This window comes from Danaus plexippus, chromosome 2 (genome assembly GCF_018135715.1).
Source record: "Danaus plexippus chromosome 2, MEX_DaPlex, whole genome shotgun sequence".
NCBI lineage: Eukaryota > Metazoa > Arthropoda > Insecta > Lepidoptera > Nymphalidae > Danaus > Danaus plexippus.
Genome location: NC_083537.1, coordinates 5,838,678 through 5,910,766, shown reverse-complemented (window position 1 = coordinate 5,910,766; position 72,089 = coordinate 5,838,678). Strand labels below are relative to the sequence as shown.

Sequence of the window (72,089 nt, the reverse complement as noted above, 5' to 3'; positions counted from 1 at the left end):
ATAAACATCATACAAGTTTATGCACCCACTGCACAATCTACTGTGGAAGAGATAGAAAATTTCTATTATGCACTGACATCTACTATGGAATTGGTATGGTCTATATGGTCTAGAAGTATGGAATTGGTAATCGAAATGAAAAGGGAGAGCGCTTGCTTAAATTTTGTAGTAAACAAAAATTTTAAGGTTACTAATACCTGCTTCAAGCAACATATACGACGCCTTTATATGTGGACCTCACCAGGCGGTAGTTTCAGGAATCAGATAGCCTATGTGCTTGTTCAAAATCGTTGGCGGTCTTCTATCCTAAACACTAAAACATTTTCTGGGGCAGACTGTGGAACTGACCATCAACTATTGGTTGCCACTATTCGACTTCGATTAAAAACAATTCGGAAGTTAACAAATATAACCTTTTTGAAACATGTTGACCTAAAAAGTTTCAAAAATGTCATGGAAGTCAAAATGCCTGAATGTATGCAGTGTGATATCACCGACCCAGAATATGCCTGGAACGATTTGCAAAAATTTATAGTTCAAGCTGCCAAAGATAAAACTCTTCCAAAACCGAAGATGAAGAATTATATCACGTCTGAAACTGAAGCGAGGCATAACTCTAGTACAAGATATAGAAAACTTAGTAGTGAAGTGCAAAGGCTTTGCCGGAAAGCTTACGACCAGTATATCAATAACACACAACTAGAACCAAATATACTACTGTCAGAAGTGCAATATGCTATAAACAACCTTAAATGTGGCAAATCCCCAGGTAAAGACGGAATCCCCGCAGAATTACTAAAGAACTTGGGCATAAAGGGCACTCTTCATATTTGTAATTCTATCTAGAGGACTAGGAAATAGCCTAAGGGGTGGACTGATACAACAATTATATTATTGCATAAAAAAGTGTTTACTTGGGATTGTGGCAATTACCGATCACTCGCACTCATACCCCATATCAGTAAAATACTGTTGCATATAATTAACCGCTGACTAAAGCATATTCTCGACATGCAAATTTCCGAAAAACAAACAGGATTTGTGAAGGGCAAAGGCACACGGGAATAAATTTTGAATGTCCGCCAAGTTATCGAAAAAAACCGAGAGTTCAATAGTCCCGTCATTTTATGCTTTATTGACTAAAGCATTTGATTGTGTGCAATGGGAAAACCTATGGTAGGTCTTTGGTGATATGGGTACCCCGGAACACCTAATAGATCTTATCCGCAACCTCTAGGTCAACAACCAATCTTATGTCAAGCTGGAAACCGACTGTTCAAATGTGTTCCAAACTAAGAAGGACGTAGGGCAGGGCTGTTTTTTATCTCCCCTGCTTTTTAATATATATGGAGAACACCTCATAAGGAAATCCCCTGAGAACTGGAATAAAGGTTTTTCAATTGGTGGAAAACGCCTGTCCAACTTACGCTACGCAATGGACAGTTCTTCTATCTACAAACATTGAAGACATGATCACCATATTAAACTGGTTGGAGGTGGAGAGTGGAAAATTAAGTCTAAGTATAAATCAGAGAGACAGAGAATTTATGCATTTGAGATGTGGTGTTGGAGGCGAATGCTTAAAATACCATGGACCGCAAAACGCACAAATGCCTCTATTTTCTCTCAACTCTCAATCAAAACTCGGCTATCCACTATAAGTTGTAAACACGTATTTACATACTTTGGCTATATTATGCGAAGAGGAGGTGAAAACCTGGAGAAGTTGGTTGTAGTGGGTAACATAGAGGACAAAAGAGCCGGAGGTCGTCCACCTACTACATGGGCTGACCAAGTTAAGGAAGCCACCTCCTCAAAAACTTTTTACCACGCTGTAAGAGCAACAGCGGACCGGAACAAATGGCGTCAGATTGTTCTTGCGGGATGCCACATGACCACGATCCTCAGTAATGAGGGACCGACAAGACAGAGACTCCATCCTTAAAAGGAACAGCAGGTAACTTTTTAAATGTTCTTACCAGGGTAGATAACCAACTGATCACTAACATCAAAAAATCTTGGATCTATGATAATTACCAAACATCACTATTAAATTGTCCATTTCTCGTCTATGATTTAAATAAAACCCTTTTTTATAAGCAAGATACAAGCTTCATAAAAGGTGTTGAGTTTTTGGCTCGGGCTTGTGCTATCAGTTGATTCCTCAGCTTTATTCAGGGATCGCAATAGTTTTGCGACGAATTTAAAAAAGTCATCGGAGCTCTACCAACACCTATGAGTTTCCATGTGACGAATCCTGGGATTTGTCACAACAGAAGATTCGAGTTTCGTAGAGTTTTTTTTTACAAGAGTGCAGAAGAGATACATATCATATATTCTTATTCTGTGTAACAACTTTTTAACTTAAAATAGATTATTATTTTAATACAATAATAAAGTTTTCATTTAAATTAATTAATTCCAGAAATAAGTACATTTATGTTAATAAATATAATTGATTGACTAAACATGGTATTGGTAAATTTACACATGCACTCAAGCGCAAACCCTCCTTGTTAATATCTAAACATTTTGAATCGATCAAATAATTGTACTCTACAGATAAATATTCATACAATAAATTTATTTAAAACATGGTTCACAAATTTACTTTGTTCAACATAAGGCACATGAATATTCATAGAAAAATATCAAATATGTTGTATATTTTTGTAACCCGTTATCTATAGGTTGATTGTCAATATAAATTATGAATTTTTAAGGTGATCTGATCTAAAAGTAAAAATAGAAATTTTAAAATGCGTTGTTGAAATTTTCAACGTCGATTGCAACGTCACGATTATAATGTTCTTGAAATTAAAAAAGTTCGAAAAATCAAGACAGTTTCAGATCAAAAATCCATAAATCAAATACTATAATTTTATTTCAAAATAATTTAAAAGATATTGAATAAAAATTAAATTTTACTGTATCAGTGATCTTTTGTATGTACGTAAACACTATTTATATAGTATAAAACAATGTATGACATTAGTTTGGTACAAAATAATAGTAATATAGCACTTAATTATTTAAATAAATAATTAAAATTTTGAAAACAAATATTTATCCCATAATTTTTTTATTTACTATATAATAATTTCTAAGTTGATTTAATACAAAAGAGTATTTATTATATTAACATAAACCGCAATATTTTACAATTTCTTAATTAAATTTGAACACTTGTGCACCTCGGGATCTAAAATAAATTGATCCTCGTATCTGTACAAAAGCATATCCTGGCATGATGTATCTAAAATTTTTAATTAGATTTACTGCCCGATTTTGATGCATCTTCTGAAAGTGGACCAATAGGAAGCTTACCAAAATGCGTAATGATTTCACCATGAATTTAATTTTTCTGTAATAAGATATTATGCAATATTAATAATTATTGTTTACATAGATTCTGGAACTTTTCATGACATTATTGCAAGTGATTTCAGCAATTACTTATGCATATCAGTGTTACTGTCATTTGTGCTACCTCTTCGTTGACTTGATTTATCAATAATTAATCCCATCCCCTCACAAAAAATGTTTTCTAGAAGAAGAAGAAACTAAACTTCTTTTCTAGCTTTTGTGTTTTCTTTTGTTTGAAAAGTAAATTTGTGTGAAATTTGTCATATAATTTCCATACAACAAATCCAGGCATGCAATGAAGAAAGTCTGAAAGAAAGTATATAAATTGTCATTTTTCATTGTCGCAGAATAGCTTCTTAAATTGTAGATTTTTATCTGGAAGTAGTATTTGTTAATATTTGAGCTATTTGGCCATATGACATTTTCAGAACTACTTTGTGCTGCATATCCAATCCCTTATTGACTGACTGACCACGGTTTAGTATTTTGCCAGACCAATTTGCTCACTGATAAATTTAAAGATGAAGTAAGCAAACTTGCATCTGAAATCAGCATGGACTCCTTTGGAAATCTTTGTTTGCACTCGCTCTGACCTTGTCCATAATAAATACAGCCAAAATCTTAGCCACAGTGAAGTCTAATAAAACTTGAAGATTGCATGCGAGTGTGCAATTCTATTATTACATGAAAAACAAATTCAATCCACCAATTGTACACAATATTGAATTGTTATGGAGCGGTAGGTGTGTGTAATGTATTTTTTTATTAAAGTTTTACTTCATATATATATATATATGTCGGAGCGTCAGAATTAATTATGATTTTACTTCCATTTTATTTTACAAATTATTACGAATTAGCTGGCAACGTGAAGCAGTTAGCTTGAGTGAGGTCACCCCGGTGTCGGTTTTGACGTTGGACAACTGACAGAGAAAAAAGGGAATGTCACCGACATTTTTGGAGTGGATGAACTCGCTGCGTTACCAACTAAATCTTGTTCCATCGTTCACTATGTCTGATAATGAGCTATCTTCTGATCCTCCGTTATCAGAAGTGGGATGTAACCGGAACGCCCCACGTGCTGGAAATACATCCGAAAGCGAAAAGTTATTGTTGTTACTGGAGCAGCAAAATAGAAACTTTCTGGCCATGCTAGAGGCCGTGAAGCATTCGCGATCTCCGAACGAACTTTGTTTTCCTGATTTTGATCCGGACCGACACAATGTGGACGGACGTGCTTAGATTGCAACAGCGGACACGTGCATTACTGACGGATGCCAACATGGCGCCCCGTTAATTATTGCGTTGAGTCGTGCAATGAAAGGAGACGAATCCACATGACTGTCGACTGTATCATTTCCAGGGATGACTGAGAAAATTTCAAGAAGCTTTTCAATGCAAGGTACGCAAGTCCTGAGACTGTGGCATCTAACCTTATTAATATGGCTGGAAGCAAAACAAAGAAAATGAATGTCTTGCTGCATATGGTGCTTCTTTGATGACCTTTATTATATCAAGGTGGAAAAACTTGACGATAGAACAGATCGCGGTAGCCACAGTTCTGGCACATATTTCGCAGTTCGCGCCTCGTATTCAACGATTGTCCTGCAACTGCAAAAATGACTGCAACAAGAGCTTACAACGGAGTCGTTTTAAAGAGAAGAGCTCCACCTAACAGTGACGTGCCAGATTTTAAGAGGATTCGCCCAGCTACAAGCCATGCAAGCATCAAGTGCTTTCACTGTGGGAAACTGGGCCACAAGTCTACTCAGTCCTTCTCGAGGAGGAATTTGAAGCCAAATGGAGACAATAACCAAACTCGCTTCAACAACTATAAGAAGCCTGCTGCAGAATACCTCTCCATCACTTGTTACTCCTGTCAAGGGCAAGGCCACTATTCATTCAGCTGTCCGAAGTGGAGGAGCAAGGGCGGAGGCAACGGTAGCAGCTTAGCTTCAACTATAGAGAAGCGGGTGGACCTGAGCAATATAGATGCGCCTGCTGGATATATGTACCATAATCTCTTTAATTAAAGAATCTGTGTCTAGCAAATTTAGTGGTAGAAGATTGAATAGTATTATTAATATGACAGGCATAGGGCAAACATCTGTTAAATCAATGTTACAGATTTTGACTATTATTAAGATTGACGACATTACTTTCGAAATCCCATTTCATGTTTTACCTGACTATTGCCTTCAATATGACATAATGGTAGGACTTGAAAAATTATCTCAAAGCCTAACTGTCCACATGACTCGTAACTGTTGAGTGTAGAGAAAACTTGTATTATCGAATCGTGTAGTGTTAGCGAGAATGAACAACTTTAATTTAATACTGATGTACCTTTAGAACATAGAGCAGAATTAATTGACATCTTGAAGTCTTTCGAAAAGTCGTTTATTACTGGTGTACCTATGACTCACGCCAACACCGACCCTATGACCATCAGGCTCATTGACCCCCACAAAACAGTAAGTTGTCGCCCTTATCGTTTAAGTCCTCAGGAGCGAAAAATTGTTAGGGAAAACATTAACCAATTAATTTGTTTTAATTAATTAATCGTTAGGGAAAAAGTTAACCAAATATTATTCGTCCTAGTTTTTCACCTTTCACCAGTATCCTTGGTCTCCTATTTTAGGCAGCTAGTTGCGGGATTCTCACAGACAATGGCACCGTTATACGCGTTGACTTCGAGCTCTAATAGTAAACTAGATTGGAAGTCTGAGTGTGAGGTGGTAAGGTAATAAATTATTTCCAAGCTACCACGGGAGCCGGTTTTTATGATCTACGATCCAGATCTACAGATCGAGTTGCATACTGATGCAAGTGCGGTTGGATACGTTTCGGTGCTTATGCAGAAAAAGCAGGTAAGCTGCATGCAGTTGCTTATTTTAGTAAGCGTACTACAGCCGCAGAGTCGAAATAGCATTCATACGAGTTGGAGACTCTACCGGTTGTAAACGCGGTTAAGCATTTGCGCTACTATCTACATGGTCGCAAGTTTATCGTACTAACCGACTGCAACTCCCTTCAGTGAACTTGCAAAAGGCTGGATTTGACGCTTCGAGTTCAGAGATGGTGGACATTTCTCCAGGACTTTGACTTTGATGTAATTCACATTGATGGTAAGCGTATGGCACATGCGGACTTCTTTTCACGAAACCCTCTTCCAGTCAAAGAAGCTCACCATTCACAGGTACAGTCAGAACAAATTACTATTACTGAGTTCACTAGTAATTGGCTGTCAGCAGAACAACAGCGTGGCGAAGAAATTAGTAAGTTGGTGAATGACCTTAAAGCTAAGAAGTTGCCTGACGATATTGCAAAGACTCACGAGTTCAGATCGGGTGTCTTGTATCGCAAAATACAGCGTCGGGGTAAGTCCCGTTTCTTACCTATGAGGTGGTCAGTCATTAATGGTGTGCATGAGGGATTGGTGCATTTGGGATGGGAGAAGACCTTAGAGAAAGTGTACGAACTTTACTGGTTCTATAAGATGACCAAGTACGTGAGAAAGTGCTGTGACAATTGCATCACATACAGAATTTCAAAGTCGCAATCTGGCAAAACACAGGCCAAGCTTCACTCCATCTCAAAGATAGCGATCCCTTGGCATACTTTACACATAGATGCCACTGGGAAGCTTAGCGAAAAAAGTGATAGTAAGGAGTAGGTTTTTGTAGTTATCGATGCTTTCACTAAGTTTGTTTTGCTCCACCATACCTTACACATCGATGCGACTAGTAGTATAAAAGCAGTTAAAGCTAGAATCTCTTTGTTTGGTGCGCCTACACGAATCGTTGCAGACCAGGGCAGATGCTTTGTCAGCAAAGATTTTAAAGAGTACTGCGATTCTGCTAACATTAAACTACACCTTATTGCCGCTGGTAGTTCTCGGGCAAACGGGCAGATCGAACGTACAATGAGCACTCTTAAGAGGATGCTTACTGCCGCCGAGACTGGTAAACGGTCGTGGCAGGAAGCTTTGCCAGATGTACAACTAGCACTAAACTGTTCACAACACAGAGTCACGGGGTTAAGTCCTCTGGAATTGCTTATTGTCAAGGTTGTTAGGCCAGTAGATATTTTGTTAGCTAGTGATGTAGAGCCCGAAGTCGATCTGATTGTTGTACGAGATCAGACAATAGAGAACATAACTAGAAATGCCCAGTATGATAAGATACGGTTTGATGATAGACTCCGTAGGATGCCTGGACCAGACTATGACGACTATGACTCTGACGATGACTTTGCTGTGCTATCTACTAGTTCTTGTTAAAACTGTAAAATTAGCGATATGTTATAATGTCGGATGCCGGGATGGTTGTCCAAGGCATGTTCGGACACCAGCACGGTTATCCATGTGTTGTCGGATGCTAAAAGGAGGTTGTCCATGGCTTGTTCGGACGCCGGCCTGATAATCCTGATGTTGTCGGATGCTGTAAGGTTGTCCATGGCTTGTTCGGACGCCGTTCAGTTATCCTGGTATAATAACTTTATGTAAGGTTGTCCATGGCTTGTTCGGACGCCGACCTGATTATCCTGATGTTGTCGGATGCTGTAAGGATGTCCATGGCTTGTTCGGACTCCGTTCAGTTATCCAGGTATAATAACTTTATGTGAGGTTGTCCATGGCTTGTTCGGACGCCGACCTGATTATCCTGATGTTGTCGGATGCTGTAAGGATGTCCATGGCTTGTTCGGACTCCGTTCAGTTATCCAGGTATAATAACTTTATGTGAGGTTGTCCATGGCTTGTTCGGACGCCGACCTGATTATCCTGATGTTATCGGATGCTGTAAGGATGTCCATGGCTTGTTCGGACTCCGTTCAGTTATCCAGGTATAATAACTTTATATGAGGTTGTCCATGGCTTGTTCGGACGCCGACCTGATTATCCTGATGTTGTCGGATGCTGTAAGGATGTCCATGGCTTGTTCGGACTCCGTTCAGTTATCCAGGTATAATAACTTTATATGAGGTTGTCCATGGCTTGTTCGGACGCCGAATTTAGTACCCGCGTATATTATAATCGAAAATGATGTTCGTTATTTGATTATTAGTATTCTGAATCATAGTTTACTTAAGTTAAATTTGATTGCTAATTTATGGTTGTAATTTGGTTGTTGTAATAATTTTGCTTTATAAAAGAGGATTAGTTGTTTTCTGTTTGCCATAAAATAATTAAGACTATTCCGAGTTCTTTATTTGTGCCAGGTTGGCCGAGTGGAAATTTTTATCTACTGCAGAACCTTTTCTATTTTCACACGAGGACGTGTGAGATGTCACGATGGCCGTGTCGGAGCGTCAGAATTAATTATGATTTTACTTCCATTTTATTTTACAAATTATTACGAATTAGCTGGCAACGTGAAGCAGTTAGCTTGAGTGAGGTCACCCCGGTGTCGGTTTTGACGTTGGACAACTGACAGAGAAAAAAGGGAATGTCACCGACATTTTTGGAGTGGATGAACTCGCTGCGTTACCAACTAAATCTTGTTCCATCGTTCACTATGTCTGATAATGAGCTATCTTCTGATCCTCCGTTATATATATATATATATATATATATATTTCATTTTTATGTTTTCATGCATAAATTACATTTAATTCATTATAAATTTTATGGAGAGTGCTACTTATATACACATATAAAACTTATTTAAAAAGTTAAGCTTCGACGAAAGTGCCTTATTACATAATAACAATTCCCGACCAACCCTCATTCCGAAGGGTTCAATCAATCGCAAAAGAATTTTTCTTACATATAAATATTATTATTATAAATATGATTTAGTTCTTTAATGTAGACGAAAATAAGAGATATATATCTCTGCAAAGAAACAATAATATTGCGTTATTATAAGTCCTTTGAAATTTTGAAGACTGTTGAAGTAAATGTTACTTATTACTAAAACAATGTACATATGCATGTACGTGTCCTGTTGACAATCAGCATACAATCTAGACTTCCTCTTAGTGCCTGTGGAGTCTAAACGGAAAATTATTATTCTCGATCTTTTTCAGCGGAAGGTTCCATGATAGTAGAATTTTGACTCTACTCCTTACCAACAATATTCCTCTTATTAACTTTCTTGGTATTTAAAAATGTGTTTAAGAAATATTAACCATCTTATAATAAAAATGAGCAAAAGTTAAAAAAAAACTTAATAAGATCGTGATCACGGGCAGGCGAGATGAGAGACATCACGAATTCACTTCTCGTTTGCCCGTGATCACTGTTGCTGCAAAGTAACCGATACGTCGGGCATATGTAGTTCTTTAAAATAATAAAATACGCGTAGTATAATCCAAAAAAAATTGTTTTATTTAAAAAACTAAAATTTCACTTTTTTCACTTCATATATTTTTAAACAAAGCAAAATTAGTTAGACAATAAATAAATCAACTGGAATTTTCAATAAGACACGATTGAACAATGTCCAAAATTATATAAAATTAATATGAGTTTCTATTACTAATCTATCTATCTATCTTCTATCTTCTGTATATATAAAAGTCGATTGCTGTTCGTTAGTCTTGCTAAAACTCGACAATGGCTGGACAGTTTTCCCTAATTGTGGTCTTGAAATGATCGGCATTAAATTAAAAAAAAAGTTTTTTTTTTAATGCATCCCCCATCATGTCGTTTCAAAATCAAGTTGAAGGAATAGTTTAAAATGAATAACTAATTAGAATTTTTATATCTTTTTAACTACATATTTATCCTTATTAGGTAAAAATAAACTACATTTTTGCTAGCTACAGATGTTAGAATAACTATATAGTTACTAACTATGTATTAAATATTTTTTATATCGATTGATCTTATTTAAATATCTGGACACAACCATAATATTTGACAATTGATAACTATCTTATATGTCGATCTATCCTCTATGTCGATTGTCGATCGATCCCTGAGACAAATGGTGCATTTTTATATACTTTAAGATTAATTACTGATACGTACGGGAGAACTTTTGGACTTTGGTGATACTTTGAGATAGTGACAATTGAAGTAAAGTACAATTTTTATGATGATCCTTTGTGACAGAGACACTTCACTGCTAAGTGCGCGGGAACTTTTCACACATGGATTAACTATAATTTACGATATTTAGAAGAGGACAACCTGACTTAGATCGTCGTAGTCAATCAAATGTGCGAAGAGATACCTTACGTGCTAATCGCACTGATGATCGGAGAGAGACAGATCAAGAAAAAGGTCGTTTCTGTTAATTTCGATTTGACTGTAGCTGTTAGCCCTAGTAGCTTTAACATAGTCACCGGCAGGGGTGGGTGGCCCTATGGGACTTACCCGTTAAATTTGGACCTGAAAGGCCCGGGGGGGGATAAGGAAATACATAATGGTATTGCTATGTCTGAACTGCGTTCTTTATTGATTGAGAAAAAATTTGATAGGCTTAAAATGCAACGAGTTCGTGCACATTAAAGACAACAATAGCGAGCGCGACATAATGAAATTGAGCGATTCTACAAATGCAGTGCTCCTGTGATTCTAGAACGAGCTGCATTCCACTATTATCTTCCAATAGATTATTGTGCTGACAAATCGGTAACAATTCGACAAATGACAATAATTTGTAAATATTGTAGGATTGGAGGCAAAGTGAAATTGCCACAATTGTACACACCACCACATCGCTTACACTCTTTAATTTCTGGGATTGTTAATGATTCTAAGCATTTATTGGACAACATTCAGAAATATAACAGTTGTTTCCAGGCGACATCACTTGGCACTACACATATTATACAGAACAATTTCATGTCCATTTTCAACATATTATATCCAATTTTTTTTTTTTTTATAATATTTAAGTTGTATTAATATATATATCGGAAATAATTATTAGAAAAATGTTTAAAAATAACAAATACAGGAACAGATTTATCACCTACTGTGGTCGCTGTTACCCCTACCAGTTGCAGATCATACATTTATACAAAGTTATATTAGGGGCAATTTAGATGTGAAAGTTGGTAAGCGTTGTGTTTACAATCCTGCTGCTGTGAAGAGAACCATTGTTAAGAATTACAAATGTTTTTACATCAGAACAACAATTTAGTAAAGATGTTTACAAAAGCTTTCAATGGGATGCCATCTGACATACATAATATTGTCATTCAAGCTGACAAAACATCTGCCAGTGAACACACAAGAAGACTTAATTAACCCACCATTGACCCAACAGTAAAATTTTTGTCTGTCTGTCTGTTCCAAATAGAAACAAAAGTTACTCGACGGATTTTAACGAAACTTGGTACTATTATTTTTCATACTCTTCGTTCACGCTTCATTCATTATTTGGCTGTTGGTGCGTTCAGAGCGTTCGACTTTATTAATAGACAATAATTTATATTATAAACTGTGCTTATCAGCGCGACTCTTAGTCTTTAAATAGTTTATTTTATTATTATTTTTTTTTGTTGGTATTTTATGAAATAGGTATTAGTTGTTTTGAAAGTGTTTAAATATTCGTTGAAATTCCAAATTATTAATAGTTTCCATTTTATTTCTTTTTGGTGAAGTAGTAGTAGTAGTAGTAGTAGTATGCATAGATTTTTAGATACCTATAGGTTAGTTTTGGCTAATCTATATTCAGATTTTTTTTGTAATGAATAGGTAAAAGCGTAGGTACTTTTATTAATTATAGTAGTTATAGGTATTTATTTTTAAATGAAGTAGGTATTGGTAGATAGTATTGCACATGAATTTCAACTTTATTTTCATTTCTTTTTCTGTTGTAAGTTGTACACCGTTCTGGGTAAAATTCTATTAGAATGTTTTAGTTTAAATAGGCGCTTAAATTTTAAGTTTAAGGTAGCTATAGTTAGGACCTAGACCTCTAACGTTATTTTGTTAGGTAACTGACAGCCTTGCAGTTACCGTCGATTAAAAATAAAATACAAAATGCCACCTAAAAAACAATTATCTTTATCTCGAACTTAGATTCAAGCTAAGACAATGAGAATTACGCGTTCTCAAGAATCGGCTGAGGAAAGAGCACATCGGTTAAACTCTATGAGAGCTAGCGCCTCAACATTAGCATTTAGGGATATTGCTTCCTTTTTGTTTTGTTCCTGTGAATTTATGTAGAACGTACTTAATTTTTTTATTATTTTTTGTTTTTTTACGCAGACGAAGTCACGGGTAACAGCTAGTAAGAATTTATAATAAATAATAATAATCTTGAAATCCGTCTTATACATAATTTGTATTGTTATTGAAGTTTCCTTTTGCAATCCTTTTCGAGAACCCTTTCATTTAGTAATTCTTCGCATATACAATTCAATAATGTTAAAAAAAATCCTTTAATATCAATATTATTTACATATCTTAATATTATACATATACCCAATATTTATTATATAATACGAATATTTTAAATAGAAATAAGAAATTATAACTTAATTGTGACATGTTAATTTTCATAAGAATAAACAGACATTTCAAATACACAACCCGTCACATTAAAAATTACTTTTGAATTATATTACTTTCGAATCATGTAGACAACTAATTTTAACTAAAATAGTCCAGCCAAGGCTTTAAGTTTAATTAGTTGAGTCTACCAAAGTTGAAAATAAGCATTTAACTCTAGAAAACGTTCAAGATGTTCTCGTGTTTAGTTCACTAATGAATTTTTAACCATTCAATCAGCGTATTGCTTCGCTGGCTTATACTTCAACTCAAGATTTATTTAACTCACTTATTTTAAACAACTTCTTTACATAATACGTTTATTAGTGTAAATCTTATCTTCTTCTTATTATTAATATTTACATCTCTTTAACATGTTTGACCTCATTTTATTTGTTGTTTAAAAGCTAAACTTCTATTATATAAACTCTGATTTTTGTCGTCCATCTATTGGCATTGTAGCAAGCCGTTGAGTGAAAGATAAACTGAAAGGGGTTGGGCACGGCAGTTAAAGTCAATGTGGCGGTGCCAACAGCTCGCATGAACTGACCGTGTAGAATTTATATTTTCACAAATTTCTGCAAGTACCTACTCCTTATTTATCTGTTTTAATTAGAGTTATAAATAAATATGGTTCCCAAGTTTTGGCAGTCTCATTTATTACGATTTTTATTAATGAGTTATTCCATAGTTTATTATTTAGATTAAAATAAAATTTCTCTACTATTGATTTATCTTTATCATTTTCCTTTTTTCCCATGGTCAATCTCATTCATTTTTTCCCCTTAGCTGAAAGCCGGGATAAAAAGCTACCCCAATTACATCTACTTCACTTCAAGTTTCCAATGAAAAATCTTATAATTCTGCGCATTTAGGTAATTTCATTGTATTGTATGATACCAAAGAGCGTCGTTCTAACTCTAGCTTAGAATCGAACGTATGTGGGGCGATAATTAATTCCCAACACCAAATATGATTGTATTTTTAAAATTAATAAGGTAACGATTTTTTTTCAGCGATTTATTAACATTAATGAACAGTAGGGACTATCATATTGCACAGACTTTAGAGGTTGAAGGCCATAATTCAGACTTGGAACCTGTTCGTGATGCCACTTTACTCAATTGTCTAATGAACAACTCAGCTATTGCGACTTCCCTTACTGTCTTATATAAATTTGGTGAAATTGAGTGCATTTACAGTACTTAGTTGCTGACCGAAGTTTTCAAATCTGGGCACAAAGACGTTAAAAGTTTGTGGTGAGTTGTGATATTTTTAATTATTTTTTTATATTTATACGTCAATAAAGAGGTTTTTGTTTTTTTTAACGGCTTTACGATTTGATAACATCGATATAAGAGAATGATAAAGCTACCCTTGTAACAAAAATGTTTAGAGAGATTATTCAAAATTTTCGAAAACTTTATAGCTGTTCCGATTATTTGATAGTAGATGACATTTTATGTCTATTTTAAGTATATATGAAGTCCAAACTAGCTAGACATGGTCTAAATATATTGTGTTTATGTGACGCTAAAACCCATTATTTGTGTAATGCATTTATTTACACCGAAAAGTCTGGAACAAGCGGGAGAAGCTAACTTTCTGCACCTACGCAAACTTTATTGCAATTAGTTGAACCTCTGATGAGAACTAATTGAGACAAACAAGGTTTTAGTTGTAAAGTTGAAAGAAAATGATTTAACATATGTTGGAATATTGCGCAATACTAAACGAGAGGATCTCTCAGAGTGTGTACAACATAGAACGCGTTCAAAAGAAAGTTATTCGATTTTACTAATAATAAAACACTTGCTTCATAATTCAAATATCAAAGAAAAAAAGGGAAACGTAGTCATGATATCAACCATGCACCATGAAAAATCTAATTAAGGAAGTAGCGGCAAACCAGATATTGTAACGTTTTATAACAGTACTAATGGAGGCACAGATGTTTTAGACCAAATATATGCTGATTATTCGGTAGCTAGAAGAACTCAACGATGGACATACGTTATATATTAGGGTCTGGTGAATAATTCGTGGGTGAACGGCTACATTTTATGGAAAGCTGCAAATTTAATAAAAAAGTGCCTGAAAAGGAATGTTCTTAATAAATGTTCTTAAAAAAAATTGTAATTAAGTTAGTGAAACTGTATAAAAACAGAATTATAGACAGCATACATTTTTCGTTAGATCTGAGAAAGGTAAATCAAGGGAAAAAGCAACAAGAGTTTGCCCTCAATGACACCTAAACTGATAGCCGAAAGCGAGAAAAATATTACTCATGAAATCGTAAAAAGGATGTCAAATATGAAAAAACGTGCAGCAACTGTGTGCACTTCATATATAAGGAATGTTAGCATAGTTATTAGAAAATTTTAAAAGTTTTGATTCTTATTTTTTTTATTATTAGAAGAAGTTTCTATTTCTTGTTATAAAAATCAGAGAAGAAAACGGTGTGATAAAAATGGGCAATTAGTTTTAACATGTTACCGAATAAAAATTCTTAAACTTTGTACTCAAAAAAAAAAACTCAAAAACACTAGTGATCTCACTATTCTGTAAAAAAATTTATTTGTTTTTGTAAAAATTAAGCAAAATTTTAAAACGATTTAGTTAATAAGTTGTTTAATAATAATAAAAAAAATATAAATTGTTTAATTGTTGTAAGTTAAAAACATTTTGGGGTATTTTTTTACCCCCGACTCTAGACGTAAAAGCTAAAATAGCGACTCCAGCTTATGGTTTAATTTACCGACTTCTGCCTTCAATTCGCAGCTCAATTCTTGTAAGTACTTCAAAATTAATTAAGACTGATTTTGAATAAGATAAGACTACCATTATGATAAGAAACGAGGGATTTTAAAATAGCAGCATAAAATGTTAACTACCAACCAATTTACATAGAATATCCTTGGTTTTACAGATAGATATTAATGGAAAAGAGTAAAAAAATTGGATAAGATAGAAGGTCTATAAATTATATTATTTAATCTTATCATAATAATAAATTATGATTAAATGACATGAAATCAAAAATTTTACTTAGGTAGTTTGATCTTTTCTGTAGTCTGTATAATATACGTTAAACATGTAATAATGGAACTACACCTTTCAGAAGAATAAAAAAATAATAGATCTGTGCGGCCATTGCAAAACTATTCTGTTTTATCCCAAGAGAACTAACTAACTAACTGAACCCTAAAAATGTCTTCGTAAATTCATTTAAGCTCCTGTTTACCGTCAGAACCAATTGTGGCTACGGATAAACGTCAAGGACTTGAGGATATTGCCATAAGAAGTTCATGCCAAAGGTTTCAGATTTAAAATGTGATAAAAATGTTTATTGATTTATACTTACAATACAAACCTTGTATTAATTATATTTCTTAAAATTTTTCTTAGTACTAATATCAAGACATCTCATTTCAAACATTGCTTAGCCTTAAAGTTGAGGATTTGGTGATTTAAAATCACAAATTTGGTCCGAGTCACAAATTTTATTTTAAACGAAATTATGAAAGACAATATCCCAAAACTGGCTGTGATTTTTTTCTCCTCATAAGAGTAAGAAGTCCTTTATAATAATAACATTTTTTTATATCAAAGGCGGCAAACGAGCAGAAGAGCAGACGGCCTATCCGATGGGAAGTCATCACATGGACATCATCAACAAAGGGATGTTGCAGTTCGTTGCCGCACTTGATTATGGGAGAGGGAGATGATCTTCTATGAGAGTTGGTACTTCCCGGGTCGAGCCCATGTTCGAGCTGTAGTAACTTCAAAACCATCTTAATAAGTCGTTTTATATAGTTCCACTCTACGAATTAACTCAAAACTTTTCAATATTATATTGTAATGTTATAAATTATATTTGGATAACTCATAATTATACCTCACATAGCTATCGAGAAAAGGAGATAAACAACGTATAAATAAGTAGTCTTAAACTATATACTGTTAAAATAATTGCAGTGTTCATTTACTAATTTAACTTACTTGTTAATTTTCTGGTTTTGAAAAATAATTAAACTACTGTAATCCTTAAACATAATTTATGTACTTGAAAAATTATATTATGTTTGTACATATGTATAAATAAATATTCTTGAAGTTACCTTTTATAAAAGTTTGACGAGTTGTTATTTAAACGCGCTCTGAAACAAATAAACTTCAAGCGTCTGTAAACGATGTGGTTTTTAATTATATCCTTCTATCTTTGTAAAATCTTTAATTAAAAACACCTTGGTGAAGCCACCATGTTTGATTTAGTAGAAAATAAATTTACCAACAAATATGTACATGTATAAATATTTACATAATAATGTATTTTATTAATATTCGTAAACATCTTATTCAACTTCATAATTTAACGAATATATATGATTTTAAATAGACTTTTTCCAGCTTTTTGAACAGATAAGCGTTACACACCAGGCCAATGTTCACTTACCTGAGGTGAAATGAAACTGTGCAGTTTTGCGATTTCTGCCTTTCATTTATACTTTAGCAACGTCTTCGAATAATGGTGCTTTTCATTCGGAAATATAAATTTATATTTTTCTCTATTTATTCTTAAAAATTATTTATTAAAGTTTCTGATATAAAACCACGGTGTAACAACTTGTTTGCTTTTAATTTTATTCAGGAGTTAGCAAAAGTTGTAACACAAATTAGTTTTGAAATTTACTAAAACAAATTTAAGTTTAAATAATCATATTATTTCATTTTATCCTTAAAATCTCAATGTTCTTAAGTTTTAATTTATTTGTATAGTGTAATGGAAATTTACTAACCTATCATCACTTGTAATAACTTTAAATAAAGCATGCTTATTTATTCTTTCTCATTTTTAATAATAGCGAATTGCTTTAGATATATACAAAACAACTTTACATATATTTTCTAGCTTTTCTTCCTCTTTTATTTTTCTGGATAGTACTTAGATATCATACAAAATTATTAATTTAGTGGACTTGCAATATGCCACACAATTGGTAGGGACGTTTACAATACCTGTTCCTATAATATGAAATTCAAATATGTTTTTATCTTGACATTCTACATAAAGTTTATTAGTTTGCAACTGAACAAAAATCCAAATATTATTACAGAGCGATTTCCATAGTTCAGTATTACCGTAAATAAATTATGTTTCCCACTATTTTGGTAGGGATTTAACAACTTTGGACATCATTTCACTTTCACAACTGTGATTTGAACGTCTTGTAAGGAACACAGTCAACATGCCACAAATGAATTCCGGTGATTTATCGCTTTGCATTCGTTAAGTGATTGAAAGTTGTAGTATTCTAACTTATTTTTGGTCATTGCTATGTATTTCGCATTAGGTATTTTGAAACTAAAATAATTTGGATTTACATTTTTATACGTAGTTGGCAAAGCGATTGTATGAAATATGGATACAGCTTTGATTTTTCCAGGGTTGGGTTTCACACCTTTATCCGTAATAAGATCACCAAAATAAGAAACTTCTTTTCTAAGAAACTCGCATTCAAGTGTGAGATTGTGTTTTCTGAGACGATTAAAGACGAGGTCATACGAATATATTACTATGTCTTCAAAATAAACAAAACATCTGGTACCTTGGAGTCCTAAGAGCACTGCGTTCTTTGGTCTTTAGAATGTTGAAGGTGCATTTTTTAAACCGAAGGGCATACTTTGGAATTTGAAATGTCCTTAATAAACATTAAATGCCGTTTTTGCTACGTCTTTTGATGACATCTACTGATGACATCTACGTCGAGAGTTGAGAACTGCTTGGATTTACCAAGTTGATCTAGTATCTCGTTAATGTTAGGTATATGCTATGAATCACCGATTGTTACATCGTTAAGGCGTCTATAATCGAAAACAATTCTCCACTTCCGCTGCCCAGAAGCATCTAGCTTCTTTGGAACAACCCAAATGGGAGCAGACTACGGGGACATAGAAGGTTTAATGATTCCGTCTTTTAAAATTTTGTTAACTTAGTTTTAAACTTCTTGTTTGTGGCATTCAGGAAAACGATAGGACTTAACGTGTATTATCTCATTGATTTTGTGTTCACTAACGCTGTTAAAGGATAAAGAATTGAGTACTTTTAATAAAAAGAGACATTTCTGGGGACTCTTTTGAATCCCTTTACGCTGCCATCAAATATTATGGGCCTCAGGGTCGACAGGTTTTTAAAAAAAAAAAAAGATTTTATGTGAAAAATGGACACGACCATTTTAGATGGATGATGGATTGAGACTAAAATGTGTGACGGATAGCTAAACGGGGCAAGGAGAAGAAGTGCTGATAAGGCAGGAATAAGATATAGAGTCAGCAGAAAATGGTACATTATAAATGTTTAACAGCATGCATTATATCTGTTTAAGTTTATTATTACTGTTAAATGCGCATGAAAAAGGAGAAAACACATAACTTTGTCCGGAGGAAGGAAAGTCTGCAACGAAAGAGTGCAAATTCGCTGTGAGGCTGTTTATGTGATGATAAATAGCAGAAGATGCAGCAATATCTTGCAATTCTTGAATACACTGGTCGAGGTATAACTTATAAAATATTGAGAGGTTAACTAGTTTGGTACTGTCATCAAGGGTATCTGCCTGAATTGGTCAAGTTTTGAAACATTGAACTCAAAGTAAATGGACTCCTCTTAGACGGAAAAAGGAAGAAAAGTTTTGTTGCCGTTAATTTTCAAAAGATTAACATGTCCTTATTTTAAGACGCCTAGAAATGTTATATGAATCCATTACCCCAACCATTTAAAGAGATTTCTAACTCAGTAAGATCCCAGCTGACCCCTGAGCTGGTTTGATACCACTCCACAACTGTGCTATCACATGCGTAACCAAAACACCTGTTCATAGTAGATCGTTAATCTGCAACAAAACAAGAATTTCAGAGAAGACAAACTACTCAGGAACCGGTTATCAACGGTCATTAAGAACCACTCATTGAGCGCGGTCTTTTCAAAAGTTAGAAATCCATGCATTTAGACCAGGGAATATAGATAGAAAGTTAACTTACCAATAAGACTCTTGTAGCATCAAAAGCTTTGAAGACGTTGAGTGAAAATGTAAAAACTTCACTTGATTCTCTAGAGCTTTTCCACATAAGCCTGTAGGTTACTGTAGAATATTCCTAGTCAAACGATTTCGGCAAAACTCGATTGGTCTTCCAGGTATGCCATATGGTGTCCGTTTAATATACGTTCCATAATCTCACATTGTGTGGAGAAAATTGAAATTCAACAATAATTTTTTTCAGTTTCATTTCATATCGTAGCTCTTCTTAAAAATAGACGTAATTTTCATTTATGTTTGTATTAGCTGCTGACATCGTATACAAACTTTTTGTAGACCTACTCTAGAAACTTCTTAGTCTAGAAACTTAGCACTAAATGAATGATATATAAAGTCCGTGAACTTTATTTAGCTTTCAACTTTCTGTGCTAATAAAACATGATCTTGAGACCTTAAAATCTTCCTTTTTAATTGATAATTATAACAATATTGAACCTTTAGAATACAAAATATATAACTACTGAAAGTAGGACATTCCATGCTTCTTATGTTTTAAATTAAATGAAAACTTTTAAACGATATGGTCAAAACAACCTTTTGCGTTCAAACTAGTTGAACGTAACATAGTTTCAAATAAATACATAAATTCTGCAAAACGTTAATAATGTTTACTCCTTTGACAGATTTTAATGTACTATTGATTTTTCTTATAATTCAATGAGATTCGTTTTTATGCGTTTATAGAGAATTAAATATTTTTTGTGAGAAAATATTTCGTACCATGTTTCTAATAAACGTTTTTAAAATATGCTTATAGATGGGATAGTTAATATTATATACTTAATTAAAATTATATTATAGTTAAATATATATTATATAATGACTATTTTTGAGACATTACTAATTATACAATACAATTTAATCAACCAATATTTTTGTGAATGTAGAGAATATATTAATCACTTGGCTACGGTTACTACTCGTATTACGGTAACTTTATGAATCAGCTTAATTTTTTAAATTTGATTCATTCTATCTGAACTTGAGGAATATTTTACCAATATCGTCATTTTCTATTTATGTAAAAAAAAAATTTAAAACTGTGTGAAAAAAATAATCCGCCTCTTAATAAGTATTTATGTTCAAACAAAATCAAGTCACGATTCGACAATAAAATCAGACAGTAAACTCAATGAGGCTGATATAAAACCTTTCTCTTAAAATATACGTCTTAGCATTTATTAAAACTGCCGTAATATTATTTAACTATTTAAGAAATGCGAAACCAAACAAAAATAATATAATTACGTTTCATGACATTTGAATTAAGAAAAACTGATAAATCTTTTAATTACCAAAAATATATTGTTTTATATTCATCGGATTTTTTATTATGACCCATGAAATATACTTTTTACAATATCAATAACTAACATTATAATACCAATTTTGTAACTGTAATAAGCATTCAAAAATTTTCTCTTCAATTCCGGGTCAGTATTGTTATGACATGATCCAAACTTTGCGATGTATTTCTTTAGCCTTAATTGAAAGATGACATATTATGTTCTGCTCGAAGCTTCTTGCATTAAATTTTTTTGGTTTTCGTTACGATACCATTATATTTTTTATTGAAATATTTGTCGTTTTTACTACCTTTGAAAGTATGTGTTTTAAGATGATCGTATGAGCATAAATAGCAACCGTAAGTCAACAGTACTTTCCTTTACATTACGAAGGACGAGGAGAGGTAACAATATATTTTTTCGTGCATAATATTAAATTATATAATATACTTTTCAAAAGAATTGTTTCAATTTTTGTTAACCCATTATATGCATCTATAAATAAAAACAAAATTTAGAAAATATTGTCCGTTCTTTACGAAAATTTATTTTATCCTTCATATCACAATAATTATTACTGTTACAATATGAATTTTCTTAAAGCATCTCAATATGGCAATATAATGAAATTATTATTATTATTTGGCATACGTTAATAAAATCGTAACAAAGGGCATCTGACACAATATAACTCGGTTTATTTCTGCTTCAATAACTTAAAAAAGATTTAAACTTGGTATAAAGTTTGAATATTGGGTGGCATTTTGACGAAGGCCAAAGAAATAAAATTGCAGAAAAAAAAGTAAAAGTTGTTAAACTATTAAGTTTTAGTTTTATAATCTTTTCGTGAAATCTTTCAAGTTCTATATGTCCGCAAAACACCTCAAGCGATAGATTATTTGACAACAAGATTATTGTTGTGGTCAACCAAGCACATGGAATCTAGAAGTTGGAAATATCCAAGTGAAAAATTCCTTAAAATACTGTGAGTAACATATGCGGTGAAATAAGGAGACATTGCTAGGCAACAACCGTATGTCAAGGAGATCAGTCAAGGCAACCGAAGGCGAGCAAAAACTTCTTGGCAATCTATAGTTGGACTCGATTGCTGATGAATGGTCTAGTGAAGCTGAACAAGGTACAAAATTAATAAAAAGCGTGAAAAAACCAGAATTGTATTCAGTGAAAAGTAAGAAAGATGATAAAATCCCCCGCTGATCTACGCCAGCGAAGTATTACCCAGCCAATATTCCTCTAAGTACCCATGGAAGTGGTTGTTCATAATGGACTCCATTATCAACAGCTGCATTGGAAGGATATAGCCGAAACGATTCCAAGCCACCTTTTATAAGAATCGATAACACTAAAACTGTCGTCTATAAAATTGAAACAACGCTAATGATATGGAAGAGCCGAAAAAGTAATGTTAAAATAACTTTTATACTGATATGGCACATCTTGCAATATGTGGATTTTAATAAATTCTATAATTTAGTTTCATTTAATTTTATTTATAGAAGGGCTATTGGCTTTTGATTTAGTAACAAATTGTTAAAACGTTTACTGAAGTGTTTTTTCTTCATTTTACTACATATGTCATATACATACGAATACATGTAAGAAAAATAAATAAGCCCCTAAATATTACATTTCTTTTTTACACTTTTTATTTAAGTTAAATGGATGATTAGAAGTCTGACTTGCAATCCGTGAATTCGGTACTGGAATCAAATTAACTGAAGGGACATTAACTAAACAAACTTCGATTTAAATGTCGGCTAGTTTGCTATTATAAAATAATTAATCCAATAAAAACTTAGTTTCGGATGTTTTCTGATATATGCGTTCACATTGCTTTATATAAAATAATGAAATTTCATAATTTTAGATAAAGGTATGGTCCTCAATACAATCGATGTTTTTACTGATCCCAAACGTACCCAAGTAAGTATTTGATATGAATTACACAGTAATAACTCGTGGCTAAATAAGAATGATATGAATTTGCCTTATGGAGTGATGAAATAAAAATACTTATATATGTACTGCAAAAAGATTAAAGGAGTTAGAATTGTAAAATTTACTATCATAAAACTATGTTTTTCGGATATTATATTATTTTAAATTTTAAACCGTTGAGACAACGCTTTCTTGGCAAAAAACAAAACAGACACTTTCCGTCTTGTCTGACGTGATATCGCTTGCTGTGAAAAATAATGTAAAAAACCGCTTAGTATATCCGGAGATCACAGTTTCATGTAATTGGGTGCTTGAAAAAAATCTTAAATGCAATTACTTGTTTTATGTTTATGAAAATAGTCGTAAGTTAATATTCAAATACAATGAATACATCTTAGACGAAAACAATCATATTTATTCATGTTCTAAACTTATACTTGTTTTATTGGTGTAACTATTATATCTACAAAAGTTTACATAACGATTTTATTATAATCTGAGCCCTGAATTATATTTATATAATTTCATTGCAATTTCGTTTCATTGTGCATGTTCAAGACTCGTATTTGATGTAAATGTTTACTTTTTCTATGTATTTTTCTTTTAAATTGATGTTTCATTCTATGACTTTTGTCATTATTTTAATGATAGTATAATGAAGTCGTCCGCGAATCTGAAATGGATTAAATAGCTGGTATTTGTTATGCCTCTGGTTTTCAGTTTGTGTTTCGTGGCACATCTTCTTCGACTGCAAAAAACAATTTAGGTGACAGGGAGTCCTCCTGTCTAACTTCACTTTCAAAATTAAATTCAAGCTCTAAATTATTTATGTGTTGTATATGTATTTTGTAAAATGTATAATTTTTCGAATTTATGTTTTATTCTTGAGTGATTTTCATAGATAGTTGTAGATTGTTGTCAAATATTCTGCTGCAGTCGATAACATCGACTTAGATTGGGTTATTAAACTCTTTATATTTTTCTATAACTTTTTCTAGTACCTGCAATGGCCTATTGGCCTAAAACCTGAGCAATAGTCACTATAGGTATATATTCAATTAGATACCTCTCATAAACACTTATGAATGTCAATTAATTTTTCATCATCACAGAAATACGTACGTACGCTATTTGCAACTTCCATATACTCATATACTCTTGACTTGAAAACAGTGAACCAATTAAAATTAACGAATCTAGTTAAATATTATAAAACTAAAATAAAAAAAATTAAATACCCCACGACAATTGTTATTGATTTACACTATTAATTCTTCGCTTGAAATTATATTGTACGTCTGATTAAAGGATTGCTTTTGCCTTGTTTATACATTTTTGCAAACAATAATGAAATGACAACTATTGCATGTTCGTTAAATTATACTACTAAATTTAAAATTGATTATTATTTGGATAACTAGCGCCTGATGACACAATAGTTTACTACAATTGCATGACTCAATCGATTTTATACTTGGATACGAAAGAATTTAAATTCTTTATCGGCAAACACTTACATCGTAGAAATTTTATAGAAAGTGTTTTAGTCAAACAACACACGACACACATACCATACGTCTTTCGAACAAATTTATTTTTCAAGTACCTTTTATTAGCTAATTATTTTTTTTTTGCTTTTTATAAATGACAGAAATACAATAAGAAAGAAATAACGTATATAGTACAAGTCCTTTATAAGAACACTAATTACATATGTAGTGCAAAATATATTCGGTGCGGTATCATGCATATATATACAATTACAAATAAACATATGTACAATAGAGTTGAAAGCCAGTATATCTTTCTATAAATGAAACGCTTAGTCGTCAATGTTTGATACTTGGAAATATAAGACTTTATTTTTTTCTTTACGTATCCCTTTTATTTACTACATTTCGTTTATTCAGACCCACTCATTTACAAACTTCGGCATCGTAAATTCCCTCGTAATTTGTAAGGCACTAGAGAAAATAAATGGATTTGCCGATTTGATTTCTACTTTCCTTGAAGCTCTGACAGTTTAAATCTTTGCTAACTTCTTACTACTTCCAATTTGTATTTGTGGCCAGCTTGAAAAAAGAAATAATGTTTTCCTCGATTCGTTTTTAAATCTATATCTGCACCAGTTCTGTCAAAAATTTTTATCTGTTAAAGATTCTTAAATACGAAATAATTTATTCTCACTCTTTCAAGTAAATTTTATACCTTACATTTTATTGGTGCTCTCATACATTATTTCTTTACGCTTCTATGTAACCAGTTAAACACCACTACTTTTAACAAAATCGGGCTATTAACAAAATGCAATTATTTTTACTCTTAATCCAATTAATGAGTTTAAAGACTTTCGCGAGTATTCCAATTATCTATAACATTTAAAAACGTTCATACACATACATATGAACATACATTTACAAATATAGATACATATATGTATATGTGAATACCTACGTATTTATACATACGTAAGATGTATGACTGTACATAACTATGTATACGTACGTATATATTCATACATTAAAAAAAGGAACACTTCACAGTACAGGTGGGTGAAAAAAAAAAACAACTTTAATTGTGTGAACCGATTTCAGTATCCAATAAATTAATCGCTCGTTACTTATTATTCGTGAAAATTGACAAAAAGAACAAAATAGATACCAAAAACCTAGTAATCCGCTTCAATCAGAAATTCAGATGTATTACAGGAGTGTCTGCTTTGAATGCATACCAAGAGTTACGAAGGGGAATTTGGTTTGCAAATATACTAGTCGAATGAACATATGCCCAGTTGGTACTCTTGATTTGTATCCTTAAACTAAACTTTAACAGTCTCTCGATAATTCATTGATAACTCTGCGTGTATAACCAAAGGGAAAAGGAAAATAATTAAAAGCCTAATTGAAACCAAAAAATACGTAATCCCATTTTGTTTAAGGTATATATATATTATTTTTTATGTTATTACATTTGATAATAATAATTATATGATAATCATGTGAAATTGATTTGATTATACAAAAGTTATGAAAATTCAGTGATTCAGTTTAATGATTCAGAAAATCAATTTAATGATTCAGAAAAAGAGAACTGTAACGCTGCGGAAACTTATGATTATTGCATCTGTATTAACAAGTCCTGACGAAAATGTATTAGTAAGTCTAACCCTATGTTAACTTCTTTTTTCGCCTCGAAGTAATAAGCGGCAAAGTTGATGCAACAGCCTATTGATCTATTTAAAAATAAATACGGACTCAAAAATTACTTCTAAAAAGGCTTTCCGTATTAATTTATTAATTATCAATAGATATTGAGCGAAAACATTCACATTTTGTAGTGTTCTTTAATAATAAAAAACAAATATTTTCTTTTTCTACAAATAAAATGCACATTGTATTGAAGGAAATTTATCTGCCGAATTCATTAATAAACCAAATGAAATATATTTTTACGACATTGATATATGAAATGAAGTTGGACTCGTGCAGAGTATAAAACTTGTATGCATTCTAGTTTAAATCTATGATACTCGTTTATCAAATCCTATACCAATAATAGCAAGCAGTTAAAACTGCAACAACCCTGTAAAATACTGTTAGTGTAATCAACTTTGAGTAACAATTTTGATTGGCAATATACATAAAGTTAAAATTACATTATAATGTTGAGATAGTCGAAGTTTAGGAATCATTTCATGTTAAATTTACACTTTTAACAAATTATTTACGTTAAATATAAAAATGTAACAATATATAAAGAATCACACGGGGATAATTTGTCAGTTGTATATATTGACAAACCTGTCGGATAATCTCCTAACTACCCCTGTGTGATAAAATACTACCTACTGGCCAACTCAGGCAAAAAATATTCTTTCATATGGCAATATTTATAGAACTATAGTATTGTACTAGAAGTATATATATTGAAATTAATAAAAAAGAAGGTAAAATGTAAAATTAAGAAGTAAATTAGGATTCAAATTTACTTAATATCAAGAATATTATTTCGTTAAGAGAACGATTTACATTTTCTGGCAAGCTATTAAAAAGTTAGATTGCTTGTACCGTGAAATAAATTCAAAAAACAAATTCTTGTGTCAATTAATGAAAAGTTACGAGGAAATCTTCTTCTATTCTTTTTTCAATTTAATGTTTTTTTATGCCATTGTTACTGATTTTAAGCATCTCAGTTACTTCAGAGCCATGGTCAATTGATATTGACGAAAGATAATAACTGATAAGCTGTAGATTTCTTTTACGATTATAGTTATAAACACACGCAAATGGCGAAGCTATTTTTTTTTTTATGTAAAAGTTTGCAAACGAGCAGATGGCCTACTTGATGGGCAGTAGGCACCGTCGCCTATGGACATCCGCAACGAAGATGTTGCGGATGCGTTACCGACCTTAGTTGTTGAGGAAAAGTGACGGGTGGGAATAAGGAAATAACAGGAAAGGATAGGACACGGAAAGACCCACCGCCTTTCTCACTCATCGGACGAAACGCAGTCGTTAATGACTACTTCACACCGATCTTCTGTGAGAGGGTGGTACTTACCCGGTCGAGCCAGCCCATGTTTGAGTTGTAGTTATTTGACCACAGCTAGGCTCTGCCACCTATAAATATATATTTATTTAAAAACAAAAATTGATATAAAAACACCAAAATACGTACGGAGTAAATGAGATGAAAGAATAATTTATGACCATATAAAGCAACGAGATGTCTAGTACTATTGCAGTATAATTGATTAACGAATATATTTCAGTTTAATTTTGTGACGATATAAACACAGACGTTTAAATATAAATCTATAAAAGCTTATTTCATTAATTTATCACTGGCAACTGATAATAATAAATACTGTATTACTGATGTACTAGTTACTATTATTACACCCTTGTGACTAGGTAGTGGGCGAAATGCAATTTTACTGGATGGACTAAAAAGACATTATATGAAAAAATGGCTTGATAGCGACCGAATAAGTAGAGAATCAATTTAACTTTTCAAAATAAATATCAAGCTGAGATAGTTGTAATAAGTTGCCATTTATAACGGTATTAAAAATGTTGAAGAAATCTATAAAGACTAACGCTGTTAGTGGCTGATTTATTGTGTCAAGGCAAACCTGATTCCATCGAGATTGATTTTCTTTAACTTATAGAAAAGCAGTTCTAATTACAAAAAAGTTTATGTAACATCTGCATAAAGTATACTTAGGTAACAAAACATAATTCTAGCTGTAAAATAGAATAATATCATGATAAATACTTGATTCGAAATATCTCTTTTGAAGATGACAACAAAAAGAACAGTGACTTTTTTTTTAACTATGGTGTCAAACGCAACAGTGACATTTATTCTTTTATTTATAGATTGTTGCAAGTTCAGGCAATATTTAAATAGGAATAGAAATTCAAAGAGATTATGTTAAAATATTTAAGATTTCAAAAAAAATGATGAAAACAAGTAAGGAATTCATCAAATTATTGTTAGACTAAGTGAGATCAATCTTCGAATGTTTAACGACAAACGCAGATTTGATTAGTATTGATGGAATTGAATTAGATGACAAATAAATATCGGGGTCATATCTTAATCTGTTTTTTGTGTAATTTTGATATCTCAATATAAAAGGATAATTCTAAATATAAGTGATAACTTATAGGAACATTCTAAATATCACTATCACTTATATTTAGTATATTCCTTTTACATAATAAAGTAATATTAGCTCCAGATCTCTTAAGTATTCAATACTTTTATTATCAGGTATCATTATACAAATTGATAATAAAGGCTTAATGAATATGTTTTTAGTACAAAATATATCTGAGTTATGTTAAAATTAAACTTCTTTATTTTATTTTAATTTAAGCACACAATGTACCAGATATTTAACAAAAATTATATATTGTAATCGTCTTCGCACCCAATTTTTAAGCGCAATTTTTAAGTTGAAAATAAAGTTGAGTTGTTATTGTATTTAGTCTGTTGTAAAGATAGTCGCTGGGATATAACGCTATTTTGTTAAGTGATATATTTGGTCAGTTCATTCTACTATAATCCGCTTAAAGGGACTTTCTATAAAAGACCTCTAAACCTTTAAATGTGGCAAAGGGTTGGAGATATTTATATACATTTTAAAAACCACTTGTCATTTTACTATTCTATTGTATATTTAAACGAAATACTAAAAAATTTTATTGAGTTCAATTATCATCACTTCATGGGTTCATGGTTTTGTGACAATCGTATGTAGATAACGTACTTTCACATTGATTTGTTCAGTACATGCTTATCATACAGTATAAAAACCATCTTGTTTGATAATACTAAAATATCGTAAACTATACAAGGACATACACGAATATAAAAAGAATTAATTATATTAAACATTTATTAATTGTTATTTATGAATTCTAGAAAATTTACTGATTAAAAGAATCGATAATACTTATATGAAGCTTCAAATTAAAGCAATCAATCCATAGGTGATAGTATCAATACCGCTTTTCACAAGAAGAATTAAAAGTTTGTAACAAAACACCCCAACGAGGCTTTGTGAACAAATTTGGAAATTCTAACTAAGTCGAAAATAACCGCTTAAATCCAATTACAGTCACGAAACGATGTTGTCGAGTTTAGTTTAGTGATAAAATTCGAACATTTAACTGTTCTTTTGCTTTATTTGTTTTTACAGAAAATTTATGATTTCGTACAAAAGAACTTATTTTTTAGTGTCACACTTTTATTATTATTTTTTTATTTTTTTATGTTAATTTTTAATTTAAAAACTAACAAGTTATTATTTATTTAGTCAATGATATTATAATCATTATTTTGTCACTTGTTATATTTGTACTTAACAAATAAATTAAACTCTTACAAATAATTAAACCTAAATTTTCTTTGCACTGTCTTTCAAAGGTTTCTCTTCCGCATCAGTGTGCTTCCTTCATATTAAAGAATATAAAAATTTAAAAAAAAAACTATTAAAATAGTAAAAACCCACACCCGTTAAAAGTAAAAACACGGAGAAAATCATTGAAATAGTAGAAACATTTGATTTATTAACGGCCACAAACTATTTTTGAACGAGATGAGAAGCAAAAATTAGTTTACACTTTTATCCCTAACACAAAAAGAAATGTAACATTTATAAATATTACTTTATTTCAAAAAGAAGAAAGAAATTTCTGAAATAAATAAACATATGTGATTCTGAAACATTTACTACGAAGTTTTTTCAAGAAAGTGGTGCGTACTTAGTAAACGCACATGAATATAAAATATTTTATTAATATTTAGCAACTAAAAAATAAAAAAATCCTTAAAGAATGCAAAAAATTATAAGACTATATTGGATAGCAATAATCCGATCGGATAGAAATATCTGAATATCGGATAGCAATATCAAATCATTTCGTAAAACTTGCTTTACGTAGGCTTTGGTGTAGGACCTCTGATTTAGATCAGGGTTTCTCAAAGTGGGATACCTGAAATAATAGGGGCTCGTCATTCGACGGCATTTGTTCTAAAGTTTAATCTAAAATTTAGATGATGTAATTTTAAAATAAAATACGGGCAGTCCGAGGACGACAGCATACATATTTCGTACGGTATGGGAGTTTTCGAAATACGCGAATCGAAACGACGTAAGTCGAGGACTGCCTGTATACCTTTTACGTAATTCTAAACTCTGCTTGTAATGTCTCTCAATTTTACTTCGCACAACAATAAACAGATTATGTGTGGTGAATTGAGATAGTGGGAATTGTTTCAGCCTATTAGCCTAATGTGAAATACTATTGTTAACGGTGGATATTTTCATCAAAAAAAATACATTAAATATATATTTATATTTATCCAAAAAAACTTTTTTGAAATCAGCGTTGTTTACGAGGCATAAAGAGTAGCTGCAGATAAAGTAAGAACATTAGAAACATCAGACTAGTTATTCATATATATTTGTATGTTTAAAAATACAGAAACATAAGAATCGAAAAAGCCGTATCTATTTTAAAAGTATAATTTACCAAATTTTTATTAAATTTAATTGTTTTATATAAAATAATTGAGATCAAATCCCAACAGAAATAAAAATATAAAAGTAAAAGCAAAATTACCAAATTTATTGCAAAAAAAAATTACTACTTAAATAACATCTTATATCATATTTTAATGCAATCTAAGACTATCGCGAGTATTCATTTAAATGAAACTATAATTTTCAGATTACTCCACGTATTTTATTATTTTTAAAAACTACATACTACCAACGACATCTCGTCTGCCCGTGATCACGGTTGCTGCAAAGTTACCGAAACATCGGGAGTATGCAATTTTTCAAAAATAATAAAATACATTATCGAAATACATAATCGAAAATTATAGTTTCATTTATGAATACTCGCAAAAGTCTTACATTATCTTATATTTGTTCCTTTTTAACAAAAAATATACTCATATTATAATAACTTCACCCGTACTTATAATTCCTTTTATAAGACAAGTATGTATATACATATATTTATATTTATAAACATTGAAATATCTAAAGTCTAATGTATTCCGAATCTGTTAAGTAAATTCATTTACTAGGTGAATTGACTACTAAATTAATTTCAAAGAACATCTAACTCACTTAAAATTAATTATTACGGTTGTTTTGTATTCATCCCGTCCGTTTTCCTGGCAATGACAATGACGTTAGGAAATAATTACATTGTTGTGTTTCCACTGTGTAATAATAAACTTTCTCCAAAAATGTGTAATCACTGCCGCCAAATTACGATTATTATAATGTTATTTTGTTTTAAATAAAATTGTATGTGTCTTAAGCATTTGTTAACTTACGAGATTATATTTAATGTACACTTAATTATGGTTATGATTATAATATGGTCAATATTATAATGTCAAGAGACATATCTCAATTACTGACATATGACAAAAATAGCTAACAAAAAAAAAAAAACAAAAATCTGCAAAAAATTTTTACTTAGAAAATAAATAGGTAGATAATTTACTTATCAGACAAATAGTTCATGAACATAGTAATAAATGTAATATTAACATTACCGATTTGCGCTGAGAACTATTTAAAACATAATGTTTTTGTAACAGTAGGTACATGTCAGGGATAATTCCATACTAATTATTCGACAAAAAACAATTAACAGAAAAATATAGAGTTCTCAAGCTGATCAAAAATAAATAGGACACATACTGGAGTCCCGAAATATCTAGATATCCTTTGAAATTATGAAATTTTCATAATCCGGGAGAAATTAAAATGGTTTTGAATACAACCAAAATTAAAGTCAAAGGCTTCTCGGAAAACAAACTTTGCACTTTGATATTTTTCCTTGTTTCAAAACCTAATTAGCTATTTGTAATCTAAAATTCAAACTTTAAACTATTTTAACATGAAGGATATTCATTCCGTAATGACATGGTTGTTCGTATACAATTATGACTTAATCCTTACAATGATCATCTCTTTATAGAACAATAAGCCGCGAAGATACTCGCTCTCGACGAGTGATGAGAGCTCTCCACAGAAATTTACATTAAGCAAGTGAGTAAAATTCATTGATGCTCAACTTCAAAGTACTTATCTGGAACCACTTAACGCCATCTCAAATTGCTTTGATGCTTTCCAATGACGACTTAAAGACTGCGGAGACGAAAAGAAAGTTCAATATTTAAAGTTTAAATATTTAACAATTTCTTAGAAACACATATATGGTTTTCAGTTTTTATATACTTCTGTATGCTTTAAGAACTATTCAATTTTATTTAATTTCATTAGCAATGGTTCCTTTTTGTTAGATGAACATATAATTTAAATGAAGAGTTTTGATAAAAAAGTTATAATTGATAGCCATAATTTTATTACAGTTATTTTTATATTTGCAATATGGTGCAAGAAAAATCGTAACCAAACGGCTTTCACCCCAAATAAAATCATGGCACTGCCGTTTTTTTAAAAGCCTAGTCTTCGTTGTAGTAAAAATATTTTATATTTCATACTTTTATTTTTTTGCCACTCGTAGTTTTAATACAACTTCTCAGTGATATATTTAAGAGACAACGTACTAGGCGGCTCTCCCAAAAAAAATTTGTAAACCAGTATAATAACAAACAAAAAACAATTTTAAAAAATCTATCCAGTAAAGAAACGAGATCGCGATATACTGGAGCTTAAAGATTCAACTACTGCTCGTGTTGATAAATTATTCTATATTTTTAAACTTAAATTCAAATTTTAACTGTTATAAATATTTATTAATAGTATAATCTGCGCCACAGTTGGAAGTTGCTTTAGCACTGGGGTCACAATTTTTTTTGGAATTATTGGTTTTCACATTATAACTAAAAACATTGGGTGGTGCATTATTGCCACTTTAATTTGATGGCAAAGTGCCCCTGTCCCAAAAATATTTCTAGATGGCCCGATGTTTAAAAGAGGCATTGAAATGCCGATCTCTTTGTGTTGATTTTCTTCAAACACTCTGGGATGTACTGTTAGCCAGATATCGTTAGCAACTCTTTTTCTCCGAGGTGACGTTTATAAACCTATATGATACTGAATATCTAAAGTCCGAGCTGCAGCATGTATAGAATGCTCTTACAATCAACAACCTCTCCGTACCTCGTTAGTATCGCAAGAACCTATGAAGCTACCGTCAGTTGATTGACATTGCCATTTTACCATAAGTGAAGGGAATTACTGGCAGAAAAGGCAACAATTTTAGGAAGTTTTCTATCAAAACAAGATATAAACCACATAAAAAATGGACGAACGACGCGAAGCATTAGTATAAGGACTAAATAAGAAATAGTATAGGAGCCCAGCAATACCATCCGGATTGACGAACAACAGACCCTCGCTGGTGAAAACAGATGTAAGCCAGATTAATCTGCGAAGCTTTAAAAAAAACATTTTAATTTCAATGAAGAAGGCGGCTGGGAATCATCATCATTGACAGCTCATCAAAAACATAAAGTCCAATGTCCGTGACCACACTGCCAGACCTAAAGATACAGGGAACGCCTTCTGCGTGCATCTATACTAGAAATACGGGAGAAAAATAAGAAATTGTTGGTGGTAAAAAATCATACCAATTGACGGACACATTCATCTCGTCTACCCGGAATCACGGTTATTGTAAAGTAACCGAAACAGCATAAAAAATAAAATAATATAATGTATCGCATCGTATATCCGAGAATTATACTTTCATCTGAATGTGTACTCGCTTACATCTTGCAATTCATTATGGCCGGACATTGTTGCAGGGAGGACTGTGTGCAATAATGCACCGAAAGCCAGAGAAATAATCGTTGAATTATCTCCTATAATATTCACAATTCAGTCAAAACACCTTGAATTCATTTGAATTTATTATTTAGCTATTTAGCTTATTAAGCCATTGTGGTACAGTTTTTTTGAATACCACGTTGAAAAAGAAGGCATTTTTATGTGAGTATTTTTTGTTAAAATTTTGGGTACGATACGCTTAATTGCTTCTATTTGGAACGTTCAAATTTGTCTCTAAAGCTGAACTACTTGCAAAGCATAATTTTAAGATTGTCACAGTTTGTTTTTTAATATATCTTATTTCAAAATATTTAATGATGATTAAAAAACTTTTTTAAAATCCTGCCAATTTTTTTTTTTCAAAAGGAGCCCTAAAACTAGTCATCATTGTATGAGAGTTTATTTTTATATTTCATTCTATTATTGTTTAAAGAGCTAAAACAAAATTGTATGCTTCCACCTCAAAAGTGTTACCCCTAATTTAAAACGAATGCACTTTTAAAAAATAAAAATAAAATGTTCCTTATTGTAAATAGGAACACTTCAATTTTACTTTTTTTTATAATTTCTACAAAATTGTTATCTTATCATATAATTAAATACCCTCACAATCAGTACCCTGAAGAACATACACATATCTGTAGACATTGCAACGAGACAGAATGTTGTCAGCCGTCTGGTCAAGAAAAAATTAAATTCCTTTTCAGACTTGGAATAGATGGAATGCGTCCGTAGCACATTCTGATCACTCACAAAGTACTTTGACTGAACTCTAATCTACAAACGTTTTATTTCTTGGATATAATTAATGAAATTTACTGGACGTAGGGATATTTAAACTATATTTTTTTATGAATTCTATAAATTATGCAAAGTAAACATTTAGACATTCCAGAACGTGACATGCCAAAAATTAGGGAACAATATCTTATGCAGTTTAGTGAAACGACAGCTTTACATCCCTTGTAATTTGTAAGCCGTTGAAGAAAATTAATGGTTTTGCAAGCTAAGTCCTTCCTTGAAAATGCTCAGTTGGTTAATCCCGCACTGTGATACATTGTTACTTTATTTTCCATCGTTAGTTTTAAATGTGCAAATTTTCATCTCCTAGATTTAAAAAGATTTGTTTTGAATTAAAAGCTGGCAAAAATTATTTTGTGGTTTAAAGAAAGTTTCTTAAATACTATTTCACAACGAAGATTGAACAAAAATATAATAATTATTTAAATTTTCATGTCTAAAACCTTCATGCATTGATTTACCCACATTTTCAAGAAAGTAAGAAGTGTTCTAATGAAATTCTGTGTAAATATTTTTTTATGTAACATATTACTAATATTGGTTGCAAGCATGCTATAAATGTAAACAAATAACGACGTTAGTTTTGGACAAGATAGTTAGGACCTCCAACTAATTATATCATTCAGTTCATGTTCTTCTTGTTATCGGGTTTCTATATATATATAAATAACTTTAATATATTAAACATAGTAATTTACTATGATTTTATAAACAATGTTTTTTTGCCTGACAATAAAAAGCGAGAAAAAAATATTGTAAATGATTATTATGTTAAAATAAAGAGTACACTTTTGCTGTATGTTTGCTATTATTCTTTTAGAAAAATTTAAGTAAATAATGAAAGTAATAAGAAAATTTTTCGCTACTGAAATCATAAAATGTACTAAAAGGCCAACTTTACTTTTCTTTGTCACAACTATTAATTTTCAAATTTGGGTTTTTCGTTTCTCTCGTGCTACATGACATTGCTTCTTGCCAAATTTCATGATTTTAGGTTAACGGAGAGTAGTTTACATATTTTGATTCCCTTGCGACCGTCAAGAAAATAAGGCTTATTCTTTTTACTTAACTTCCTTTAATATTTATTTTTGTAAAAGTAACCTTATAAAATTGCCCAGTTAGATATATAATTATGTTAAACCGTAATTTTATTGTTTATTTTTATTATTAATAATATATAATATAGCATATACCATAATATATAGATACGAAGTGTCCTCTCAAGCGATAGTGATTTTTTTATGTTTTTTATTTAATTTACTGTTACACAAATCCAAGCTAGCTTACAAAATCTTGTTTACAAAAAAATCGTAGACTTAGGTCTGTTTAAAATATTTTAACATTACATAGTGGACAAATAGAAAAGTATTTTTATTTTATATGGGAACTATCTTTTGAGGTGACAAAGGGCCGTGGCATCCTTGTAATGAACAACATACATAATACACATATTATTTACATAAACATTTTCTATCATTAGGTCCACTCTCGATAAAGAGATAGATTCAATTAATAATTTTAAAGCCTATCTGAAGCATAATCCACTGCTTGAGCACTAACATTAACCGAAATAAAGTGTCTTATTTTGCCTTTTTATGTACACATTTACTCGTCGTATCACCAGAGGCACATTATGCGTTAAGGCAATTTTCCGATCTCTTAGACTGATACACAGTACGCAGCGTGTTAAGCTAATGATATCAACTCACTAGGGTTCCCGGAAGATAAGAAACAACGTTTGTGAAGAGAATTTTAAAATAAAGGTATAAAATCACTTGTCGGAAGGAATATGTCTTATACATGATAGTTTTTCATTAATGTGAATGTATAATAATAATAATTAAAATATACAAAATATGTCTTCACTATGTACGGAAACATATTATATTATAATTTTATAATTGATTCGGTAGGTACTAAAGTTAAACTGTATGAAATTGGCGTATTTATAATGTTGGTTAATTGTAATTGTTCTTATTAATTAACAATGCACCAAAGAAATCATAATGAATGTTTGTGAATAAAACTCTTGCTTCGTTAACGTTGGGGCCTACATATGTAAATAAAGGAAATATATTCATTCCATTATCCTGATAAACTTTTAGAGCAATGTACTTATCTGTCGACATTGCTATTACCATTCGAATTTTTCAAAAGTTGCACCCTATATATCTATAGCAAAAATGAAAAAAAATAATATTAACAGACATTTTAAATATGCTTCGCAAACTGAAATTCCATAATTTATGCTGTATATGAAGGCGGTTATTTCGAAATAATTTTTATTAAGAACCATAAAATTCTTATTATACAATAAGAATTGTATAGACAGCAATTTTCACAAAATAAAAAGGTAATAGGTATATTTAGTAAGCTCATTTAAAATTATCAAATAAGTGCTAATAAGAGATTAACTTATGACAATAAGACCTTGATCTAATTTTTTAACATAAACCGAGAGCACAGCGAATTGTTCCAATGAAAACAGAAATCGACTTAAAATACAAACTTTACTGTGGAAGTGAAGACGATAACTGGTTACAGGTGTCTATCGATTCGTCTCAAACGTGAGATGGTAATGGCTGGGTTTTGTGTGTGAAACAAGTAGAGCAGTATAAATTTATGTATAATGAAGTTTGTTTTCTAAAAAATATTGCAAGGGCATATAAAATTGTTAGTAAAAATACAAGTATTTAAAAAGTAAAATTTAAGAAATCTATATCTATATATACATATACAACTCTTAAAGACATTCTATTAAAATAATACTTTTTGCATATTTAAATGTACATTCAGTTGTTATTATTTGATATATATATATGAATTTTACAATGAAAAAACATAATCATCCTTCTGGGAATTGTCGGAATCCGGAAAGAAAAATACAGTGCTATTCGTCTCAACATAAATTTGTGTGAAAGGTTGTTTGCTATCATGATAGAGTTAGTGTTTATATTGAATAGCTATTGAGGCGGCTTCGACCGGGACGAAGAAGATATAAGATACTTTTCATCCAAAGATTGAATACTTTACTCAACAAATAACCCGATAATGATCTTCCGTAAGCAGAAGTCGAAACCTAATACACAAACTTTTACTAAATATACAGTTATTTTATTTATTTTCTACAATATGTCTAGTTTCGGCTGCTTCAACATTATCTTACAAAAATAAAAATATCTTGAAAAGTATTTTTAAATTTCAAGGCAATGTTAAGCTATTCTAATAACAGTAGACTCATTTATGTATTGACCCGATCAAAATTCGAACATGCGACTTTCGGAATGTAGCGGCCAAGTCACTTTGTTAAATAAGCTTTAGTTATCTAACTGGAGTAACAAAATGGACGCGAGTGATCTGAATACCTACAATCAATAACCCTTTATTTTAAATTGTTTATGTAAATTTTAATTTTAATAAATTATAATTATATTCATATTATTATTCCCAATTTATTAAATAAAAGGGATTTTTCAATAATTTTTTTAAGAGCTGTAGTGTTAAAAGAAAGAAAAATGAAAGAAACTTTTTTACTATAAAAAATATCTTGTACTTTTAAGTAAAAAAGGTTAAACTCACATGTTATCATGATTTACATTTAACTAATACAAATCTTTTAAATTTGACAATCTTTATATAACATATCCCACTTTCAAATTCAGATTGCCTCATCCTCATGAATTAAGCATATCAAGTTTAGCTTTGTCTGAATCAATGAGTACTTTACTAAGATATATGAATAGAGACAGATACGAAGGAAATTATTGGCAAATGGAATCTTTAGGGTAGTTAATATTGACAAGAAAGGTGTTATTTATTCCAATATGTAATAGACATCACAAAACATTTTGTCGGTATCAAAATTTAGCTTTATAAGGCTATGTTCCAAAGACTTAAAAAAAAAATTATTCTAAAACTTCAGTTCGTCCATAGAAAACGTGATCAAGCAATTGCTAAAGTTAATTAAACAGTCGTATTATAAAACCTATAAGTACGTTTTTTGATAAGCACCGTAGGTTTTTTCATCTTACATACTATTTTAAAGTAGAAATGCCTTTTTAGCAGCGATATAAGGCCGTATCCAAAGAATAACTCTTAATAGAAATCTTTTATACGGTAATGCGTTCCCATTTTGAAGTATACCTTTTTCTATGCCCTTTCATAGAACCTGTAGATTCAGGAGTGGCTCGCTCTCTATGTCATTCAGGTTTTGTATTCTTTTTATGTCTTCCGCTTCAATTTCAGGGCAATTTATATGCACTTTGTTGCTGTAAAGATTCAAAAGCAACTCTCTCTGTATTTATATCTGGCGAGTGCTACTTGTTACGTGGTTTTCCTCCTAAAAAAGACTTGATGACGGCGTTCATACTTAATGAGCAGCTAGTATCCTCCGGGTGTAATGTTAATTGCTTGCACTTTAAAGACCTCCCGTTTGCCAACTCAGTTGGAGTCGGTCTCCCGTGAAAGTAGCTTCCGACTCTGCGTTATTGTTTACTACCGGAATGACTTCCTTTTACTCATGCATCCAAAACTGTCCATAACCATATACACACATACATATGTATGTGTGTATACGGTATCTAGCAACAGCCCTTTTAAATCACAAAACGATATCTTTGTTAACGAAGACAACTCTTATCGGGTTTTGTGTAAGAAGATTTTTATTCTTCTTCCTTATGTTTTATAAGTACTTCTCATTACCATATGATAAGCAGTTGGTATAAGAATTAAATGCTATTTAAAAGAATAATTACAAGGTTTAATGTCTCAAAAACTAAAAATAACAGCGCATTTGAAAAAGCGCCAAGTCGATTGCCTAGACGTTGATTATTGTATTATTTTATATCACCTGTCAGGAGACTCAAGTGAACTCAGTGTTTATTCTAAAATATTATTGAATAATCAAAAAGAAAAGTAGTGGTTAGCTTTCAAAGGCCGAGTAATATGGTCATTGAACAATGGATAATATTTATTTATAAAATGTCTTGTGTGTAAACTTTGCTATTGAATAACCATCGTAATATTATTTATGACGCATAGTTTCAGTTCCAACGCCATTGTTGAATAAAACTCTATCAATTATTTTCAAACTATACGTTGTATGGGCGTGCATTCTTGGTCGACAATTATTCGACGTACAGTGATTAATCTATTTTCTATTATATCAATTGAATGCAGTGCGCAAGCGGACACTTTTATTAATAAAGTAACCATAACGGAGATCGTACAGTGTTTTAGAGAATAGACGACGGGTCTGTTATGTTACATAACATCATGGATTACGCTTTTTAATTGTGCCTTTAAATATTAATATTTATGGCAATGGCTAATTATCGCGTTAATGGTAAGTACCAATATATTTTTTGTGATATATTAAATACAAGAGTAAAACCCGAGCAAATTATAGATGATGACAGTCCCGAGGGTAAAACTTCAGTACTAACATATGACACTAGCTTCTCTCAAACGTGAGTAAGTAAATGTTTATATCATCTTTAAAAAATAATCGGTTTCCTTCTAATTATAATAACTTTTATATAAAAATTCTCTTTTAGAAACCGGTCTCCAAAGAGTAAAGCCAAACTTTTGTGTATAAAATTGTGTTCTACGTTTCCCTTTGTGCCTGAATTAAAACAGTATGTTGGAGTAATTACATGTGGTACGTAAATTATTATGTGTAGTCATAAACATTTTAGTCATTATGTTTCAAATATTAGAACTTATATATTTTTTTACAATATTAAAGGTGCTTATTATGCAAGACAAATTGTTATGTGCATATTGTATTAAATTATTTATTTTAGGATTATTATTATGGGGATCGTCATGGTTCCTGTTTGAAGATGATGTTCTGCCCGGAGGTTATTTATTCGAAATGGGAGCTTTGGTTGTATCTGGATATAGTTTTGGTCACACGTTGGAAAGATTTACAACATTAAATCCAGTCGTTGGAATGACCTTAGTAGGGGTGACATGGAGATATTTTAGTTCGACAAACTTCCTTAAAAATCCAATTGCAGACTCCATAGATTTCCACCTCAGGTATCTTACACAATTTTTAAACATCGTTTCTAACGAATCATTTAATTCGATGACAAACGAGTAACAGTATCATTTCAGTCATATTATACTAAACCTTATTATTTAAAATAATTTCTATTTATTTTTAACCGCAATTATAATGTATATAAAGTTCTAAATATTTAAAAAAAGGTTCTTCATGTGTTGGTATAAGGTCAACATTTCAGGAGAATTTACCCCGTTATCATTCTAACAAAAGGTCCACTCACATGGAATTGGCAATATATCAAAAACAACTCTATAAAAGTTTTCTCATTGGCGACTCTCCCCTGGATCGTCGAGTGTTTATCTACCGCTGTCCTCACTCACTTGCTTCTGGGGTTCCCTTGGCACTGGGGTTAGTATCATCAATATCTAAACATCAATCTTTCTGTAATTAAGTGTTTGGATAAGAAATGTTATTACAGTACATTTATTAGTAACTTCTTTTAATATAACATAACAATAATTATTTATGGTTTTCATCACAACCGTGAACGTAAATAAAATACGTAATAATCAAAAACTATATAATTTGTTTATGTTTATCATCAGGTATTCACCTTGGCTCTATATTATCCTCGGTATCTCCAGCTTTAATTGTGCCTACAACTGTTGCACTAAGCTCTAAAGGACTTGGCTTAAAAAACCAAATAGCTCTACTGGTAGCAAACGCTGGCGGTTTAGACACAGCCTTCACTGAGGGCATGTTCGGAATTATTAATAGCGCTATATTCTATCCATCAGAACCCGTTTACCGCATAGTTAAGGTTAGTTTCAATATCACTTTCAGCTCTTAAACCTTTAAGTATCCTAAACGGGTTAGTTTTACGAGCAAACTAGTAATAGGATGTTATCAGTAGCCAAAGACGCTTTAGAAATTTTAATATTATCTCATAAAACCAAATTCTATTAAAATTCTCTTCTATCTCATTCTACTTCAAGAAGATAAAATTATGTTAATTTCTTTTTAATAAATCGTGAATTATAAATATGTAAGTATAATCATAAAGTACATAATTATTACATATGAATGAAGATTAAACAAACGTGATTCTCTCCTCCGTCCAATATAAAATTATTTATTGATACTATAAATTTTCACATACTGCGAACATTAACGCTTTCATTATGGCAATAATCAAGGCGGATATTAAACGTAAATATTTACTATTTTAACTCGATATTACACATCATATCGCAAAAGGAATGAACTACTGAAAACAAAAAGACAATAATGTATCCGTCGGGAATAATCGAGTCATAGTGTATCGTAAAATACGATAATTGTACTATGACATATAATTTCAGTTTGATAGTAAAATATAATAACATCAACTGGTATACTATTCAAAATAAATGGTGTGGGAATAACCTAAAAATACTTATTCTTTACATTGTACCGAACATTTTGTGAGTTGTAATTAAATTTCACTAGCGGAAATAATGATAGCTACGACATTTTATAGACACATAGAACTAAAAGTAAAATAAGGGTAACATTACGGTAATTTAAATACATATTTCATGAAATCGGTCTCGTATACTAAGTCTTAAATGTATTGTCTTAAAGTCTTAAACGTGCAAACTAAGCACCAATTAGTTTATCTCAATAATGAACCAATAATATCATAAAAATTTAAGTTTTATGGAATTATACCTATATATATATATGAACATGTTTTAAATATTTATTTTGTTGCAGGCGATCTTAGCGATATTTGTTGGTATCGGCCTGGGAAGTGTCTGGGCTATATTTGTAGATTATATTCCGGATCATAAAGATTTTTATGCTCCAACTGTGCGCAGTCTTCTTATCTTCGCTGGGGGTCTCTTCATCACATATGTATCCGGATACTTAGGATGGGGTGGTTCATGTAAGATTAAAATTAAAACTCATAAATAAGGCTTACGTTAGAAAAAATAAGCTTTTTCCCAAAATTACTAATTTTATTACTTGTACGAGTATATAAAACATATGTAAATATATAGCACGTGTACGTATTCTAGGCAATACAACCTTCATATACAGGATCAATCATCTTACTAAAAATAAACTTCGGTGCAAATGTTGGTCATAAAATAAATACTTAACAAATATTAAAAAAACATATTTTTTAAAAATAAATTTTTAATAAGAAATATTTTAAACAAAAAACATTACAAGAGAGAATCCTTAGATGAACTCCTGATAATTCTTGTTTGAAATTAAATTAAGATTTAGGATCGACGATATCCCATTATGAACAGACGCTTCTAGTTTTAATTATTAACGAATATCTTATCTTCCATTACATATAATTTAATATTCTCGGATATCGCTTGTAAAATGGCGAAGCATAAATCATTGTTTAGACAAAATTCGGCCAGTTTGTTTTTTTTTTTTAATTCTTTCAATAAAAGCCTTAAAATCATGATAACTAAGACTATTGTCCTGAAAAATATTATAAACATAAATGTTTCTTTGTTAGTAATTAAAAAATAAGAACAATAAAAAGTCATATTTTTATATTAATTCCACTATTGTTAAAATATTTCAATTTTTTTTGAGAAATGTATCTTAGTTTTAATGAAAAAAATACTGCTCCTTACCCAAATTAAAAACTAAAGTTACTACAAGTACTTTTTATGATAAGACATTCTTTTTGACAATTACAATAAACACCATCATTTTTTTTTTTTTTTGTAAAAATTTATAAACACTTGTGACGGTTAAAATTCTTAAAATTTATTTTTTCTAAAAAAAAAGTTAAGTCTATAAAACATTTAAGTCTATGGTACCTCTTGAAAAATTTTCTTCAAACTTCATTACGGTTCATTAAAAGAATTTATTTGTCAAGGATCAGGTTTCATAAAATCGAGCTAGCGCATGAAATATGATACTGAAATTAATCACAAAGTACGGGTCAAGGCTGTTACAAACAAATAATTAAATGGGAGTTACATTACATGGAATTTAAACTTTTTGTGTCTTTAATAGATAAGATCTCAGTGGTAATAAGTGTTGCAGATCACATAGATATGTGTGTCGCTATAAGAAATACCATTTCAATTAGATCCAATTTACATCAATTCTTATGACATGCGAGTTTTATCCGATTAAATTCTAGAAATATTTTTTAATAAACTCGGAACTAGGTCTTTGTTCTGGAAATAAACATGAGGATGAACAATAAGAGGATTATCTTTCATTTGAATTTAACAATACGATTTATAAGCATAAAGAAGAATACAAATTAATGAACTAAGGAAGAAAAATTAATGAATTAATAAAAAAAAGCAATATCATTATTACGTAACCATCATTACGTAGGGATTAACAAACAATGTAGATCCCAAGACCGACGTTTGAAAAGTCCTGGCGTGAGATAGTTGCATCTATCAATCTACTTCATCCACTCCGCATATAATTTTGTGATTATCAAAGTTGCAACTACTCAGACTTAAATGAAACTTAATAGACCTAAATATTAACGTATACTGTGTATAGCACCAGCATCTAAATGCACGAAATCTCGACAACAACTAATATTTTCAAGAAATTTTATAACAAAATATGTTGTCATCACCAATGTCTCTTTTCAAGCTGGAGTAGCTATAATGATATGTGCTGGTTCAGCGGCTACTCGTTGGGCTCGCAGAGATTGGCCATTGAATAATAACCCCGTCTCGGAAGTTTATAAACTGCTCTGGACAATATTTGAACCCATGCTTTTTAGCTTAAGTGGATACTTTTTAGAGGTAATTTTCATATACATAAATAACAACTAACTTAATTGTTATTGAAAATTCGATTGCATATTATTTATGTTTAAGATAGTTTTAAATACCGAATACTGGCTACATTAATATACGCATTGATGTTGTTTCAAAAATAATTAATATCTTTGATTGAAAGGTGACCAGAATTTAACTCTACCAATTTTAATTACTCACTCTCTTTTCGCAATATAAAATCTACATTTCTTAAGCAAATAAATATATGTTTTTCAATATCCAATAAGCAATGTTTGAGCCAAATTTTATATAGTTATATATATTTACATAAATATCTGACCTTTGACTTCCTCCTCACGCAGTTTACCGTAACAAACAAGAAAACAGCTGTTTAAAAAACTTTATAATAAAAAAAGCATAAAGTCTAACTAATACCGTATTTATTTCAACAGGTATCTCAAATTACGGTACAAGAATTCGGCCTTATTGTGGCCTGTATATTTTCAGCCCTGTTTATCAGAATGATCACAGCTTTGCTTGTAGCCCTTGTTAATAATTTAACATTTAAGGAGAGCCTATTCATTGCTATTACGTGGATGCCTAAAGCTATAGTCGAGGTAAGGTTAACTTTATTATGTTATATGTTTTTCACTTATTTTTAACTCTATACCCAAACCTTCTAATATTTAATAAAATTAAAAAATATGTTAAAAAGTGGATTTTTTTTTTCAGTTTAAATTTCCTGTTTTTTGATGTCTTTTATAAATATATAGTTATTAAACATTAAAATATATTTTAGTAATGAATGATATAACGCTTTTACTTACGTTTTACTTAACCCATTATGTTTTTATAGAAATAACTGTAGTCAGAGAGATTTATTGGAGATTTATCCATAGAAAGGCGAAATAAAAATTATAAAAATAATTGACATAAAGAAAAAGTTATCACGACCGTTTCGTTTTACTAAACCTGTATCGCATCTTTATACAAAATTATCCAAACTTCATTAATTCTTATCAGTTTGTATTTAAGAATGTTTTTCATTATTATGTTATAAATAAGATAAATATTAGCTACTTCTCTCAAATTCCCTCGTATTCTGTCGTCTCAAAAATAAATTTACAAAAACTGGGCATCTACTGTGAATGTCAAATTAATACTTAAAATAGTAATTTAAACAAATGAATTAGTTACCTGTTTAAAAAAGATCTCAAAAATTATTTATTGCCTATTTGTTAGAGTAACATAATATTCGGTATTTAAATTTTTTTATTTATTTTATATTTATTAACATGAAATACAATTTTGTTTTATTTGTAAATATAAGTTAATATTTTTTTAAAGTAACACCCTTTTTATTGTCTTACTCGCTGTAATTATATTCAAATAAAATTTGAAGTCATACCTCCTATAAGCAAATTTTCAAAATGAAATGTTAAAAAACAACTTCGATTCATGAAAATATATACACTGTACTCCAAACCTGAATAAATGAATTCCTAGTTTAAAAAAAAATACATATTTTTCTAAATTGAAATGTACAAATAAAAGTTACAACTAGGAATTTTAACGTGACTGAGGGTAAAAGTTTATACGAAATGATAATAATACATTTCCATAAATTTGGATTTGAATGTTGTACTCAATGCAAACATGATGAAACTTGTGCAATCAGAACATCTGTTCCTCTTAAAACTCTTCATGTAGTTTGAAACTAACTAAATATTATAAAGTTAATATACACAATACTCTAGTGAAGTTTCACAAGGAAAACTGTTACAACTCTAATATTTTTTTTTTCTTAGCGTTTTTTTAATTTTCTTTTGGTTTTTTCATGTTTCCCGCTTTTTAATGGTTAATACCGATATAGATTCTTTGGATTATTGGCTATATCTTGGAATATTTTTTTACCGTCACACATATATTTTGATACCAATTAACTAATAAAAAATTAATTATACTCAAGAAATTCAACATATTAAGAAACTTAGTTCTTCTATAAAATTGAGATTTTATTAATTTCGATCGCTGTGTGTCTGTTCGGCCAATACTTTTGAAACAATAATATCATTTTATCATGAAAATCTATAAATCTCACGAGGCATGCTAATTCAAAACACAAATTATATTATTGTATTAGTATATTGAGATTTTATCAAAATTTATTACTTAATACCAAGCATTCTATGTAAATATCATTTATCTGTATTTGAATTGACACTGCATTTAGCGATCTTATTATAACCACATTGTCTACGTCGTAAAGTATTGAAATAAGACTTAAGGTTTTGTAAACGGGTTACCGTAATTGAAAAATACTATCTTAGAAGTAAAGTTACTGACCTTTCATTTTATGTTTTTGAATGTTTGATAGACGTAAGTTTATATTTTGTGGGTAACGTACCTCAGACAGCTAAAAGCTTTTTAGGTTTACGTTGTCCGTTGCCCATTTGTCCGTCTGTCTGTTTATCGAGACTGGTTTGAAACTGTCCGTGTCTCACTAATTCAGAATATTTTGACGATCTACTTAAAATATTGAATCTGAAGAAAACAGTGTATATAAAAATTAGTTAACGAAAAAATTCCGAAACCATAAACTTCAACAGCAACAACTCCCTTTAATTATTGTTTTTTATTGTTTTGCGTTTATAAACGTATTTACAATTGGCGATCTAACCGATTTGTTTCTATACCTAGCAATATTACTTTTTTTAAATAAAAATTTAACATATTTTAGCTTTTCAAAATAACAATTTCTACCACATTATTATTACCTCACATTAATAAGAGTAAAAAATATTTTGGTATAAAAATAGTTTAGAAATGTACGGTATCGCTTGCTCCAAATTTTCGATAGGAATCCTCGATCTACAAAAAAAATATGTAAAAATTACTTTCTCAGATTAATTCTTAACCGTTCTTGAAAAAAAAGAACTACACGTATGTTTCACATATTTCAAATCACTATTAAATAATAAACGTAAAAAAGAAACACAATTTTTCACTTACAAAAAACATATTTAAAATAGTAGAATAAATTTTAAAAAATACTCTGTATTATCATCCAAAAATTAAATCTAGCTATAAAATAAGGATATGTCCCAGAGGTTATACCTCCGTCACTACTTGTTAACCATAAAATTGTTATCTCTTCGCCACCGTTTACATTCCTAACTCTTAAGTACGGTAAATACCGCGCAATGCGTATTTTTATTTAGGCGCATAATTCTTTCGTAAATACAAATGAAACAAAATTATTTAACTTCCTTATTGCAAGCAGACTGTTTAATTGTTCTTTAATTTTATAAAAATATAATTTTAACCTGTAAGCTTAACAATATGTGACTAATGAACCAACTGGGACCGAGTTCGATATAAAATTGTCGAATTGTGTGAAACACGATAATTGATGTAATTTCTTTAAACAGAAATATTATAAATATAAAATTAATTATATATATAATTCTAACTACATTTTAATACATTAGTAATAGCGTTGATCCCTAACATTCATATGTATTTACAAAAAAAAACTATGAATTTTCCTATATAAACACGATTGTAATAAAGGAACATTTTCCAGGCTGTATTAGTGAGGGTAGCTGTGGATTCCTTGCCAAGTGATAGCGCAACTGCTCATGATAAATGGATTGCGACCCATCACTCAAAAATTATTGTTATTGCCATAATTTTCACGTCCACGTTGGGGTCAGTCTTAACAACTGCATTAGGCCCAATTCTTCTTTCTCGTGATACAAAAGTTGCACCAATGGGTGAGTTTTTGGTATGCTTAACAGTTAGCTCATACATTTGTATTGGTATAAATGGGTTACATTTGTTTTGGAATAAAGCTTTTAGAAGTTCATCTATAAATATTTATATAAAATTCTTTATATTTTAACGGTAACATTTCATTTTCTTTACAATAACAAATAGCAAAAAGATTAAAATAAATATTCTTCTTTTAGAGGAACCGCAAACGCTATCTTCGTGTCAAGGGGACGACATCGCCAGGACAAATAATATTTTAAAGTCCCCATGTCGTATAGAACAGCTATAAAAACATTAAAAGTACATTATTTTTGTTTCTTGCTTATTTTTTAAACATTTAGCTGACACAAAAAAGAAATAAAAATATTAAATTTATTGTTACATAAGTTATTGGAAATTTTACCAAAGACGCGAAACGGCAATTGAGCCTAAATCAACTCCAGAAGTAGTTATAGTTTTTAAGACTAAGATATAATTAATGGCCTGAAAGTCACGAAGTATAACAGTCAGAAGTACAGAAGTATAACAGTCACGAAGACCTAACTTACATAATGCATTTCAAAAAAATCTCATATATTTTTATGCTATCTGACAAAAGAATTCAAATTGAAAATATTTACATAACCCTGTATAAGGTGTTAGTGCAAAAACCAGAACATATCATAAAATAATAAAATAATATTTAGTATCAAGAGTATTGAAATCTTAATTAAAATAATTCCATACTCAATAAGTAATCATTTATGAATATTTATCAAAGAAATTTTAAAAAATAAAATAGTTCTAAGTAGAAATACACGATCTATTGTGGAAATCCAATACTAAACAATAATAGCAATACCCTATACCAGTATTAGCTACTAGTAGAAATGAGGGATAATAATAAAGTTAATAATATCTTTATTTCAATGATGAACTTTTGTGATTGTGAATTTTGTTTGTAATTATTTTATTTTTTACAATAGAATATCACCGAAAAGAGTTTTTGTTAACTCCAATTTTCTGTTTAAGCCAAAATAAACACAATGAAATTCTTCAATTTATTCTCAGTTTATTGTATTTTCTAATAAACTAGTCAAACAAGCAAACAAAAAAAATTAGTACAAGATTATTTATATAATTTATATTTGATATTATAAATATATTAAAACCAATACATTTATGTCACAACTACGCAGTAAAATATTAAACAGAACCAATATTCTTTTTGTCATTCTCGTAAAATTTAGAAAAACAATAAGGTACGAAGCCTAATCTCCAATAATGGATAGAAGGATTACCTCCATCCTTAATAATGTTACATAAAACAAATATATTATAACAAAAGCAAATTGTTCTTGTTTTCGAATTATACGAAAGCAAAATAGAATCATTATCCCAGTGCGCATTAGGAACAATTTGTTTTAGGGTCTTGAAAGAAATATGGTGAAGGTATAAAATAAGGTATACACACTTCTAACAGCATTTTTCTTTTTTTAATTTATCAATATACAATTGATATAACAATTCCTATAAATTGCAATAATTCTTTTACCTTTGTTTAACAAAATACGTTGAATTTCAACATAAAGTTGTAGTCAAATATAAAAAAAAACAACATACAAAACTAAACATAAATAGTATATACCTATCTTCTGATATGAAGTACTTCTTCCCTCTACCCAGTACTCCACATTTTATTTTCAAGGCTGATTTTTCCCTTGTCACCAAATGATTCCCTAATTCAATGTCGTTCGCTCCGTCTAACTCAAGGACCCTTGTACTCTTTTTAACGTTAAAAGGAATTTCCTGAAATATGTATGGTACATAAAATGAGTTTTCTGCCGTCCACACTTATGGTTGCAGGATTACAAAATTTCTTTCCGTTCAAATAAAAGTCTGGCAATTAAATATTTAATTCTCTGTACCATACTTTTTGTGACCGTCCTTGCAGACTAATAGAACTACTAATGGGAAGCTTAATTTCGTTCATAAGAAAACAATTCCAGTATTTATCCGCTGACTTAAGTAGTACTAGTAAATGGTCTCATAATAACCTAAAGACTTTTGAATATCCAACAAAACGTTATGCGGTCGATATAATAAAATTAGTTAATCCTAATATCAGATTAGTTAGACTCTCCACCGATGTATATTTCTTTAAATGCTGATAGAACACCAAACATAAAAAATCCTAGAAAGGTCAATAATTATTATTGACTTCTATGTTATCACCATGACATCTGTATATTATAAATACGAGTTAAACTGTCTCAATAAAGATGTTTAGCTGAAATTTGTGAGTTTATAACTGAGTACAGCCCTGTACACAGACCTAAATTGTAAGAGAAAAGATTTTTGATATTTTGTTTTGTACTTTTTATGTATGTATTTTGAAACGTTCTTAACACTGAATTCTTATTAAATCTCCTACTCCATAAAGACACCTTGAAGGTTTAACCTTGGTGGCAGAACAGTTTTCTAGATTGATGTAACCTCTAGATTTGGGTCTCGTAAAACAAGCTTAGATTAAAACATAACATAGAGCTAAGGTAAACATCAATATCTTGCAAAAGAATAGGGGGAAAAATATTGAATACGAAGTGGTGTGTTGATGATGTAAATTTTATTTTTTTGCTGGCCCTACTTACTGCAATATTGGTAAATAAAATGATAAAATCAAAGAACAAAACATATTGTCACAAAATAGTCCTGTAAAATATGATATTATATATAATTCTTTTCTCACTTAAATTATGTTTTAATTATTAAAATAAATAAATATAAATTGAAGGTTGCATGCAACCTTAAAAGCGGCATTTTATTTTTTAGTAGTATGACTACTACACAACTCTTTCTCGCCATTTTAACCATTTCACCTACCATTAAAAACCTATATTGTTTTTATGATACTCAGTTTAAAAAATAATAATAATTACATTGTAATTTATGAAATTCCTATTAAATGTCAATTTTATTTTAATGTTTTAAAAACATCTTTAAGACATATTTTTACAGCCATTACTCAAATTTGCCTTGAAGGAGGATCAAAGACTCTAATTAGTGTTTTAATGCACAGTATAAAATCCGAAGTGGATATGGCTTAATATTTTTTTATAAATTTAACAATATTTTAAATTATATGTATCAATTTGTGTATATGTTAATAGTAATGTTAAAAGTATTTTGAATTAAGAAACTATATCGAAATAAATTCCTGAATATTAACAACAAATAATAAAAATGATTTATCTTTTACGCGATAAGAAGAAATGAAGTAGATTGTAATCCTTGATACTTGACAAGCTAATTATCTGCTGAAATAATGAAAGATTTCTTCACTTAATGCTGTGAAAATATGGATTTTAATTTGTAAATACAAAATAAATTAACTAGTAAAAGATAATGCATGAAACGATATGACAATATTTTATGTTAAATTGTATTTGTAACCGAACTAGACAATAAAATTTCATTTTATTATTTAAAGTTTCATGTTTACGATAAATTTTCTAACATGGATAGAAAAATCAAGTATTGCATTAGGTACAAGACAAATAGATGACCAATTTAATGTTTATACATGTGTAATAAATAAATCAAGTTTAACAAGGAATCAAGGCAGTGTAGTGTAGGCTACAATCTTGTGACAGAAATATTCTGACCTTTGTATTGCTGGAAATTGATACATATTTACGTAGCGCTAGGTCATTTTAATAAATATATTCTAAGATGTTTAAAATAAACATAAACACACGATTGTGGAAGAGAAGTTCAGATATGTCACAATTGAAATTCAAAAATTTGAACTAGTACCTACTAATAAGAGTAATAATAATATGAGTACTATTTAAAGATATAAAAGCAATTATGCTTCTCATACTCCAAAGGATGTAATGACTTTACTTTGTTCTATTATAATTAGTGAAACTCTTGAACGAAGACGATGGATTATTACTCAGTATCGCGTGTGTAGAGGACGAGGATGGTATAATGCAAGGAAGCTTATAAGAGTTTTTTGTGAATAGTAATTGTATATCATTAATGAACTAAAAAACTGTGAAGTCATCATAGTCCCTTTTAACTGTCGATAAAGGATGAATTTAATTAAAAATGATTTGTGGTATTCTAAAAAAATATGTACATTAATGCACTATATTACTTTAGTTATATTAGGTAAGTCAGTTTTGAATAAAAATAAAAACAAGTTATTGGTATAGGTAAAAAAATATAGAATTCTTTCGACTTTTCTTAGAAGTTGTTATTAGCAATTTAAAAAAAAATTATTAAAGTAGTCTTAAATTATGTCAAAGAGTCAAAATTCTTTCATTTTAAAGAATTAAATAAAAAAATAAGATGGATATAACTATAATATTAATCTAATTTAGTCAAAATATTTGTATTTACAAAAAGTTCTTATCGCATCGAAATAGGAATAAACACTATCATATTTATTACATACAGCAAATCCTTTATTCATTCTATGTTTTTAATAAAATTTATTCCATAATATTTTTTCAATTTTTTAATTCAAGTACACAACCCTATTAATTAAAAATAATTATAAGGTATGACAACTATATTGTCTCATTAGGTGATTATCAACATATTTTTTTTAACAGGGGGCTTGACATGGGGTATATTATTCTGGGTTTGGGGTGATACTTGGGGTTTAAGAGGAGATTCGTTCAGACTGGCGAGCCTTGGCGTGATCGCGTGGGCTACCGGCCAAATTCTACAACAGTTTACTACTTTGCCACCAATATTAGCTGCTCTGCTAACGGGCATCATCGCCCGTCATCTTGACTTTGTTGACATGCGACGTTTTGTTTATATAGATTCATTTTTGAGGTAGATACTCTTTTTTGTGTAAATATTTTGTTTGAAATAAAGACTTCTGACAAATATTCTGTTCTAACAATCATGTTTTGTATAAAATATATAAACCAAGACACTTTTTGAAATATTCATAGATTCAAACCTTAGAAATACAATTGACTGTATCCTTCAATATAATTTGTCTTCTCTAGTTTAACAATGTCAAACATGAACTCTAATTGTGCTCCAGGAAAATATACCCTGTCATTATTCTTGGCAAAGGATCTCTAGGATGGGATGTTAACTATATGAGACAAAACTGGAGGCAAATTGCTACATTAGGAGCCTTGCCTTGGAGTATAGAAGTAGCTTTTGTAGCAATAAGCACTCATTATCTACTCGGGTTTCCTTGGATTTGGGGTATGTATATTTAATTTGTATTCATATTAAGAATAAATAATTTATAATTTACCGAACATCATTGGTATTGTTTATGAATCTTATAAAAGCTATACAACATCGTGACCTAGTCTATTTTTAGCTGAACAAATATTTTTTTGTCCTTAAAGCTCTCAATGTTTAGATTGATATAACAATATACCCAACATGTCGATCGTCTCAATAAGATGATATAACATTAATAACGAGATGTTTTTAAATTTAAATGTTTTAAATTAAAATATATAAATATATTGAAATGTATGATAAAACCTCGTGATTATGCGTGTACACGATAAAGTTTATATCGGATTGACTTAAACAAATAACTCTACATAAATAAGAATTTTTTAAACATATAAAATGAAATAAAATATAAACAAAACCTAACTGGTTCTAATTATATGTTTTAACACCTCGATATTAATTTTCGGTTTATTAGTTTCAACATGAAAGTATATACATATATATATATCTACTTATATGGTGCAATAGTGGAACATTTGTCGTTTTTGATCAAATATCATTCAACGGAAGGTACCCTAATACAATTGATAACTTTTTATGCACCTTGACAGTGTCGTGAAATGAACTCTTAGATCAAACATTACGAGAAGTTCAAAAGTTATTTACACATACACGTTCGATGAGACGACATCAAAGAAGTATCTCTTCATTTACTTTATTTTAAATAAAAACAGTCGTTATAAAATACAAATTAGCTCTCATATCACACTATACCCGTTATACCCCCATACTATGTCTCATAAAAATAATGCTCAAAAATGTATATGATAAATCCTTGGAATATTTCATATTTTAAAATGTTTAACTTATATATTATACTCATATTTTAAATTTTTAACGTAACATTATGTATATAATATATACTTCAGTTACACAATCTTATTTTAGAACATTCAATGCTATTTTAATTTAACCTACATAAAAGGTAAATACTCTAATACAACCTCTTTTCAAATTTGTTTGATGAAGCTGGCAAACAAATCTTTTAATATTTTATAGAATTCAAAGTACATATCACTTTTAAGATTAATCACTTTACGTAGGTGATATTATAACATTTCTGTCATATCGTATTTTTTATTTATTACAAACTATCTTGCCTTAAATAATTTTAATTTTTTATACGGGGTCGTTCTCGTGGACCGTACCAAAATCCGAGTCTAAGAAAGATGAGATGTTATTATTTTATTTGGTTTGGTTTTCATCATGAATCCCATCATTGAGTTAGATTCTCAACAAGTTTTAATCATACCCTCGTGGTACGCAGTGTTTAACTTTAACGGACCCTTTTTTGACAGAAATACATAAATAAACAAGATAGATTACATTTTACTTCCTGCGGTCTACTTAAACTAGTTACATTCGCTGCATTTTAGGCATAGGTATTTCCTGTCCCCGCTTTAGAGTGTCGGCATATACTTAAAATTTTTATATGTGTAAGTAACAAAAAGTAATGAAGTTAAAAATAAAAGAACCCATAAAGTACTAACAAACGGGCGTCCATTACTATATTTGATTCCTTTTGTGACAAACGATAGTTTTTCATTAACCCATTTTGTTTAAAAATTCCCAATTTATTTGTAATTTTATTCAATATTTAATCCAATTAACAAAATAGTAGAGATCTTCTATGTCAGTTTAATTATTTCTCTCTGTTTTTGTTAATTTTTAAAAAGGTGTTTCTGAATGTTTCGGAAAAAAATTCTTAGTACATATTTTTGTTTACACGTACGACGACGTTTTATCTGTCTTCATATAACTTAATTAAAATTTTTAATACAATTTATTAAAATATTCTTATTTGTAATAAATAATTCATATCTATTTAAACTTCAATTGATAAAACTTATATTTAAATTAAAATTACCTTCAACTCTACAATCTAAATAACTTTTTTTATTCCTTATATATATGCTTTCTCTTTTCTTCAGAGGGTTGCGCAGGGTGTTTATATAGAGTAATTATATTCCGTTAAGAGTTATACTTATTTTCTTTATACATTTAAACACTCATCCATTCCTTCTTGCGATTTATTCCTATACATCTAGAAAAAAAGAATTCGAACAACGCTAAAAGTAATGCGTATATCTTATATTAAGGAATATTTACACAATTTAAACATTAAAAACATATAATTTTAGGCTTTTAGTCATAGTACATTGTAAAATGTGAACCTATAAATGAATAAAAATAAAATAAATGAAGAAAAAGATTAGTAAAATAAATATTTAGTTAGATTTTTCTCCTTCTTTACACTGGTCGTTTTATGGATATTTTTTTAAATAGAAAATGTATATTTTTTCCTAGTAAAATATGTTTTATTCGATTACTAGACCCTTCTTTATTTTTATATATAAAAAGCCTTGGTCGACACTGAATAGAAATGCAGATACAAAGACATGAAGTCTGAGATAGATTGGGTTGCGAAAATATGTATTCACTATACCTGGCATTGTGACAAAATATTCAGATTCGGGAAGGGTGATCCAATTTATTCTGTGTATTTTTTACCTTATGAAACTTTTTAAATGTCATGTTATTTTCAAATATAGCTAAGATTGATATTAACCTATTAAAATGAATTTTTATGTCCGGATTCCAACTTCTATGAAGTAAATTTGCTTTGATATTAAAATACTATTCATTCAATAATTTTCCCGGTTTCTGAAAATGCTAATGAGCGACAATCAAGCGGACATTTATGGAAGTTTTATATAAGGATTATTTGTTTTAAAATAAATATGTCTTCTGTATGATCTAATCAAAGACTTCTATGCTAACTGCGTTAAGTAGACCATCAGTATATAATAATATTCTATTATTAGTATAATATGTGCAAGTAATATTATTTATTTCAAACACTCAATTTCTATTTTAAACTATCCATTTATTCAATAACACTATCTCTAGTATCTGCGTGTGAATTTGATCCCGTTGCATGAATGTTTCACTATATATACTATATATGAGTGCAGTACGGGTAGGCTTATGAGTGTGTGTGTGTTTGTTTTACCTATATGGGTGTATTTGTGCGTGTGAATGAAACTGTACCCCTAAGGCACATTTACTCCAAAGGCTTCTAGCTCTAAAGTTAAAAGCACTTTGTAAATATTAAGGACTAATCTATAATCACAAACTGTGTAGTTACCTTTACCTTTACCTTTACTCATCAATCATCAATCAATCCATATCTATATACATATTAGTCCCTCGCCGCGTCTGTCTGTTCGTGATAAACGGAAAAACTACTGCGTAATCGGCGCAATCAAACAGTTATCACCACTCGATAGCGTAATTCTCGAGGATGGTTTTAGTATATAATTTGTTAAGTTTTTGTATTTACTTGTGTGTACATTAACGCTTTTTGTTGAAGATGTCAAACATGACCCGTCTGAGAGCTTTTAAAGAAAACGCTGCCTAAAGTCTTTGTGATATAACAAAATAATATATGGTGGAATTGTGTATCTTATATAGGTCTACAGAAGAGTCCGCAGTGGCATATGTACTATATCCATTTTACAACTTTTAAAAATTGACATTCCTAAAGCGTTTATTGGAAAGCTTTTTACATAAATACGGTATTAAGTCTTATCAAAACAAATTAACTTCATTTTCAAGCCTACATCAGTTTCTGTAAATTGCTTTTTAAATCATTTAAATCGAGCGTACCATTTGAAAGTTATCATAATATAAGTTTAATGATTCTCAAAATTAAATAGGCTATTTTTTATTTAATGTAAAGAGCCCGTGCGAAGCCGGGGGTTGATACATAGTTTTCCATGAATGTGTCTTCTAATTTATTCGAATATACTTGCGTTTTGAATCGTCTATCACCTTACATGTGTGTTATATGTAGTTTTTGCTTTTTTGTTTTAATAACACGTAATATAAATAAAGTAACTTTTAATATTTCTTCATATACGTATTTATTTTTAACCTTTAGGCACTTATTATGCATGTTTCTTGCATAATCATATTTGATTATATTCTAATTACACCGAATGAAATTTTGAATAAAACTCCTTACAGTTACCATTTTCATACTACGTCTTGATGCACTTCGAATAATAGGGATTGATACAAATTTGATTTCTTGTGAAGAACAATATTTACTTGTTCAAACGCTCCATATTAACCAACATTTTATTTTATGAACTAATTTATATATATCTCAATTCGATATTTCAATGTGGACCACATTTAAGATATCTAACTTCGGCACTTATAAATGGTGGAGTAATTTTCTTAACTTTGTAATATTTTAGATATTAATTTTGAGGCCATTGATTTACTTCAAACTTCAAAGCAAAGAGCTGTGAGCCCTTTTGCCATTTAAAGTCGAAGTTTCATTTGAAGGCATTTATCCCGCGTTCGTTTGAAGAAATAACTCTTTAATTTGTAAAAGATAGCTATTGACTCTTAGTTTTAGAAACAGGCGTGTCTCAAGTTAATTTAGAATTTAAAATACAAACTTATGTATAAAATATTTTGTAATGGAGATGCTATAAATAATGTTTTATTGGTTAAGTCTCAAGCACATTAAAATTTAGGATAACTTTATAATAAATAGCGGTTCATTCATTATGTCCTTATGAGAATAATATCCCCACTGATTTAACGAAACACTACGCACATTGTTCATGCAACAGTGCGATAAGCTCCTGCGGCCATTACATAAATTTACTGAGCGCTCTCTGCGATTTAAAATTCAAATGAATTAAAATAGTATTTTAAAAACACGAATTTAAATCGCAGGTTTATACCACATAATAAAAATAAAATTTGTCACGATGCAATTCAATAGAATCCGATAGGACGTGATGTAATGCAATTCAATAAATTCTGTCATAGAAATCGCATTGCAAGAGAGCTGAATACATTTCAATGCGTGACATACTTTTGCTTTACACCATCCACAGTGAAATGGTTTTGGGTAAGGTGTTGAGCTGAGTTTTTGTAATTATTATATAAGTGTAATATTACGAAATCTTGACTTTTATGTCTACGCGTTTCTTAAAAAATTTACACTTTTAGTGCAGATACTTGTCATCTACACAAACACTGACATTATCACCATTTTTAATTCATAAATCATATCTGCTAGAAATTCTTACTATAAAATGAATTATATTTTTAACAAAATAAAAATAATTAAACAAGGCTTTTAAGCGGTTTCTATTATTGAATAACAAAACGCATCCAGAAGTGTTAAAATTTTATAAATAAAATTATTATCCTTCAATAAGTATTTAGATTCATTACACTAAATTATAATTCCATACATATCCAAGAATTGTTAAATTTTCTAACGTACTTGAACCAGATAGGGCTTTGTAACATACAAAATCAATTTGTCAAAGAATTTAGAGTAAAGGAAACTGCTGCCATTCAGAATTCCCTTCCCGTTGTTAGTTTGGAACTTTTCAAATTTTTCACGTCGACATTTGAACGCGGAAAAAACGGTTTGGTAGTATTCACTACTACATTTCTGCAGGTTTTCTATTGGGATCTGTTTACGCATCCGTGTCGTGCCCTGTGGTGATGCCATCTGTACTGAAGCATGCGAAGAATGCAAGTGGAACAGTCAACTGGCCGCAACTAATTTGCACGGCGGGTGGTCTGGACACTGCGCTCAGTGTCGGGATCTTTGGTGTCATTTTTAGCTTTATGTTTTATGAAACGGACTACAGTTATCGTATTTTAAAAGTAAGTGTATAGTTTTTCATCTGTAGAGAAAAAAATGTTAAACATCATTAAAATAGATAATTAACAAATATATTGTTGGTAATTTATTAAATGTTTTGTAGAAACAATTTCCCAATTTGGATCAAAAATCCGTTAATAGAGTTGGAGTTCAATTTCACTGAATTGTCCAGTTCAATATATCATTAGCCATGTTAAGTGTTATACTCGACTCTCAATGGCCAGCTAAAATCACGAAAGGACGGTCTATATAATAGACAATTACCAATGACTTCATATAACACAATGTAAATCGCAATGCCTTTATTGTATGGTCGCGTCAGCAATATATTTCTTTAACAATGGATTTCTATTGTTACGGACAGAAATATATATTCATATTTTTTTCACAGTACTGGAGGTTGAATATATGAAGATGTGAAGTACTGATCATTTTTATTTTCTTTCAGGCAGCTTTAGCTCTTTTCCTGGGAGTATCACTTGGGGTGGCTTGGGGGAGCCTAGCGAAATTTGTACCCCATTCAAAGGATTACTACGTCACTGAACTAAGAGTTTTATTCGTTCTCGTTGGAGGACTTTTCTGCAACTTTTTTACCGGAGCAGTCGGATGGGGAGGCACTGGTTGGTAACAATTAACATTATACTTCGCACAATTTTATTACATAGAAGGTAATAAATATTACTCAACCATTTATGAATGCAAGAAATAAATATATATTTCATAGGTTATAATTCAAGTTTAAAATTCTGTTTCACTCAACGTATATTACCCGTTTAAAATTATCACAAAACATGGCGTTTTGACATTTAAAATGTCTTATTTGATTTGCTCCCATAGGATGGGTAGGTTTTTAAAAATGTTTTCTTAACAATAACATATCTCTGAATATCTTAAAATCCTTGTAATAAGACGTTGCTTCTAAAATGAAATTTACTTTATTAATTTGTAATATTTTTTCAGGTGGAGTCGCTGTACTGGCATGTAATGCTACCGCTGCCACGTACTGGGCGAAAGATGAATGGAAATTGAATCAAAATCCAGCTTCCACCGTTTATAGAGTCCTTTGGTCATTTTGTGAGCCCGTTCTCTTCGCTTACACTGGCACTTTTTTCATTGTCAGTTTAATTATACTTGACCTACACATTAAGTTAATAAATAAAGACACAAACCACAAATATACCATAATCCTAATAATTTGTGCCTTTTAAATAATAAATAACTTCACTATTTAGAGTTCTTGAAAGGCTTAGAAAAATAAGATTTTTTTATTTTATTATGTGTTGATTTCAGTGGCACAGTTCAATATCAAAAACGTTACTTATAGGACTGGGTGTTTTGTTTGCCTGTCTTACCGTGAGACTCACAGTGACATTCATCACTTGCTGGAATCTGAAGTTCAAGGAGAAGATTTTTGTTTGCTGCACTTGGATTCCTAAGACCATTGTCGAGGTAAAACGATATTGTATTTTTCTTTTGTACTGACCTCTATTTATACACATGTAACGTACAAGTAATGTAAAAATGGCTACCTTGAACAATAAAAAATAAATATATTCAAATAGCTTCAAAAAACCGTAACTTGAAATTGATAAAGACTTTTATGTTTAGCAATAACATAGCGAGAAAGTGGATTCTCTTATATTTATGTCCACAATAAAGAGACAGAATAAATATTTAAATGATGAAAGCAACTCATATTGTAACGACCTTATTACTTCGAAAGCTTCTTACTCATTTGCAAGAAATCTCTGTTCGGAGCGTAAATACTTTTATGTATTCCACGTTTTTTTTTTTGTTTATCATTATGAAGCAGTCCTCGATTTAAAAAGAAAATAACCTTTTTTATAAAGGAACGATAAACGGCACTTAATATATATAATGCTGAAAATTCTTATTAATGAGGAGAAATATTTTCTGAACTTTATATTAATTTATCAATAAAACTTGTTAGGTTTATTTATATACTAACCTGTACAAATATTTTTGTACCAATAACCGATCTCAATATTTCCTTCTATGCAACATGTTTCCTTTCAGGCTGTATTATGTCCCCTAGCAATTGAAGCGCTAATTATGTCTGACAGTCCGGTTGACAGCCAAGAATTAGTATACGCCGAGGATCTTATAAGGTTGATAGTACAAGCAATCCTTGTAACCACACCCATCGGTTTCCTCTTGACAAACTACCTAGGTCCCACATTACTTCACTGTGACCAAGGTCGTGATGAAAGCAGTAAGTATGAACTGTCACTTAATGTTTTGAATTTCAGATTTTTTATTATTTATATTACTTATTATTTATACATTTCATAATTATCATATATTTGAAACACTTACTTAAATTTCTGGTATTATCCTCAAATTATATTGTATAAAAACAGAAACTGAATGGATTATTTTAATATTGGTACAAAATCTCCTTAATTTTTAAGTAATTTGTTTACAGAAGATAACAAATTTAGAAGAGAATCGAGTGGAATTTAGACTTTCTAACATCCAGAGACTTTCACAAAAATACAGAAGGAAGCCTATACAAGTTATAAACTGTAAAAGGGTTGTGTGTGTGTGTATTATATAGACCGACTCAATATTTACTCAGTAAATAATAAATGAAGCACAAATAGTAATCCAAAAAACCTGCATTGTATAAAAAATGTTTTTGATTACAAATATTCAATTAATATAAATTAGGAGTAAAGAATTAAAGGTAAAGCAAATAAGGAGTTATTTAACACGAGGAAAATGTTGAGATTTTTCAAATTTTTGTTATGAATAATATTATGACTGAAAATTTACAATCTATCAAAACATTTTACATAAATTTTATCTGATGATATTTTTTACGTCTCAGTAAGTAAGTTATAAGTTTGATTAAAATTTTATATTTTAACCATTCAAGAGACTATACTTACTTAATAATGTAATCTCACTCCCTCGAGAGAGATACTTACTTTAGTTTTATAACACACAGATACACCAGTTCCTGTATCTTATTAAGTCCATTATGTGTATGGGCCAATCGAAACTATTGTCTCATTAGAATATCTCACTACCTTAACCAAAGAGTATTAGTATTTTATTAAATAACAATTAACAATTGAAATAAAGGAAGCTATTACGCATAATATAAATAATGAAAAAACATCATTATTACTATCTTTTAATAACGTTTTTGTCACAAATCATCTTTCATACTTATATTATTGAGATTAAACGATAAAATAAGTCATTTTCATTCATAAAAATGATTATTGCAATACTTCTTAATATCTATCTCACTGTTTCTTATAAACTAAGTAAATACCAAATTATTAATAAATAATAAGTAACAGTTGACTTTCATCTCAAGCATTGATCAGGACCGACAATTTGGTTTCACTTTCGACTGAAAACTATTATGGATTAATACTGACTTGAAATTTTTGTATAAAATCCTTGTTACTATCTCCTGATTGCATACAATTTTTATAGTTACCACTTATCTACAGGCATAAAAATATAAACCAAATCTTTATAAAAATTAACAAAATATTCATTAATAATTTCATAATCTTTGTAACATAAATATATAGTTTCATAATATTCATATTTTTCATTGAACACAAATAAAACACTTAACATTAGCCACCAAAGTGTCTAATATTTTTTGTATATAATTAAAATTTATACATCGTTAGTTCTCGATTATTTAGTCACTTATAAAATAAAAATATAAAATTTATATCCCGTATCATCAATACTTAAAAAATTACAATACAATACAACAGAATATGTTGATATAAGATCATCCTGATTCGAAAATATATTCCATTGATTGTCTATTCCACAAACATATAAAATCTGCTACATATAACGTATATTGTTATAAAATTAAAATTGTTGATATGAAATATGTAATTTTTTGACATTTCATTATATAAAGCCATATCATTTTGATCATTACAATCCATGAAAGTATGTACTTATTAGGAGATATTTATTTAAGTTAAGCGAATAAACGTTACTTTTAAAAATAAGTGCTTTCATTTTTAGAATCATACCATGTCATGTCATGTTTTATTTTGATATAATTCGAACAATCTGATAAACTTAGCACTAAAAATGATCGATCATAGAATATCCAAAGCATATTTTTTGTAACTACGAATAAATCTGAAGGTTTACATATAAAAATTGTTTCTAAATCAGATTCATTTATTCAGAAATGTTAATTCTAACAGAATCCTCCCAAACTTCGATACCGTCCTTCGTAATACATTAACACATTTAATTCATGGATTCACTTTACCATTTAAATTTAATATAATCAGTACCCACAATTATTATTGGTTTAGATTTATATAAACTAGAATTATAGTTTAGATTTATATAAACTAGAATAATACTCGCGAAAGTCTTAGATCTCATTATGTAAACTAGAATTAACCTGTATATCGCAGATGTACTTGATCTTTAAATACTGACACAATTTCTTACTGAATTTAGAATTAATACAGTTGCAGTATTATCTATGTCAAACACTTCTATAATACGCTTTTATTAATGTAAACACACAATTATTATAGAAAACACATTCTTTTTATCCAATTACCCTACCTTGGATCAACTAATTAATAAACTTATCGAAGAGCACTACAAGTTATAACGAAAAGACAGGTCAGACTCTAGGAATCGAAAAATACGTCAAACCGTTGATCACTGAAGGTATACCTAGAGCAAACATTAAAATCTTTTTCAAGAGACGAAACGAGACGCAACTTCTCAGCATTCCATGGATTCACCGTGCGGGTACAGGGTCCATCGCGTTGCAGGGGGAGGAGCTTCAACAGTGCCTGGGACTTGCAACCCAGTTGTAGGTTAAAGGGGCCCCTATCTAACGCGCGTGAAACGCTTTCACCTCCACGTCCAAGCTATGTAACCAAATTTGAAACAAACCAACAAGAGCTGCCTTCGACGCACTTTCCATGAATGAAGTGATATTAGTTCTGTACAGGCCCAAGTAATTTAGTAGGTTGTAGAGAGATTTGGCTGTTGCACCTCTCGCTCCTACTTCTACCGCGTACAAATTTACAACGAACCTATTCTTAGTGAGTTCTTTAGTGATCTTGTAATGCTAGTTGACCTTGATGGCGACGTCTTCGGGGATATTGGTTTCCCGAGGAACCGTGAGCTCTATTGTTATTATTATTATGTCAAAGGTGGCAAACCAGCAAACGGCCTTCTTGTTGGGCAGTAGTGACCATCGCCCATGGGCATGTGCAATATAGATGTTGCGGATGCATTGCCAACCTTGATTAATGAGGAAAAGGGAGAGGTGGGAATAAGGAAATACCAGGAAAAGGTGGGAAAGGGTTTTAACAGGGAAAGGGCAACCGGCTCTCTCACTCATCGGACCGAACGCAGCAATGAAATGCTACTTCAAGCTGATCTTCTGTGAGAGTGTGATACTTTCCCGGGCGAGCCAGCCCATTTTCGAGCCGTAGTAACTTGACCTCAGCTAGGCTCTACCACTTAATAAACTCTATTAGTACAACGCACTTTAGAATTCGCGATTATAAAAATATTTCTCAACGGGTAAAGTGTCCTATACTTAACGTAAATAAGTACTGTAAATAAACAAAGGTTTAATTATTAAAAATATATATTTTTTACTTCCGCCTCTACTATGTTTGACAGTACAGAGTCTTTGGATATCAGAACTTCATCTTTAAATATATTGCAGAGCTCCAACTGAAAATTTCACTGTTATCCTGTGTTATGTACCGTGGATAAAGTAAAACTGACCCACAACTTAATTGCACTTTTAAAATATTGCTACAAAGAGTAGATACTACTAGGGATATGGAGGTTTCTATTAATGAGCCAATTTCCAAAAATTCGTTTGCTTTATTTAAATTGGAAGTAATAATAGTAAGCTAAACCGTTTAATAAGAAATATTTATAAAAGTGAAGAGAACATATGATGCACATGTCATTATACTATCCCAAAAATAGAAGAAAATTTACAAGGAAACAAATATTGAGTAGTTTATTGTTCAAAATTGTTAGGAGTAGTGTTTATAATAACGAAAAAAATAAGAACGTTATGTTCGGCAACGTAGATATTGAATGCAAATAAAGAACTGACTTTTTCAATTAAGACTTTTAAGACTAAATCATAAAAGCACGGCCTGATCAGCCTCGTTGACATTAGAATCTATGTTGGTAATACCTTGGTTACTGCTGAAGTCAACGTAAAAAGATAGGACAGGAAAAAAATATATACATTACAAACTAACAAGATTAACTATAATTAATAGCAAATCTTTATGTACCTTTCATTTAAATTTTAATTTAGTATAGAAAGACCTAATTCTCCAAATACATAATTCTTGCATAACAGGCTTGATTGTAAAATGATAAATAAAATAATCTGAACAAATTAATAATCTAGAAATAAATGATCTAAACAAATAAATGAATTAGATTTAATTATTAACATCTTAAATTCTATTAACAGGTTTATAACAATAAAATAAAAGAAGCAATAAAAATATAAACATTTTTTTTAAGTAGGTTAATAATTTTGTAACCAATACTCTAAATTCCAAAATTTAAACTATACAATTGCTTGTAGCTATGCATAACTATTTAGTCACCAATAAAGGTAACAGGTTTGTAGTATAGTAAAAATAATAAGTATGTAATAAATGTGAACTACAAAGTGTTTTATTATCTAATGCCTTATCGATATATATCGCAAACTTAGACATCCATATACGTTAAACAACATATTTACAACAGCTAAGGTATTCGCAAGTAAAATGTGGCTGAAAATCAACAACGTTATATAATGAAATTCAGAAAAGGTTGCATTATATTTATAAAATTAATTAAGTTATTGTGGAATTAACAGTCAGATTATTATTCTTCTTAAATTTCAAAAAACCGTACTGTGTAATCACTTTAAAGCACCAAAAACTTTACTTATATTCCTATCAATATTTACCTGTATTTATTTTTTTTATTTAGCTGTATAAAATCTTCCTGAATCATATATGTGGTCATATTCTTAACGTATCAAACGTAAGTGTCTCCTCATTGATTTCCTTATTCTTAAATATATATCTAAATATTATTCTATCTATATTCATTAATATAACTTTACGCTAATATAGTTCAAAACGCAAACCCCCTAAAAATTAAAAAAAACTTATAGAATACCCATTTTAAGTAATTTTTTTAAGTTAAATTAACTTAAACATCAGACATCTATATTTGTTTTTGAAAAAATTAAAGATATTTTTATTACTAAATAAAATCAAGAATTTAAAAGTAACCTATCGGATAACACATTCAGTTGACTAGAAAATGTATTCATCACGGTTACATTTTAAAAGGTTAGACCCAGTTTCACCAAACTCTGTTTGTTTAATCTAATCGAGGAATTTACTAACAGACTTTCAAAAATATAATTGTCTGTCAAAATATTTACGTTCCACGATGAAAAATTAACAGCGCATTATTAAATGTCACGTTAAATGACTGGCTACCAAATTATTACTTCTTGTTATAAGACGACCAAATTAAAGTTATAGCGTTTGATATGACATGTTTGCTACGATGCACCACTTTATCCCTTGATCGTATAAATCCCTCGATACGTCACTTGTTAGCGATCCCATTATAATACGAAGACAGTTTTTAAAATGTTTAGTATCACACGCCATTTCATAGTATTCGTATTCACTAGACATTAGGGATGTAATAATCAGATATGATAGAAATTATTCATGTATAAAGAAAAATATTGCTAACATTTTTGAGATTTGAGAAACTCCCTGTATTCACGCCATACCTCATAATATGATTTCAATGCTTATACTCCTCAAACCGTCACATCTAAATAACGTTGACGCTACAACAGCCAGATTGTAATTACTTGCAGTCAGTTTAGTACATCAGACAGAATAGTTTTTATGAGCGTCATAGGGTTCAACTTGTATATGAATTCCATCCAAGCCTATTAGAGTCGGATAATAATAACATATGAATGGTCATTGTTACATTGAAACGGTCTAAATTGAAATTTATTAGACAGTCAACTACACCTGAATATTTAAATAGTAAAATTAAAATAAATATGCAAACACATCATGTTGTTTGTGAAATAAAAATTGGGCTAGATTTATGAATGTTTTTTTTTTTATCATACTTTAAGTTTATTTAAAAAGTACTGTTAACATTCATAATGGACGCAAAAATCATCAGGTTTACTCGTTAATATATTAAAACAAGTAAAAGTAATTAAAACAAGACGAAATATACTACATACACTGATACATAGACTAGCGCTATTTACAGATATACATATATTGTTCGAAACATTTTTTCACGCCACTGATGCAGTGGACATTAGATGGAGTATTTCTATTTAATTAAAAAATCTTTAATAAATTCAGAATATGAAAAAAAAACCAGGATATTTTTTTTACTTTCTTTTTATGACAAACACAAAAAATATTACAAATCATTTTCTTAACCAATGTCAAAAGAAGCAGTAGCAATGCCATTCCTTTGTTTACTATTCGTCACCAATAAGGTTTTATCCTCGAAGTAATTTTTAAAAGAACTACTCTAAAGAATAAAGTTAATTTTAATTATGCTTTCTCTGTCGTTTACAAAGAGAGCACAATCAAGAAGAATGTCATCTGCACATCTTGAAACGTAGAATGGTAAGTCTGGAGCCAAATACCCACCATTTAACTACTTTAATAAAGAAATTGCTATAGCTAAAATTTTATGCAAATAATGGAATAAAAAAATATTTTATTTTACTACCTACAAAAAAGATAAGTTTTTTCAACTTTAAAAAAATATATGTTTAGTTTAAATTTATCATAGCAAGTAAGTTACATTATTTAAGCATTGTTTTTTATATTGAACTTTTTCAGTTTGTCTTAGCGACATCTGCAGAAAAAAGTAAAAATCTTACTGTTAATATGAACGTTAAGTTATAGTTTCCAATACTCCTAGCAGATGGCGTTGTCCATAGTTTCCAATTAAATAAGAAGCTCGTTTTATTAATGTAAAATTTCAGACTTTAGTAATAAGGTAAAGGGGAAACAATATTTACTTAATTTAATGTGTAATTCATATCTTTATTCTATGATTCTAAAAATTATTAAAAACAAATATAAACTGTTTTTTTAAACAAGTTATATAAAATATCCAAGGTTGTTTAACTTATTTTATGTAACATTTCCATCCCAATTTCTGCACTAAATGAAATTATAAAATTAAAAATAGATATCTATTTTTAATATCATATCTATACTTGATATTAGTTATGATAAATGTTAAAATTAAAACATACATGTTAAAATTAAAACATACATACATAGTTCATTTTGGAATTTTGTTAATTAAATCTTGAATATTTTATTTACGCAGTGAATATTTTCAATTTTGATTAATTTTATAAAAAAAAAATTATATAAATGTTGTATTTGCCAAATTAATTTATCAGATTTTCCTATTTTTTAAACTTGGATTTTTTGTTATTTTTTACCTGCCGACGCGTACTTTCTGTTTATTCTTTTTATTTTTTAATAGAAATAACCAAAAAATTCTTACAGTTGTTATTTTTTTAACAAATTATTAAAATTCGGCACAATTTATAAAATAATAAATAGCAATATCAGAGATGAAGTAATCAAGTTCAAAAATGGAACTGATATTATATGCCAGCATTATAACGACAGCAATAGAAAATATACAGTAGGTACACGAGTCCCTTCCCTTTCTGACCAATTGACTTTTTTAATCTTATTGAATATAAGAATAAAAAAATTATTGAAATGTCAATAAGGAGGAAAAACTATTTTTTATGATTATAGGGTTAAAATATAAATCATATTTAATTTTATATTCTCAATATTTTATTCAACTATTTCATTTTATATCCGTTTCATCGCACTATTTACCGTGGATTGAACCATAAAACTTGGAGGATAAAAATAATCATATAAACATACTTAAAAACAAAATGACCACAGTTAAGCCAATATCAATATATAAAAATCCATTCCCTCTTTATTCCTAAACAGTAAATTTTGTGAAGAAATGGCAACATCCAAACTTACACACAAAACCCGATAAAGCACAATGTCCCATTAAAATTTCAAACAGAATTCTTATCCTTCAAAATATGTTAACCAATGGAATCCTTATTAAAAAATGCAATAACTAATTATCTTTTGCAATTTAAGATGAAATAATTATGTAAGAAAAAACTAATTGTTAAACATTGAAGAAAGTAAGTATGTAATTCGGTTACAGTCATAAAAAACCATAAACTAGTGAACAATTGATTTCTGTAAAGACATAGATAATGTTTAATAAAGTATTTTATGGAAATGAATGATGAACCAGTATAAATTGCATGAACTTAATCTCTAATTAATTATACAATATTATTTTAATATTAAGGTTGGGAAACGATAGGATTATAATATTTTAATTATTTAGTCTGCTACAATTTCAAATAATATTGTTATTTTACGATAACTTGAAAAAGTAAATTTAAAGTAAAAACTGACATTAGAAAAACTTTGAAAATTTTTGAGAACAAGTAAACTATATCGGTTTCATACGAAAAAAAAATCTTTTTAATGGGGAAAAACGTGTAGAAAAATAAATTACCAGTTATCAACTAAATAATAATCCTGTTATTAATGATGACGAAACAAATGTGATGAAGGCACCAATTTTAACCACAATCATAATTATCATTACAATATTTTAAGAAGTGTAAAAACAGTGAAGTCCTACTCAAAAGCAGTTTTAAAATACTTTGAAGAGGAATAAGCGTAAAGATTATTCATAAGATTTTTTTTTTGTAACTAATAAATTTTGCCCGTAAGGTCCTATTAGATATTTAAAACTAGATCGAGTCCAATAGCATAACTACCTTCAGTATGGAATTAAACCAACGCCATCTTGTCTCAATATAAGCAAATTAGTATCTTGAATGCAAGATTTTATGTTTTAGTACTTAGCTTTTGTGTACATTACACTGTATTTAATAGAAGTTTGTATCGTCACACGAAGCGTTTCCAACTTTTTGTCCTTAAACCTACGTTGATACTATCGCAAGAGAAGATCTCTAGTTATAGAAATCAAATTTATCGTTTTTGTGATGTCTACCCACTCGATTGTTCTTTTATTTCTTGTTACTAGAACTCAACAACTGTCAAAATGCTTAACAAACACTTTTTAACCAACTCTAGTTTCTATGTCTTTAGCAAAAACGTTGTCATTGGTTTCCGATATTTGTCGTTCTCGAAGTAAACAAAGTGCAATCGCTAAATGCGGCTATTTATTATTGTAAGATAACTTACTCTCTTCAGAAACATTGTTGAGACAAGGATAATACCTTAATATGGTTCGACATTTGATAAGAATTAAGCAGATACTTTTATCACTTTAATATATGACTAAAACAATTATCGTAAGATATCCAAAAATTTTCCACTTGGCGGCAATAGTTAATTCATATTTCATGGAAATATAATATGTGCAATAATAAATTTTTAAGACTAAATATTTGAACCCTTGAGAAGGGAGAAAGTTCTTTTACTACTATGTCCAATTCGACCTTTTTATTTTATTAATTTCATAGTAGATAAGTTTAATAGGAATAATATCAAGTCGTCATTAGATTTAAAGTAAAGTTGAGGTAGTGATTAAATAAAAGATAAAAAGAATCAACAGATTTTTATACAATTAATTAAGTGTTTTATAAACAAAATAACATTCAACAATCTGTATTGACTGTTGTAGGCGCAACTTTAGAGGTATCTTTTTTATTAAAAAAAAAAGAGGTTAACAAGTAAATTGGACTCTTTTGATGGTCAAATCAAATCCATCAGGTCTAATTATCTTATTCATCACCTAGTCTGTGGCAGAATGTCAGAAGAAAAATTTTAATGTTTTGCTTAGAGTTTAAGAAAAAGTATAATCAGATGTCAGACTCACGAGATTCTACCATAAAAACTTACGTTTATAATTTTTATAATTTTCTCGACTTTCAAGTAAATAATGTATCAAATAAACACAATCTAAAATAAGGATTTAAATAAAAATGCTTAAAACTATAGTTATAAAAACAATATCGAATTTCATATTTACAAAATTCGTATTAATTTTCTTAAAATTAATTATAATTAATCATCATATTTATAAAAAAAGCGGAGCCGTTTGTATCATATATATCTGATTTAATACAAATTCGTTGTTT

At 30.0% G+C, this 72,089-nt stretch overlaps 2 protein-coding genes across 4 annotated transcripts; both read left to right on the top strand.

The window, feature by feature from the left end:
* Nucleotides 1–40,148: 40,148 nt before the first annotated feature.
* On the top strand, nt 40,149–49,218 carry LOC116779519 (sodium/hydrogen exchanger 9B2-like). Of its 3 annotated transcripts, none has more exons than XM_032673859.2 (11): nt 40,149–40,636; nt 40,700–40,760; nt 40,848–40,951; nt 41,097–41,334; nt 41,541–41,710; nt 41,908–42,122; nt 43,058–43,229; nt 44,939–45,093; nt 45,522–45,686; nt 48,656–48,845; nt 49,041–49,218. In XM_032673859.2, the coding sequence occupies exons 1-11, from the start codon at nt 40,609–40,611 to the stop codon at nt 49,130–49,132; spliced, it is 1,590 nt and encodes a 529-aa protein (XP_032529750.2). In that variant the 5' UTR covers nt 40,149–40,608; the 3' UTR covers nt 49,133–49,218. The 3 variants fall into 3 exon arrangements, with proteins under 3 accessions (XP_032529750.2, XP_032529751.2, XP_061379327.1); XM_032673860.2 differs by having other exon boundaries at nt 40,150–40,636; nt 40,700–40,764; XM_061523343.1 differs by lacking the exon at nt 40,700–40,760 and having other exon boundaries at nt 40,151–40,636.
* Nucleotides 49,219–52,329: 3,111 nt separating this feature from the next.
* On the top strand, nt 52,330–63,825 carry LOC116779604 (sodium/hydrogen exchanger 9B1-like). The gene is made up of 9 exons (XM_032673977.2): nt 52,330–52,998; nt 53,445–53,673; nt 53,891–54,060; nt 59,600–59,811; nt 60,258–60,429; nt 60,770–60,924; nt 61,100–61,258; nt 61,847–62,042; nt 62,256–63,825. The coding sequence occupies exons 1-9, from the start codon at nt 52,920–52,922 to the stop codon at nt 62,291–62,293; spliced, it is 1,410 nt and encodes a 469-aa protein (XP_032529868.2). The 5' UTR covers nt 52,330–52,919; the 3' UTR covers nt 62,294–63,825.
* The last annotated feature ends 8,264 nt before the right edge of the window (nt 63,826–72,089 follow it).

Coding starts and splice junctions, on each gene's coding strand:
- LOC116779519 (XM_032673859.2), top strand. CDS start 40,609: ATGGCAATGGCTAATTATCGCGTTAATG. Junction 40,761..40,847: donor GACACTAGCTTCTCTCAAAC/GTGAGTAAGTAA, acceptor ATTCTCTTTTAG/AAACCGGTCTCCAAAGAGTA. Junction 43,230..44,938: donor CTTAGGATGGGGTGGTTCAT/GTAAGATTAAAA, acceptor TCTCTTTTCAAG/CTGGAGTAGCTATAATGATA.
- LOC116779604 (XM_032673977.2), top strand. CDS start 52,920: ATGAATTTAATTAAAAATGATTTGTGGTATTCTAAAAAAATATGTACA. Junction 59,812..60,257: donor ACAGTTATCGTATTTTAAAA/GTAAGTGTATAG, acceptor ATTTTCTTTCAG/GCAGCTTTAGCTCTTTTCCT. Junction 61,259..61,846: donor TTCCTAAGACCATTGTCGAG/GTAAAACGATAT, acceptor GTTTCCTTTCAG/GCTGTATTATGTCCCCTAGC.